The 72089-nt window shown below is 38.4% G+C and overlaps 3 protein-coding genes and 1 pseudogene across 7 annotated transcripts; all 4 read left to right on the forward strand.

Moving 5' to 3' along the window:
• Window positions 1-18397: 18397 nt before the first annotated feature.
• LOC137817906 (uncharacterized) lies at window positions 18398-18748 on the forward strand. Its single transcript, XM_068621130.1, has one exon. It carries the CDS (start codon window positions 18398-18400, stop codon window positions 18746-18748), a length of 351 nt encoding a protein of 116 aa, XP_068477231.1.
• A 21684-nt stretch (window positions 18749-40432) lies between these two features.
• On the forward strand, window positions 40433-45439 carry LOC137818543 (transcription factor UNE10-like). Of its 4 annotated transcripts, none has more exons than XM_068622033.1 (6): window positions 40433-40714; window positions 40812-41268; window positions 41890-41991; window positions 42084-42149; window positions 43111-43410; window positions 45110-45439. In XM_068622033.1, the coding sequence occupies exons 1-6, from the start codon at window positions 40608-40610 to the stop codon at window positions 45191-45193; spliced, it is 1116 nt and encodes a 371-aa protein (XP_068478134.1). In that variant the 5' UTR covers window positions 40433-40607; the 3' UTR covers window positions 45194-45439. The 4 variants fall into 4 exon arrangements, with proteins under 4 accessions (XP_068478134.1, XP_068478133.1, XP_068478135.1 ...); XM_068622032.1 differs by having other exon boundaries at window positions 40439-40714; window positions 43108-43410; XM_068622034.1 differs by having other exon boundaries at window positions 40439-40714; window positions 43108-43410; window positions 45114-45439.
• A 3201-nt stretch (window positions 45440-48640) lies between these two features.
• On the forward strand, window positions 48641-58423 carry LOC137819356 (uncharacterized). Of its 2 annotated transcripts, none has more exons than XR_011082277.1 (3): window positions 48641-49191; window positions 49293-49416; window positions 52040-52384. XR_011082277.1 is itself a non-coding variant. In XM_068623170.1 (3 exons), the coding sequence occupies exons 2-3, from the start codon at window positions 49358-49360 to the stop codon at window positions 58057-58059; spliced, it is 897 nt and encodes a 298-aa protein (XP_068479271.1). In that variant the 5' UTR covers window positions 48648-49191; window positions 49293-49357; the 3' UTR covers window positions 58060-58423. The 2 variants fall into 2 exon arrangements, 1 of the variants encoding a protein (XP_068479271.1); XM_068623170.1 differs by lacking the exon at window positions 52040-52384 and adding an exon at window positions 57222-58423 and having other exon boundaries at window positions 48648-49191.
• A 5679-nt stretch (window positions 58424-64102) lies between these two features.
• On the forward strand, window positions 64103-64208 carry LOC137819900 (small nucleolar RNA R71; annotated as a pseudogene).
• Window positions 64209-72089: the final 7881 nt, after the last annotated feature.

Genomic DNA, 72089 nt, shown 5'->3' on the forward strand with positions numbered 1-72089 from the left:
TCTGATAAGTCAATCTGAATAAAATATGGGCAACTTATTTGAATTCAATTGAAGCACACTATTTTGCAAAAACCCAGTATATCAATTAGCACAAATTAATCTTGTTTGACTTTCATAAATTGTTTCTGGATTCATTCAACAATCTGGTTTTTCTCATATGTACTTATCAAGGTGTTTTTGTGCCCTTTGTTAAAATCAATTAAAACCTTAAAATCAGATATCTGAATTACTGTCTTGATAAAGCAAGTAGGAAAAATAAATCTGTTCATTGCAAAATAAATCGATTATTTTCCTCTGTTTTGTAAAAAGACCGAATGTGTGTGAAAATTTTAAAAGCTCAATTCACCCCCCCCCCCCCCCCCCTCTTGAACTTTGACACTATTGAACCCAACAAAAGGTTCATTCTTAGTCAAGTTTTGCGAAAATCTTTGACAAACAATTCACCCCCCTCTTGTTTAAGCCATCTATTCTAACATATATCACTAGCAGGAGTAAAGGGAAGGGGGATAGCAATGTATGCCTTAAGTCCCGTAGGGCAATACTCATGTTTTATCAAGGTGGCAGTGTCAAACACCACCTTGAGGTTGGAGAGGAAGGCACACCTCTTGTTCTCGCTGGGGCAGGTTTTCAAGGCGTCTCAGTTTTTGGAATTCGGGTTAATTAGTCCTATATAGAGGGAACTCGTCCAGGAGGGTTGGTTCGTTGTCGTTGCAACGGATTTTGAAGAGCTTTCCCTTGAAGCCTTTGTAAGATTGCTGGAAGAGGGTCAACAAAACTCTCCCAGCAACCCCTTTGAAGCTCACCCACAGCTGGCGACCTAGGCATTTGGCTTCGAAAAAATATAAGAACACTTCCATTGATGGCAGATGGCCAAAGTGGTGGCATAGAATGGAAAATCCCCGAACAAGCGCCGAACTATTTGGGTCTAGCTGGGCAGGGGCGATATTGATTTCGGTAAGTAGGGCTCTCTCGAAATTGTATAGGGGTAGGCGAAGAAGAAGCTTTTTGAATACAATGGAGTAGAAGAAGCAGAATGGACCATCTGGGTCCGATGCCTCATCACAACAGATTGGCCCATCTACCCTACATGGCACAACCCTAACGAACCTATCGTCCTCTCTACCAAAAAGACATTTCTTCTTAGGGTGTTCACTCTTCCTATACAAAACTATTTTCTCCTGAGTAGTAAACTCAGAGGTTTCTTCTAAAAGCGGACTAGAAGCCCAGGGATACAGGTTTTTGTAATCCATGATACAAAGAATCTAAACAAAGAAAACAAACAAACGTATGCAATGCTCAGAAAAAGAAGCGCATGTGTTCGAAGAGAAGAAGGAACGACGAAGCGAAAAAAAGAGACATTTACAATCATAATTGCAAGAAATGTAAATAGTCCCAATGCAGTTGATATGAGTAGATTAAAAATATTCACAATTTAAAAAATGCACCTTGATGCAATTGATGAAATGAGGCAAGGAGGTTTGCTTAAAGAAGAGGGAGCAGGGTGTTCGGAAGAGAAGCGCGAAGAGGAATGAAACAGTGAAGAAGGCGTCAATTTTCGAAGGGTTAACGTATAAGTGAAGCGCAAGCGACAATGTTTTCCCACCGTTGATAATGGCCACGTGTGCGCTTGTGATGGAGTACGGTGAGACGTCATCTCAGAACATTGTGTGCGTCACATCGCTCAGAAGACACGTAGGTCTTCGTGGACGAGCAGTTAGCCTCTTCACTAAAACAAGTTCCAGTTCGAGCCTGGGGGCTTATGTACTGGACCAGAGAACTGGGCTCAGCGCTCAGTGATCGGACATCGACTCCTATGTCAAGCAGGTCAGCTCGGTAGTCTAGTCGAGTTGATGGGCCACGTGAGTGGGCTCCAAGTATGTGTGCGTTGAGGTTCATCCATATACTTAAAGCGTATAAGGCCCTGGTCAGCGAAAGAGTGTGAATAGTCCTAATGGTGTGTTTAGTACATTCGGGTCTAGCACAAGTAAACCATTCTTTATAACGCCTAAGCCCAAGAGTGCTAGGGTTTTGGGCAATAAGTTGCATGCATGATACGTAAAGGCTTGTATGCCTACAGTGGAATATTAGACCCCTAATGCTGGGATATGAGTTGGTACCCTGACAGCCATTCTGTTAAGCTTTATGCACTCCAAGGAGAGAAAATTATGTGAGTTTCCGTACTAAGATTGTATACATTGTAACAGACTCCTCCCATCCAACATGCTTTCACTTGAGATAAGGTTCTCGTGAGAGAATGTTGTTACAAGAGGTAACCTAAAAGTAGTCTATAAAAGGGACTTGAGATCCCTGGTAAAGGTACACTCTGAAACTACTTACTTACTTCTTATTGTTTCTATAAGCCTTGTGCTAACTTGATCGTCAGAGTGCAATCAATAGGTAGGGCCCCCTCTGTTTCAAATGGAGTCACGTTCCAACATCTGAATGAAAGAACAAATTCCAGCAGAGGTAGACAGACCCACAGCTTATTCCTAGAGTCAACCGGCGACCAGGTCAACCGACAATAACAGTTATAGTTGTTCATGTTATACATATTGGGTTTTTTTCTAGGGGAAACGCTAGAAATATTGAAACAATGAGTCATGAACATTTCAGGTAAAAAATTAAGATATTACTTCTAAATTAAATCATTAAAGCAATGTGTTTTTTACTCTTATTTTTTATATATTGTTTTTTTTCTTAAATTCACACTTTTTAATAATCTCTCCTTCAAGTGTGAGTTCCTTCCACATTTGTGCATTTTCTCTCAAGAAGTAATAGTAACCCACTTGGTAAGAAGACTTTTGATACAAGGAACCTTTAAATCTAAAACTTTTCACTCACTCATGTGTTCATTCCAAGTTCACCGCACCATTTGTTGGGTTATTGAGAGGAGAAATACTAGGGAGTTTTGACACTAATGAGTCATGAACATTGCATATAAGAAAGAATATCCAAACTCATAAAGTCAATGTTGGGATGACTTTTAATACAAGAAATCCCCAAATTTAAGTGTGTTTGTTCCATGCTCACTGCAAAAGTTTGTTATAGAAATAGCTCAAACAAATTCACTTATACCATCTACTACTCAAATATAGGAAAACAATAAGAGTGACACCCTACAAAAACAATTAAGGGAGAATCAAGGAAGAACCACACAAAAGATTAACATGATTCAATTGAAGTGTTAACGAACTTCAATCTATTTCCATAGTAAGAAATTCCTTATTAAATAAAGATTACAACTTGAAGTTCTTCTCATAGTAGACTGATCCTGCCTGTTGACCAGAACGCTGGAAACTGCCTCGTCAAAGGATCGACGTGCGCACCGCTTCACACCTCCGTTCCTCTTCGAGATCCACCTCAAGAACCTGCAAAGAAACAGAGCGGCGCCGCTGCGGCCGATCGCACTCCAACGCCCAAGTCAGTGACCGAATCACCAAATACTAAGAGAACAAGAACCGTGCAAATCCTCTCTCACAGTAAGCTCTATAACTCGCAAGCGTAAAGAATGTATTCTGACGTGCGTACCCCAGAAAGTTCGTTAAGAACTCTTATATACCTGGTTGCTTTCTCTCTCCTGGCAGTTACAGACTTGGACACGCGGCTCGCATCCAACTGTACACGTGCCATCATCTGGAGCCTCCTTGACTTGGGCGCTGCTTCTGACTCTCTTTTTGGCTAAGTTATGTATGCATGGTGCTGACCAGTACATAGCTAACTTGGGAGTGCGATCTCTACTGGAACTGGCGAGTTAGGGTGCCTTCATACACCTTCCCTGTGGTCTCGCCGGCCGCCTTCATAATCTGCACCACCTTCATCTCTGGCGATGTGCTTGCTCTAGCGATCTCCAATCACTAGGTCGCCTGAGTCTACACCTGGCGACTTCATCTTTAACCTGGTGATCGCCGATTCTAGTATGCTGGAGATCGGAACACGCCAACTTAATAACTGGGGACTTCACGAACCCCCCGACTTCCTTCCCTTCTGCCAACCTGGCGCCTTGTCAACACGCCTATACTGTAACTGGATGCCACGTCATCACTTCCGACTACCAGGGCGGTACATAGACTATTGCGTAGCTAATAGTTTGTTATTATACAATTAAACCCAATTCTTAATTAATCAAACTATTAACCTACACTAAAAAAATCAGATTTATCCACAAATTATTATTATCCATTTGTAGGTAAATTCAACATTATATATGAATTATTATCCTCGGATTTGTATCCATAAGTAAATTCAAAATTACATATGGAATATTACCCACAAATTTGTATTTGTCGGTAAATTCAACATGACATAAGATTATTACCTACTCATTAATATTATTATTATTAACAACAATAACAATAATAATATAATATAATTAATATTAATATTAATAATTATAATTATAATAATATTAATAATATTATTAATATTATTTTTAATGTTATTAATATTATTAGTAGTATTATTAATATTATTTCTAATATTATTAATATTATTATTAGTATTATTCATATTATTTTTAATGTTAGTAATACTTTTATTAGTATTATTATTAATATTATTAATTTTATTTTTAATATTATTATTATTATTATTAATAATATTATTATAAACATTATTTTTAATGTTATGAATATTACACTACACCATTTTTCACACCACACTAACATGACAATAGGTAAAAAAAGTGTTGCCTAAAGGAAGTATAAACAACCATTTTTTTATTGTTGCCTGTGTAGTAAGATTTATTTGTCTTTGACTTAAAATATTTTAAAAAAAATGTTGTATGTTTATTTTAAGAAACATTCGATAAAATTTTGATAGAAAAATTAAAATGTGAGTACTTTAGACAATGTTTTTAAAATCGTGAATTTTTTAAATAAAATTTTAGGTAACGTTTTTAAAATTCAGGTGTTTTAACTAACATTTTTGACAACATTTTAAAAAATGTAGGGTTTTTAAAGTGTGGGTGTTAAATATCATTTTTGGCCACTGTTGTTTATGTTAGAATTGTAGGTCTTAAACAAGAAGGGATGAATTGTTTATGAAAGATTTTCAAAAGTTTTGAAGGTAGATTGAAAGCCAATGAGAAATCAATGAAGGAGAAATCAATGAAGGAGAAATCAGTTCACCAAAAACCAAATATGTTTTAATATGATTTCAGAAAAGTTATTTTGCGAAACAATCGATTGTTTTTATAGACAATTATTAAAATTAAAGCAGAACATATTTAAATGAGATAAGGGATAAACAGATCAACATAAAAGGTTTTATATTGGTTCCTCTTTACCAATAGCTACGTCCAGTCCTCAGAAACCTCTGAGAATTTCACTAAGCAATCAAACACCTTGATTACACAACACACACAAAAGTGGTGATCTTGAACCCTTCAAGAACACACACCACCTTTGGCAAACAACACCACAGATCACAAAATAACCTATGGATATGCACAACAACAGTTCTTACATAAATACAGTAGTCAAGAGAGAAAAGGAATGATAACACCTCGTTCAATTACAGATTGAAAATGAAAAGTACAAAGAAATCCTATTCCACTCTTAAAAAGAATCTAAAGCTTAAAGCAATCTTGGAAAACTGATTTGAAAGAGATAATCTAAATCACTTACAACCAGAAGCGTAAAACTGATTATTTAAACTCCAATTAGTTGTTAAAAACATTTAATGCAAGAGCCAAATCAGTTTTAAAACAATTAAAACATATTAAACCACTTTAACAAAATTCTGGTAAGGGTTTTAAAAAATCAATCGATTGAAAACACGAAACAATCAGTTGAATTGGCTTGACAACAAGGTCAACCAATTTCAAACTTTTCAAATTCTTTTAAAAAAACTAAGTGTAAAACAACTGGTTGAAACGACAATTCACCAAGTTGATTTTCCACTTTCTTTACAAAACATATCTTTTTCAAAAGAACTTGAATCAAGCAACCTTGGATTATAACTATGAGTGGATTAAAAAATTCAAACTACACAAGCTTCATCAGAGTCTTCAAGCAATCCACCTGGATTTGGAGACATCAAAGGCTATGTTCAACAGTTTATAATATATCATATACATTTGTCAGTGAATTCACTAAGTTTCGAAGACTCCATTGAACTTATTCATTCAAAAACCTAAGTACTGAATTCGCGTCCTAATTTTGAAACCAAAATTCCTAAGCATCATCTTCGAAGTCGAATTGCTTACGAACCATAGTGTCAATGTGTGTGAGCAAGCTAAGCAGTTCGTACGCGACTTGTAAGTAGTGTGTTCTTCGAATCCATGCTGGAAGCAAAATGATGTGAAAAGACAACTTTTTCATTTTTAAAAATTATTAATACTTTTAATATTATTTTTAATGTTATTGATATTGTTTTTAGTTTTATTATTATTATTCATATTATTAATAATATTATAATAATTTTAATATAGATTTATATTCGTGAAAATATTAAAAATATGAATAATATTATTATTTTATTAATAATATTTGTATTAATCTAATAATAATAATATTAATACATGTTAATATTATTACTTGTAGCCATTACTTTCTAATTGTGGATAACTTGGAGCATGAGAAATCACCTTAGGTTTTAGTAAGAAATCAATATTCATATGGCTATTGAGACTATAAAGAACTATGTCATACATTATAGAAATTCCTCTAAGAAATCCATGAATAATGGCATTTTTTTATTTTATTGGTTTAAAATATTTTGCATTAAATATGACGTCAACAAAATTTTTGCAGCCTATACAAGTTGTATGGAATTTCTTGCGGGTTGGCTGGATTAAAGTTAATACAAATGGTCCTATCAAGGGTTCTTAAGTCTTACTGCATGTGTCGAGAATTTTAAAGGTAGTATATATGGGAGAGTTTGTTGGTAGGTTTTAGCAAGAAATCAATACTCATATATGGCTATTGAGACTATAAAGAACTATGTCATACATTCTAGAAATTCCTATAAGAAATCTATGAATAATGGCACTTTTTACTTTTCTGGTTTGAAAGCTTTTGTAATAAATATGAGGTCAACAAAATTTTTGCAACCTATTCAAGTTCTTTGGAGTTTCTTGTGAGTTGGATGGATTAAATTTAATACAAATGATGCTATCAAGGGTTCTTCGGGTTTTGCTGCATGTGTCGAGAATTTTATAGGCAGTATATATGGGAGAGTTTTTTGGTGGGGTTTCTTCTTTCTTCGATGTTCAGTCGTGTATTTTTGCTAATTTCATGGGAGATATCATAGATATTGAACAAACTTAACATGGGTATTGTCGATTATGGTTGGAGAGTGATCTATCCTGATATGCTTTGCTTTCTCTTCTATGCACTTACATCTTATTCCTTGGACTATACATAGTAGACAGAATACATGTCTGTCTTTTTGTAAAATGATTGAGTTTAAAGTCTCACATATTTTTAGGGAGGGTAACATTGTGTTGATAAGCTTCATCCATAGGTGATGTGAGTTTATTTTAGATTGATTCATTAGGTGACACTTTAGAATTAGGATCGAAATTCTTAAGCAATTAAGGTGAGAAATCTAAGGAAAATCCTCACTGGACATTAACTTAACAAGTGTTAAGTAGATGTGAAAGTTCATTTCCAAAGATCAAAGGAAAAAAAACAAGTATATGTGATTATGGATGACAATTAATGGTGCAGAATCAAGAACAAAATGCTATTAACATGAACCGAATAGAAATACAAATTAAAGACAATGAACCGAATAGAATCATCTAAGAAAACATTTGAACCGATTGGAATCAAGAAACAAATTTATTCTACCGATTGAAAAGAAGAACAAATGAACAATTCATATTTAGAGATTGACATGGATTGGAAATGGAATTAAAAGATGAAGGAAAGGAATAACTTATGTGATTGATGTTAGGGAAATGATTCATGCCACTTGGAAGGTGAATAGACTCCAAGATGAGTGAGGTTGCCGCCACTTGAGAGCTCTCAAAGACTCACAAGATAGGACTAGGAAAGGAGAAACAAATCTCACAAATTCTCATTCAATTTGAGTATAGTAACTTTACTTCAATTTCAATGTCATTTTACAAGAGCCAAGCACCTCTATTTATAGTGTGAGAGGGCTAAAATTAAAGTGGGAAAATTCAAATGTGTTTCATTTGAATTCGGCGCCTATTCCAAGTCTCAAGGGAAGTGTGACTTGGTTTCTTACTTTGGCACCTCCTAAATCTACACCTACACCTTCTTTTTATGTCACATGGAAGGTGTGACTTATTTTTGTAATTGGCACCCCTTATATCTATATCTACACCTTTCTTTTATGTTCTACTAAAAAACTACTCAAAAGAAATTACAAAAAGAGACATCCTTTGATGCATCTACTAATGCTTGTGCCCTCGCTCTTATTATCTTCTGAGGCATGATGGATGATGAAATCATGTGTTGGCTTGGGCCTCAGTTTGAGCTTGGGCATTTGTTGGGCTTGAGCCTCCATGTTAAGAACATTAATAGGAAGAATTTCAAATGTTTTGGTCCTTGACCTCTCATCCTATTGAGGGCATCTTTATTTGTTTGTTGAGATGACCCTTCAAGTTTAGCATCCTTGGTCATCTTCATGTGTTTTTGGGTCACATCAATAGGTTTACTTAATCAGCTTGAGTTTTTTTGGTATCCTAGTTTGTCCTCTAGACTTTACTTAGACTTTTTCCATAATAGGTATAAAATCCCTATGTATCATTTTGTTTAAGTTCTAGGGAGTTATTTTGTATTTCTTTGCATGGGTTTGGTCTAGTTTCCCATGTTTGCTTGTTTACTTTTTCCATAATAGTTTGCTTCATGTGATGGAAAAATGATGGTTGAGGTCTGGGATGTCACCTTAGCTAAGATGTTAGATTTCACAATGATGTCTAACAAGAGTTTCTAAAAAACATGTTAATATTAAGATTTTTATTCATGTTACTAATAACTTAATTAATATTAACAATATTCTTAATATTTTTATTAGTGTTATTTATATTATTATTATTATTAGTATTATTAATATTATTATTTGTATTATTAATATTTTTTTATTATTAATTTTAATATTATTCATGGATATACATAAGTAGATAAATTTTTATACCCACATATGATAAATTCATCCATGGATCTGTATCCGTGAATAATATTATTAGTATTATTTTTCTAAATAATATTTTTATTAATTTATGAATTATAGTGTTAATAAAAGTTAACATTAATATTTTATTAATATTACTAATATTATAATTAATATTATATTGTGAACCGAACATTGGATCTGCGAAATGTATAAAGTTTTTCAAAATACAAACTATACATATATAATAGATGGAATACATGTCTGTCTTTTTTGTAAAAGGATTGAGTGTAAAGTCTCACATAGTTTTAAGGAGGGTAACCATTGTGTTGATAAGCTTCATCCATAGGTTTTCTTAATCAGCTCGAGTTTCTTTGGTATCGTAGTTTGTCCTCTAGACTTTACTTGGACTTTTTCCATAATAGATAAAATTTCCCTATGTATCATTGAGTTTAAGTTCTAGGGATTTGTTTTGTATTTTGCATGGGTTTGGTCTAGTTCCCCATGTTTGCTTGTTTACTTTTTCCATAATAGATTATTTCATGTGATGGAAAAATGATGGTTGAGGTTTGGGATGTCAGCTTAGTAGAGATGTCAGATTTCATAATGATGTCTAACATTAGTATAAAAAAAATGTTAATATTAATATTTTTACTTATGTTACTAATGATTTAATTAATATTAACAATATTCTTAATATTTTTATTAGTGTTATTAATATTATTATTAGTATTATTAATATTATTATTCTTATTATTAATATTAATATTAAATTTTTATTATTATTAATTTTAATATTATCCATGGATATACATCGGTAGATAAATTTATATAACCACTGATAAAAATTTGTAGGTAATATCATCCATGTATTTGTATCCATGAATAATATTAATAATATTTTTAAAAAAAATATTTTTATTAATTTATTAATTATAGTGTTAATAAATGTTAATATTAATATTATTATTAATATTGTAATCAATATTATATTGTGAACCGAACAGAGCTTCTGCACAATGTAGAAAGTATTTCAAAATACAAATTATACATAGCAGATATAATACATGTTCGTCTTTTTGTGAAAAGATTGAGTTTAAAGTCTCAGATATTTTTAGGGAGGGTAACCATTCTGTTGATACCCTTCTTCCATAGGTTTGCTTAATTGGCCTGAGTTTGTTTGGTATCCTAGTTTTCCCTCTAGACTTTACTTAGACTTTTTCCATAATAGGTATAAACTCTTTATGTATCATTTTTGTTTAAGTTCTAGGGAGTTGTTTTGTATTTCTTTGCATGGATTTGGTCTAGTTCCCCATGTTTGCTTGTTTACTTTTTCCATAATAGATTGTTTCATGTGATGAAAAAATGATAGTTATGGTATGGGATGTCCAGAGATGTGTGTGTTAAAACCCATGTATGAGAAAGGCCTAGTCAACAAGTAAGTTCATGCATGTGGTGTGTATAGTACATTTGGATCTAGCACAAGTAAATATTCCCTGAAAGCGCCAAGGCCTAAGAGCTCTAGGGTTTTCAGGGAAAGCTGCATGCATGACATGTGAAGGATTAGGGCACCTACATAACAGATGGATCCCGCAGCGTGGGTACATGAGTTGGTACCCTGACAGCTATACTGTTAGATTCGACACTCTAAAGAGGAAGATTCTGTGCAATTATTGGGCTATGAGCGCAACAACTTACGAGAATTTCCTCCTAGTAAACCTAATTTGACTAGAGGTAAGGCTCTTGTGAAAGAGAGGTGGAGACAGTGAGTTAACCTAAAAACAGTCTATAAAAGGGAGTTGAGATCCCTGGTAAAGGTACACCGTTTCTGAGCTTGAAACTATGTTACTTACTCATTGTTTCTTAGCCCAATACTGACTTGATCGTCGGAGTGCAATCAACAGGTAGGGTCCCCTCTGTTTCAACAAAGCCGCTCTCCAACACCCAAGAGGGAGCACAGAAACCGTCAGAAATAGGAGGAGTCACCGCCTGCCTTTGAAATCAACGACGGCTAGACCGACAAGAATATTTGGCGCCCACTGTTGGGCCCGATAAAACTAGGTCCCCTCCATAGTCGTATTCAGAGCCATTCAGTAACATGAGAAATATAAGACAAGGCGCATTTGCGTTAGAGGGAGGAGACAACGTCACCATGCAACAACTCAGGGAGACCATTCGCGCCCTTCAGCAAACAGTGGCGGCGTCCAAGGCTGATCAGAACAGGATTCTGGCTAAAGTTCAAGTTGCGCTGACAGCCATCCAAATCCGATTATAGATCGATTTGGCTGCGTCACAGGCCAACAATGAAGAACTGTGCAGGGCCAATGAGGAACTACGAAGAGATTTGCAACACATGGGGAAGCGCACGACCGACGAGCAAAGTGCGCCTATTCCCGTTAGGGCTCGCCCCATGCCTTTTTCCCAGGCGATCATGAACACGGTGATACCCACCAATTTCATGACCCCAAAAATCACCTTCACGGGTACCGAAGACCTAGATGCCCACATCACGGCCTTCCACACCCAGATGATGATCTCGGGAGAAACTGACGCTATACACTACAAGCTATTTATGGGAACGTTCTCGGGCACAACATTGGACTGGTTCATCAGCCTCCCTGATGGACTGGTTCATCAGCCTCCCCGATGGACTGGTTCATCACTTCGTTGGACCAGTTCTCAACCTTGTTCAGAGAGCATTTCATTGTCAACCAGGCTCCCTCTCCCTACTCTTTCAATCTCTTCGACGTGAAACAATACCAGGGAGAGCCCTTGAAAAATTTCTTGAACCGGTTCGGGGCACTGGTGGTAAAGTTGCACACCAAAGACGAAGCCATGATGGTCACGCCTTCAAGCGAGGAATACTATCGGGGCCTTTCAGTGACTCTTTGAGATAGGATGTCGTTCAAAGACGTTTAGCGAGATCTGTCGCCGAGTCGTGGCCTACATCAGCACAGAAGAGGAGGTGACAGAAAAAGGTGGAAGCGTTGGTCTGGAAAGACCTCGGGGAACTTGTCGTTCTCAACCCATGAGGGTGCATAAGGCCACGACAGAGAAGAAATCCTCGGCTAATCCTACGCCATATGAACTGAGAAAGCCTTAGACTAGGGCACGAACAAGAGAAGGCGCGCCCACTAGGCACAACTTCAGAATAGACCTTAAGGAGCTTATTGTCATCCCCAACGTGGCGGACAGGCTGAAGTCACCTCCAAAGACCGACAGAAGATTGGGGCCCAACAAGGACACTTGGTGCGAATTCCACCAAGCCTTTGGCCACAACTTGCGCAACTGCTTAGCGCTAGGACACCAGTTTGATGAATTGATGAGGAATGGTTTTCAGAAGGAGTACCTACAAGAAAAACAAGGGGCCCCGACGTCAGTAGCCCCAGTGGGAGATTAGGGGCATGAGATACTAGTCCATGGAGAGGTCAATATAATCTCTAGGGGTTTTTCGGGAGGATGATGCACCGCCTTCCAACGAAAGAAGTATGCTAGAGATGTAATGGCAGTAGAAGTAAGGGAGCTTGACCAGTCCCCTGAGCCCAACCTCTTCTTCACGAAGGCCGATCTATGAGACATGATCCCACATGACAACGACCCAGTGGTGATCTCAGTGGTAACGGTAGGGAGAAGAGTGCATTGAGTCCTTGTTGACCATGGGAGCTCGGCAGATGTGATGTTCTGGTCAACTTTCAATAAGCTGCAAACTGTCGCCTGACCAGGTGAGACCTTACGACGGCTGCCTATACAGTTTCGCTGGGGATTAGGTGGAGGTGAGAGGGCATGTGGAGCTGAGGACGACTTTCACAGACGGCGCCGCATCCCGCACCGTTAATATAAGGTACCTTGTAGTCAACGCTCCTTCAGCTTACAACATCCTTTTAGGCAGACCTCCCCTAAATAGGATAGGAGCAGTGGCCTCGACGAGGCATATGAAGATGAAGTTGCCCTCCCTTTAGGGAAGACTAATTACCATCAAGTCCGACCAGAAGGCGATGAAGAAGTGCTATGAGAATAGCCTAAAAACAAAGAGAGGGGTGTGCACTATCACCAGCCAGCCTCAAAGAGGAGAAGGGGACGCCCGAGCCGAGATGGCCCACGAAAGGCGACCTGAGCCCGCAGGGAAAGTACTGGAGAGGGAGATCGGGGGGAAGAAGTTCAAACTCGGCAGGTCCCTAAGTCAGGAAGCATAGGACCAGATCGCCGAGGTGTTAGCATGACATTTGGATGCCTTCGCGTGGTCTGCCTCAGACATGCCTAACATCGGCCCCGATTTCTTGTGCCATCATCTCATCATGGACCTGCAGGTCCAACCTGTCTGCCAGAGACGAAGAAAGTTTAACGAGGAGAGGTGACTGGTCATCGAGCAGGAGACCTGAAAGCTGTTGGATGCTAGTTATATAAGGGAGATCCAATATCCTGAGTGGTTAGCCAACGTAGTGTTGGTCAAGAAGGCCAATGGGAAGTGGAAGATGTGCGTCAACTTCACATACCTAAACAAAGCCTGCCCAAAGGACTCATATCCACTACCTAGCATCGACGCCCTAGTGGACAACGCGTCGGGTTGCAGGCTTCTTAATTTTCTGGATGCCTTCTCCGGGTACAACCAGATCCATATGCATCCCAAAGATGAGTGCAATACGACATTCATGACAAAACTCTCCTGTTATTTCTATAAGGTGATGCCCTTTGGGCTCAAGAACGTTGGCGCGACCTATTAGAGGTTGATGGATAGGGTACTTGCCCATATGATAGGGCGAAACGTTCAGGCATATGTGGACAACATGGTCGTCACCTCCCAAGTGAAGGACCAACATGTTGCCGACTTAGAGGAGCTATTCACCATGATAGCCAAGTATAGATTGAAGCTGAACCCTGAAAAATGTGTATTTGGGGTAGCGGTAGGGAAGTTTTAGGGTTCTTGCTCACCGAGCGGGGAATAGAGGCGAACCCCGAGAAGTGTGCAGGGATCGTAGCTATGAGGAGCCCGATATCGGTGAAAGAGGTGCAACAATTGACAGGGCGAATGGCCGCCTTGTCCCGATTTGTATCGGCAGGAGGGGATAGGGGGCATCCCTATATCCAGTGCTTGAAGAGGAACAACAGGTTCGTGTGGACAAGCGAGTGCGAAGAATCGTTCCTCAAGCTGAAAGAATATTTATCCAATTCCGCAGTGTTGTGCAAGCCGCTGCCAGGTACTCCGTTCCGCCTATACTTCGCCATCACGGAGCGGGCGATTAGCTTGGTCCTCGTCCAGGAGCAAGACCGCGTGCAGAAACCCATATACTTTGTCAGCAAAGTCTTGCAAGGGCCCGAGGTAAGCTATTAGGCCATCGAAAAGGCAGCTCTAGCTGTAGTATTTTTGGCGCGAAGGCTCTACCACTACTTCCAGAGTTTCATTGTTATTGTAATGACGGGTCTTCCCATTCGCAAGGTCTTACAGAAGCCTGATGTAGCAGAGTGGATGGTGCACTAGGCGATTGACTTGTCCGGGTTCGATGTACAGTATGAACCAAAAAGATCTATTAAGAGTCAGGTTTATGCTGACTTCGTGGTAGAACTCTCCTCGGCTGCCGCACATCAAGAAGAATCAGATTTCCGGTGGGTCCTCTCCGTGGACAGGTCCTCCAACCAAAAGGGTAGTGGGGTTGCCGTCATTTTGGAGGGACCAAATGGGTTACTGATCGAGCAGGCCCTGCGGTTCGCCTTCAAGGCTAGTAACAACCAAGCATAATATGAGGCCTTGGTCGCAGGGATGTTGCTAGCCAAGAAAATGGGTGCTAGAAGTCTGTTAGTGAAGAGTGATTCACTATTGGTAACGGGGCAGGTTACGGGTGAATACCATGTTGAAGAGGGATGAAGATTTTTCTCTGCCAAGTCTTAGTGTGTGTTTGATGAAGAAAATAACTAGTTTGCTTTGAAGGTTGTAATGTGTTTTAGATGTTCTTGTGTATAGGTTAGAGTGAGTTTATGGTTACCTTTTGCTTCATGACCTATCCTAGATGGTAAGATCAAGCAAAAGAAGTGATTCAATGTTTTTCAAAAAGCTCTTTAATGTTTTTTCAAAAATTAGGTTACTGCACAAAAATAAATCTGTTTATTTGGAAAACAATAGGTTTATTTTTGTTCTGTCGAAACGGTTTTCAAAATTCTGTTAAGACACCAAAAGTTCAATTCAGGTAGTTATTCAATTAAGATGAGCTGGCAGTCCTTCCAAAAAAATAATTTGTTTGTTTTGAAATTAACCTGTTCTTTTTATAACAACTTTCTAACTGTTTTTTGAAAAGTTGTTAGAAACTGATTTCTATATAAAGAAAGGTTTTTCTCACGTGAAAGGGTGTTGAGCAATCATGGTTTAAAACAGAGATTAAACGTTTCATGTGTGAGAAGAAGGATTGGAATGAGTTTTTGAAAGGTTTTCAAAAAGATCTTCAAGTGTGCTTGTTCTAAGAGAGCCTTGATCTTGGTGAAGATGCTGGTGCAGTTCTGCTGCAATTGAGCTACATGTTTTGAGTTCTAGCATCTTCTTTCAGGTGTTATCCTTCCTTTATTCATTCTTGTAAAAGGTGTTAGTGTAAGTCACTCTTTGGTAGGGTTTCTTGGAGTGCAAGTTGCGCTGAAGTAGGGTTTTTCAGCTTTGGTTGTATTGTTCTTGTAGGGTTCAAGAACTATTGTGTGTTCTAATTGATTGAAACTAGTTTTTAGTGAATTTCACCTTGGAATGAGGTAAAACTGGATGTAGATCATTATGAGTGAACTAGTATAAAGTGTGCTTGCATTATTCCTCTCATCCCTGCACTCGTTTATGATAATTTGGATAATCTGTCAAGAAATAAATCTGTTCATTTAAAATTGAACCTGTTATTTCGGGGCTTACTCAAACTGTTCTTTTGGATCTGAAAATTTCTTTTAATCATAAACATAGCTTTTTGAATCTGTGAATTGACTGGTTTAAGGACAAATAGTTTCTTCATAAAATCTTTGTTAAAGATTCACGTTCTTTAAGGAATTGTATTAAAAGAATTTGGTTGATCTTTTGGTATAAATGTTGTTCTTAGAGCTGCTGAAAAATTAACTCATCTGGTTCTGTAAAATTCCTTTGTTTGATCTCAATCCTAATTTGAATAAGTTCTGGTTTTGTTAAAGTGTATTGAAAATTAAATCTGTTCTTTTCAAAATCAATATTTTTTTTTTTTCCGGAAATACTGTAAACCAGTTTGTGTTTGCGAAAATTTTATAACTTCAATTCACCCCTCCCCTCTTGAACTTGGACACTAATAGACCCAACAATTGGTATCAAGAGCTAGGACTTGTATTTTACTCAAGTTTGTGAATTATGTCTGAGTTTAAAATGCCTTTTGCTGAAGGTGCGTCTATTAATAGACCTTCCATGTTTGGTGGAGTGAATTATGCATTCTGGAAAATTAGAATGAAAATCTTCATGGAATCTATTGACATGGGTATTTGGGATGCAGTGGTCAATGGACCTTTTCTACCTATGTAGGTTGTCAAAGAAGAAACAATGAAGAAGCCTTGGTCAGATTGGACTGGAAGTGAAAGGAAGAAGGCTCAGTATGACTCTCTTGCCAAGAACATTATCACTTCTGCATTGAATACGGATGAATTCTTTAGAGTGTCTCAATGCAACTCGACCAAGGAGATGATGTGGGAAGTGCTAGAAGTAACTCAAGAGGGCACGGATGATGTGAAACGAGCAAGGAAGCACTCACTCATCCAAGAATATGAACTTTTCAGGATGCAATCAGAAGAAAGTATTGCAGATGTACAGAAACGGTTTACACATATTGTAATTCATCTCACTGGACTCGGCAAGGTCTTTGACAAGGAAGAGCTCAACATAAAGGTGTTGAAATGCCTTGACAGGAGCTAGAAGCCTAAGGTAACAAAAATCTTTTAATCCAGAGATTTATTCAAGATGTCCACTGCTGCATTGTTTGGAAAATTGATGGAGCATGAGCTAGAACTCAAAAGATTGAAAGAACAAAAAATAATGGAGAAAAGAGCTAAAGGAATTGCTTTGAAGACTACCATAGAACATGATACAAGTGAGGAAGAGGAGAATTTTGAACATGATGAGACCTCCAGTTTGCTCACCAGAAAATTCAACAGATTTCTTAAAAGGAAGAACCGAGACAGAACCCAACTAAGAAAAAGGTACTCAAAATCCAATGACTCAAATTCTTCTACTTGCTTTGGTTGTGGTAAACCAGGTCACATAAAGATTGATTGTCCAAACAATCAAAACAAAGAAAAACCAGCAAGCAAGAAGAGTGAAAGAGGCAAAGGAAAAAGAGCATACATTTCTTGGGAAGAAAATGAAGTTTCCTCAACAAGTGACTCCTCAACTGGAAGTGAAGAAGGAAATTTGTGCTTCATGGTGAATGATGAAGGATCAATCTCTGATTCGGTGAGTGATTTTTCCACTGATTATGAAAGTTATGATCAATTGTTAATTGCCTTTAAGGAAACACATGATGAAGCAAACAAATTGGTTGTCATATGTAACAAATTGAACAAAGTTAGCAAAGTACTTGAACCTAAGGTTAAGTCACTTGAGAAAGAATTACACAAAGCTAAAACTGATCTTGTTAGCCTTGAATTGACATGTTTGCATGCATATCATAGCGGAGCTCCACGAAGGTATACGTGGGAATCACATCGGAGATCGAGCTCTCTCGTCGAAAGCCATTCGGGCGGGGTACTACTGGCCGACCATGAAAGAGGACTGCATGAAGTACGCGCAACGATGCAAGCAATGCCAACGGCACACCGACTGGAATCATGCACCCCAGAAGAATTACGATCGATCCATAGCCCATGTCCTTTTCACACCTGGGGGATTGATATCCTGGGACCATTTCTCCTAGCAGTTCGCCAGATGAAATACCTCGTGGTCGCCATCGAGTACTTTACCAAGTGGATAGAGGCTTAGCCCGTCACACAAATCACAGCTCACAAGGTTCAACACTTTGTGTGGAAGAACATAGTTTTCCGTTTTGGAATCCCAAAATGCTTGGTGTCTAACAATGGAACCTAGTTCACAAGTCAACAGCTAGGCAAACTATGCACGAAGCTCGGTATCAAGCAGGTATTTGTATCAGTCGAGCACCCTCAGACGAATGGGCAGGTCGAATCCGCCAACCGAGTCTTGCTTGGGGGCCTAAAGAGGAGGCTAGAAAAAGCCAAAGGAACTTTGGCAGACGAGGTCCCGAGAATTGTGTGGGACTACCACACCACTCCCCAGTCCACCACTAGGGAGACGCCTTTTAGCCTGGTGTATGGTTCGAACACCATGATTCCTGTTGAGATCCAGGAAAGCTCACATCGTTCCGAGAACTTCGTGGCCAAGGAGTCTAACGAGGAAAGAAGGTTGAACCTAGACCTGCTGGACGAAGCCAGGGAGGAAGCACGCATCAAGGCTGAAGCCTTGAAGAGAAGGGTCGAGTATAAGCACAAGTCCAAGTTGAAACCTCAACAGTTCCTGGTCGCCGACTTGGTGATGCCAAAAGCTCACACCTACCAGCTAGAGAACAAGTTGTCTCCCAAGTGGACTGGAACATTCCGTGTGATAGAGACACTTGGGAACGGAGCGTACAAACTCGAGACCTTGGAAGGTGGGACAATTCCTCGAACATGGAATTGAGCCAACCTTAAATTTTATTTCAGTTAGTTATATCATTGTACGCAGTTAAGGGACACTCTTTTTCCCTTATAAGGATTTTTTAATGAGGTCAGTCAATAAAAAGTTAGTTGAAAAATATATTTGCAATGTATTGCACAGTAAAGTAAGTCAACCTCTCCCTTGCCTTTATACGCCAAGGTCAAGAACAGTAAAGTGAACCTCTCCCTTGCCTTTATACGCTAAGGTCGAGAACAGTAAAGTGGGCGTCTCCCTTGCCTTTATACGCCAAGGTCGAGAACAGTAAAGAGAACCTTTCCCTTTCCTTTATACGCCAAAATCGAGAATAGTAAGGTTCCAAGTAAGACATCTCCCTTGCCTTTATATGCCAAGGTCGAGAATAGTGAGTGAACCTCTCCCTTGCCTTTATACACCAAGGTCGAGAATAGTATGGTTCCAAAGTAAGACATCTCCCTTTCCTTTATACGCCAAGGTCGAGAACAGTAAGTGAACCTCTCCCTTGCCTTTATACGCGAAGGTCGAGAATAGTATGGTTCCAAAGTAAGACATCTCCCTTGCCTTTATACGCCAAGGTCGAGAACAATGAGTGAACCTCTCCCTTTCCTTTATACGCCAAGGTCGAAAATAGTATGGTTCTAAAGTAAGACATCTCCCTTGCCTTTATACGCCAAGGTCGAGACCAGTAAAAGTTCGAGCAAACATCTCCTCTGCCTTTATGTGCTAAGGTCAAGAAAGGTAAAGTTCCTAGCAAAACTCCCCCTTTGAGTGAGAATGCCACGATCGAGAAGGGCAAGGGACACCAAAGGCAGAAGCAAGTTAGTAAAGGACCGTGCTACTTAGGAAGGGACGACCATTGACGCATTGTTAGTTGGCATAATCGTTTCAAAATGTATGAGTTAGTTGAGGACAAGCATAAGGTTAAGTTTGAAAAAAGAAGAAGGTGTTCATACATAGAAGGGTCAGATTGAAAAGAAAGGACTGTCATACATAAAAATATATATAGGAATGTTCATGAAGTTACAAAATAAAAACAATGGCAGGAGAATTCACCACCGCTACTCAGCATCCACCAATTGCCCATCGGCAATGGTCTTGTTCAAGCTTGTCTGAGAAAGGTCCACCCCTGGATGAGCGCAGGAAACCTGGGCCATGGCATCCCAAAACCCACTGCGTAAGAGTCGGCGACATCACTGGTGAGCTCATCTTTAGTTTGCTGGAAGAGTTCATCCTTGCAGACCATATCCTCCTTCAACTGGGCCATCTCTCCATCTCTGCTGGTTAACTCCTTCTTTAGCCCGTCCACCTCGGTGCGGAGATCATCATTTCTGGAATACAATCTCAAGGTCTCTTGAGATTTCTCAAACAAAATGGCCTTGGTCTCACAGTCAATCTTGCGAAGCTCCTCCACCTCCAGGGTAAGCCCTGTCACTCGGCGTTTTAGCTCGGTGGTTTGAAGAGTTTCTTGGCTGGCCATTTCCTTTGCCCTCTGCATCATGGAAAGGAGAAGGTTGATCCCAACTAGGGTTTCCCCTAGTTGCCTTGACACGTGCTCCAGCAGAGGGTCCTCCTCCAGGTTCTCCAGCCTCTCTTTAGTTTGGGTAGAATGCAGCACTTTTTGGAGGAAGGAGGACAAGTCGGCAGAAGAGTCCCACTGATCTCTTTCCGAAGAACTCTCTCCTCTGCCTTCATGCACCGCGACATCTCGAGAGAATGAGGAACTGGGAAGGCATTCCCTATAGGAGGGGGCGTGACCATAAGTCTGATGGCACAGGAATAGCGGCGTGAGATTTGTGCTTCCTCTTAAAGACAAGACCTGAGCAGGTTTCATCGTCCTCAGAGGGAGCAACTTCAACAACTTCAGCTACCCCTTTGAGCCTCTTATCCTTAACAGAAGAGCCTAGAGCAGAAGGGCTTGAAGCAAAGAGGCCTAGACTAGTTTTCTTTTGCATGGCCACAACGGTCAGATGTCTCCTCTTCTAAGCGTCTAGCACCATACTTGCATAAGAAGGGAAAGTACATAAGAATTTAAGCAAGCAACACACACAGGAAAAGCAACGCCAACAAATATGAGGGGAATGGGGAACCAATGTAAGCCTTAAGGGTTGTAGGGCACTACTCGTGTTTAATCAGCTCGGCAAAGCTAAACACTACTTGGAGACTGGAAAGGAAGTCGCGCACCTTTCGTTCCCGTGGAGGTAAGTCTTCAAGGCATCTGGGCTTCTTGAGCCCAGGTTTCTTCGTCCAGTATAGGGGAAACCCATCCAAGAGGGTTGGATCATTTTTTGCTGCAGCAGATCTTGAAGAACTTACCCTTAAAGCCCTTGTAGAGGGTCAACAATACTCTCCCAGCAACCCCATTAAAACTTACCCACAGTTTTTTACCTAGGCTTTTGGCTTCAAAGAAGTAAAGGAGCACGTCCACTGACGGCAGATGGTCGAAATGGTGGCATAGGATGGAAAATGCCCTAACGAATGCCCAACAGTTGGGGTGTAGTTGGGCAGGGGCAACGTTGATCTCGGTAAGGAGGGCTCGTTCGAAGTTGGCGAAGGGTAAACGAAGGGAGAATTTTTTGAAGATGGTGGAGTAGATAAAGCAAAATTGTCCCTCTGAGTCCGATGACTCATCATAGTAGACGGGTTCGTCTACCCTACAAGGCACAATCCTCACAAATTTTCCGTGCTCTCTTCCAAAGATACGAGATTTGTGGCAACTCTCACTCTTCCTATATAACACTATGCTCTCGTGGGTGGTGAACTCAGAGGTTTCCTCTAAGAGGTTAGTGGGAGCCCAGGGGTATAGGGTTTTGTAGTCAGGGGTGGGATGGTTTGGGGTTGGTTGATCCATCTTATGGAGGGAAGCTAAAACAGAGAAGAAAAACAAATGCAAAACTCAGGAAAATAAATGCACGTGTTTTGGAAAAATGAAGCAAACAAGCAGAAAAATGAAGAGCAACAATCATAGATGCGAAAAACATAAACAGTCCCAGCGCAGTTATAAGCAGATTAAGAGCATCGAAATGAAAAGGCGAAGGCAGTTACAGGATAAAAAACGTACCTTGAAGTGATTATGCTTCAAGGGGACGAGGTATTTGGGGGAAGAAAACAGAGCGTTCGAAAGAAGAGGTGTTCGAAGAAATATGCGAAGAGGGAATGAAACAGTGAAGGGAGCGTAAAACTGAAAGGTTAACATATAAGGGGAAGCGCAAGCGGCAACGCTTCCCAACCGTTGATCTGGCCACGTGTACGCTGGTGAAGGAGTGTGGTGAAACTTCACTTCGATGTAATGTGCACGTCTCATCACCCACTAGACACGTAGGTCACCACGGGCGAGCAGTTAGCCACTTCACTGGAACAAGTTCCAGCTCGAGCCTAGGGGGCTTGTGTATTGGACCAGACCTCAAACATCGGCACCGAACATCGGCATCGGACATCGGCACCTATGAGGTAGGTACGCTCGGTGGTCTGGTCGCAAGAATGGGCCACGTAAGTGGAGCCCAGAGATGCGTGTGTTAAAACCCATATATGAGAAAAGCCTAGTCAGCAAGTAAGTTCATGCATGTGGTGTGTATAGTGCATTTGGGTCTAGCACAAGTAAATATTCCCTGAAGGCGACAAGGCCTAAGAGCGCTAAGGTTTTCAGTGAAGGATTAGGGCACCTACAGAACAGATGGATCCCGCAGCGTTGGTACATGAGTTGGTACCCTGACGGCCATACTGTTAGATTCAACACTCCAAAGAGGAAGATTTTGTGCGATTATTGGGAAATGATTGCGCAACAACGTACGAGATTGTCCTCCTAGTAAACCTAATTTCACTAGAGGTAAGACTCTGGTGAAAGAGAGGTGGAGAAAGTGAGTTAACCTAAAAATAGTCTATAAAAGGGACTTGAGATCCTTGGTAAAGGTATACTGTTTCTAAGCTTGAAACTATTTTACTTACTCATTGTTTCTTAGCCCAGTACTGACTTGATCATCGAAGTGCAATCAAAAGGTAGGGCCCCCTCTGTTTCAACGGAGCCGCTTTGCAACACCCAAGAGGGAGCACAGAAACCGCCAAAAATAGGAGGACTCACCGCCTGCCTTTGAAGTTAACGACGACTAGGTCAACCAGCAAGAACAGGTAACCATTGCGTTGATAAGCTTCTTCCGTAGGTTTGTTTAATCAACTTGAGTTTGTTTGGTGATCCTGCCTGTTGACCGGAACGCTGGAGAATGCCTCGTCAAAGGATCGACGTGCGCACCGCTTCTCACCTCCGTTCCTTTCCGAGATCTACTTCCAGAACCTGCAAAGAAACGATACGGCGCCGCTGCGGCCGATCGCACTCCGACGCTCAAGTCAGTGACGGTATCACCAAATACTAAGAACAAGAACCGTGCAAATCCTCTCTCACAGTCAGCTCTATCACTCGCAAGCGTAAAGTGTATGAACTGAACGTGCGTACCTCAGAAAGTTTGTTAAGAGCTCTTATATACCTGGTGGCTTCCTCTCTCCTGGCAGTTACAGACTTGGACACGTGGCTCGCATCCAACTGTACACGTGCCATCATCTGGAGGCTCCCTGACTTGGCGCTGCTTCTACTCTTATTTTGGCTAAGTTACTTATGCATGGTACTGCCCAGTGCATAGCTAACTTAGGAGTGCGATCTCTACTGGAACTGGCGAGTTAGGGGTTTTCATACACCTTCCCTGTGGTCTCGTCGGCCGCCTTCATAATCTGCTTCCCCTTCATCTTCGGCGATGTGCTTGTTCTGGCGATCTCCGACTGCTTGGTCGCCTGGGTCTACATCTGGCGACTTTATCTTCAACCTGGCGATCGCCTGTTCTGGTAAGCTGGAAGTCGGAACACGCCAACTTAACAACTGGCGACCACACGTGTCCCCCGACTTCCTTCCCTTCTGCCAACCCGGCGCCTTGTCAACACGCCTACACTGTAGCAGGATGCCACGTCATCATACCCGACCACCAGGGCGGTACACAAGCCCCCCAGTCTTAAGCGAAGACTTGTCTAGCGAAAAGACTGAAAGAGCCTTCGTTAACAGCGATCTACGTGGCACTGACGCAAAATTCCAAGCGATCGTACTTTCTGCTGCTCTGACGCTCCACCAACCCCTTCACTCATCGTTCAACAAGTGGCTTCATCAACGGCTCTCTTCATCTGCCGTTAGCGCTTCCTAAAATCATTTCGAAAACCCTTAAACCCATTACGCTCCACTGTTCCATCACTTTCTTCGTGCTTGCAAACGCTCTCACTTCCTTCTGCGAAAGCTCTCGACGTTCTTCAACGCTCTAGATCACCATCTCCCTTCACCGTCTTCCTGATCATCGAAAGGTAACTACTTTCCTTCATCTGCTGGGTTTCCTTGCATTTTCACCGATTTGCATCATCCTGTAACTGCCTGGTGCATACGCTGTGGGTTGTTTTTCCATTTCTCCTTCTGCGTAACTTAGGGCTTTGTCGATCGTCGCAACGAACATACATTCGTTCGTTTTTTCACCTTCCTTCTATGATCGAGTCAGCCTCTGTAATCCCCTGATCGTTTTTCTTTCTTCTTCCTTTGCAGTTGCTATCATGACTCGCACAAAGATTACCCCGAACCCCCCTCCTTCAGCACGAAACCTTCCTTCACAAGCACACGACCCAACACAAGTTCGTGGCGCTTCGTCTTCGCAGGCTGTGAGGCCTGCGTCTTCCCAATCTGCCCTGGCCCAGGCGACTCCATCTAACGCTGGAGGAGCCCCCGTCCCTCTGCCAGACTTCAAAACTCTATACCCCTGGGCTAACTCAACCCTTCTGAAGGAGACCTCATCGGTGAACACTGCGGGAGCAGTTTTGCGGTTGACTAAGGGGGACGAGGCCTATCAATCGTTTCACAAGGAGCACGACGAGAAGATGATGGTGCTGCCTTGCCCCGCCGCTCTGCCAGTGTGCGCTGATGACAGAGTAAGCGCCGACGGGCCCTTCTGCTTTGTCTATACAACTTTCTTCAAGAAGGTCAAGCTCAGGTTCCCTCTCACCCGATTCGAGAGGGAACTCTTGACCGAGCTCAACATTGCTGCCGCCCAGCTTCACCCCAACAGCTGGGCGTTTGTTCGAGCCTTTCAAATAACATGCGACCACCTGGGGTTGCCCGCGTCGGTGGACGTGTTTTTGTTCCTTTTTGAGGCCAAGCACCCAGAAGATCGCCTGTGGGTCAGCTTGAATGCGATTGCTGGGAGATCCATTTTTACCATCTTCCAGCAATCGTACAAAGACCGGAAGGGAAAATTCATCCAAGTACGTGCAAACGACAAGGATACCTCCCTTCTTGATGGCTTCCCCTTGTACTGGGTGGACAAGGGCAAAAAGGAGTCCAAGAGCTGCTTCAGGAGGCCCAGAAGTCCTGATAGCATGGGAGCTTTGGACAGAGACCTCTGTCTTTTCTGGAAGAGGGTGGCGGACGCCAATATAACATTCCTGACCACCACCTTGATCTCCTTCGAATTCTTTGAGGATCAGCTAGAATTCCAAATAGGTTAGGACATCCAAACTGTTGCTTTGATACTGCTTCTGGGCGTCTTGTGCGATACGCACAAGACTTTGGTTTTACCTTTCCTGCATATAACTGCTCTGCTGCTTATTACCTTATACACTTATCTTTTTCTTCTTTGAGCTAACCCATGCATTTTCGTTTCATGCAGACAACATGAAGGCGCTCGCCAGAAACCACGGGTTGGCGACCGGTTCCCAAACGGTGCCCAACTCGGCGGTCGAGAAGGCCATCGTTCATGGGCGATCATCGCCCAAGGAACCCACCCAGCGCAAGAAACTGGTCCTTAAGAGACCTAAGCGAAAAGCCCCTCAAGTCGTCCGTGAGGAGGAAGAAGAGGATGACGAGGTCACAGAGGATGGCCTCGTTACGAAAAGGAAGAGGGTGGCACCATCTTCTCCACCTGCTCCACCCCCTCTTCCAACCTCAACACCACCATCAACGCCTGCTCCTCCTCCCTCATCGCCAACACCACAAGCTCCTTCATCACCAGTCCAAGCGGTTCCGCTGGCCACTGCGCCACCTGCAGCTGAGGCCCAAGAGCCAAATTTCCTGGAGGACCCCCCAAGTGCCTCTACGCCACACATCTCAGCTGGAGGGGGCCCCCCTTCAAACACTTCAGCTGCAGGAGATGTTCCAATCGGGGATGAGGTTGCTCATACCTCTCCGATCCTAATCACCGAATCCCCGATCCCGTCGCCACGCCAGGAAGCAAACACTGAAGATCCTGCTAAGGAAGGTGGCGGCGAGAACCCTCAACAAGCCCCCCTGGCGCCTCTCCAAGCAGCAAACCTTTCCCTTGAAGTCACAAGGATGTGGGAACCTCTGACTGCCAAACTGAAGACCATAGCAGAGGATATCCCAGCGATCATAACGAGGGCTGTGGAGAGCTCCACCAGGAGGCTTCAAGACGATCTCTTCAACCTCAAGACTGAAAATAGCACTATGAAGGTCGAGGTGGAGAAAATGTCATTCAGCCTGACGCTCGCAGAAATCGAACACTCCCGAGTGGAGGATGCCCTGAATACCGAGCTCAGGCTGGCGCGCAAGGAAGCTGCTGACCTTCCCGCAAAGTTCACGATCTTGCCCAAGAGAAGGTCGAGTTGGAAAGCAAAATCGTGCATCTTCGCACCAAGGCGAGCGACCTGGAGGCTCACATTCAAGCTGACGCCGCCAAGTTGCAAAAACTGGAGCAGAGGTCGATCGACCGCGAGAAGCTACTTGGGCAAGTAGAAAAAGCGAGGGACGACGCCATGGCTGATCTCGCCGAGGCAAACAAGGAGAAAGGAAAAATGGCTGCCGAGTTGGCCCAAGCTCAAACGGAATCCAAGAAGGTTACTGACGACCTTCTCCATGCTCAAGAGACCAACGAACAACTCCGAAAACAGGTTGAAGAGCTGGAGCAGCAGAACAAAGAGCTCAAGAAACAGGTTGAAGAACTTCAAGGGCAAATTGAAGAACTTAAGCTAAATTCTGCTCAGATTCTGGCTGCTGGATTCAAAGCCGCTCGGGAACAATTCGCATGCCTATTCCCCGATCTCGACCTCAGCATGGTGTCGTTGAACAACGAAGTAGTAGATGGAAAGGTCGTTCCTGTTGAAGACTAATCAACTCCACCTCATCTGCTACTTTATAATTTCCCTTGTATATACCTTGTAATAAAAACTCGTGCATATGTGTTTTGAACAGATACTCATTTCAATCACAAAACTTGGATATTCTCTCCCCTGGCTCCTTTTAAGCGCTTTAACCTTCTTTGCATGTTTAACTTTGTCGAATTTAACTTAGTGATTTTGCAAACGCGACTTTTGACGTAACTGCCTCGAGCCAATTCAAACTTAAGCAATAATCACTTTAAACAACTTGTACTCTTAAGGCAACTAACCTTATTGCAAGAATACCTTTCAAACAACGAACTGTAACTCAATTGTTGGCTCAAACAACGTCCCGCTCGACCTGCTTTATCAAACAAGTCTTTTAACCTACTCGCCGTCGTTTAAACTCTTCCCGATCGCCAAGACCTCTTGGTAACATCAGCTTTTCCTAGCCTCATGCTTTGGCAATCGTTTCCTTATCTGGGGTAGAAGCGCCCTTTGGGATCTTCCTTTGCCCCCCTGAACTTCAGAGCAACAGACCGGCTGACTAGGCGTTCTCTTCGAACCTACCTTAGCCACCTTTCAAGCTTCTTCCACCCTCTGCGCCATACCTGAACTCGTTCGAGACGAGAAGGATTTTATCTTGCCTATGCTCGCACGTAAGCGAGAAGGTCTTTTAACTCGCCTGAACTCGCTCAACGGCGAGAAGGACTTTATCTGGTGCCTCAACTTGCCCAGGGTGTACATCTCCTCCCCCCTGGATGCACTGAGGACCTTTTCTTTCTCTCGCCTGCACTCGCTCGACGGCGAGGAGGTCTTTAACTGGCCTTAGCTCGCACAACAGCGAGAAGGACTTTATCTGGTGCCTCAACTTGCCCAGGGTGTACATCTCCTCCCCCCTGGATGCACTGAGGACCTTTTCTTTCTCTCGCCTGCACTCGCTTGACGGCGAGGAGGTCTTTAACTGGCCTTAGCTCGCACAACGGCGAGAAGGACTTTATCTGGTGCCTCAACTTGCCCAGGGTGTACATCTCCTCCCCCCTGGATGCACTGAGGACCTTTTCTTTCTCTCGCCTGCACTCGCTCGACGGCGAGGAGGTCTTTGACTTGCCTCTACATTGCCCCAGGAGTTACATCTTCTCGCTCCCAGAAACACGGAGGACTTTTTCTCTTTCTCGCCTGCACTCGCTCGACGGCGAGGAGGTCTTTTACTTGCCTCAGGACGCGCGAGGGCGTTGAGGTCTTTCATCTGGTGCCTCCGATCGCCGAAAGACGATGAGGACTTTAAAACTTAACTGGTGCCTCCAATCGCCGAAAAACGATGAGGACTTAAAACTTAACTGGTGCCTCCAATCGCCGAAAAACGATGAGGACTTAAAACTTAACTGGTGCCTCCGATCGCCGAAAAACGATGAGGACTTAAAACTTTTTAGAAAGCACGCGATATATCTTTTCTTGCCTTAAATCATGTACAAATGACAAGGTCTTTCTTCAAAACTTTTGAAAATAGCACACATGCAATCTGAAAACACCTTATACATCGAAAACTCTTCTTTTATTGGGTGGCCTCATTAAAAACCCTCCTTAGGGAAAAAAGAGTGCCCCCTTCAAACTGTTTTAACAGAGACATTGTAATATAACATTGTGTTTGTCTTCACTTACAAAGCTCTTAACTATAGTACAACTTCAGGTGTGTGGCGTTCCAGGTGCGAGGGATCGCCCCTCCTTCCAGCGTCTCTAAGCGGTAGGCCCCGTTCCCGAGCGCCTCGGTTATTCTGAACGGTCCAGTCCACTTGGGTGACAATTTATTCTCCATCTCGTACTGGTGGGCCTTCCTCATCACCAAGTCGCCCTCTCTAAACTGCCTTGGCATCACCTTTGAGTTGTATCTTCGCTCGATCCTCCTCTTCACCGCCTCAGCCTTCAGCCTCGCCTCTTCCCTGACCTCATCCAGTAGATCCAGGTTCAGCCTTCTCTCTTCATTCGAGTCTTCCTCTACAAAGTTCTGGAATCTCGGCGAGCTCTCCTGGATCTCCACCGGAATCATGGCGTCACACCCATAGACCAAGCTAAACGGGGTCTCATGGGTTCCTGACTGCTCGGTGGTGTGGTACGCCCAGACTATACGGGGCACCTCCTCAGCCCAACTTCCCTTGGCTTTCTCAAGCCTTCTCTTCAAACCCCTCAACAACACCCGATTAGCTGATTCCACCTGGCCATTTGTTTGAGGGTGCTCGACGGATGCAAACACTTGTTGAATTCCCACCCCTTCGCAAAGCTTCTTCAACAGGTGGCTTGCAAACTGCGTCCCATTATCTGACACCAGGCGCTTAGGCACTCCAAACCGGCACACGATGTTCTTCCATACAAAACCTTCGATCTTGTGTGCGGTGATCTGGTCCACAGGTTCTGCTTCAATCCACTTGGTGAAATACTCAATCGCCACCACCAAGTACTTCATTTGCCTGATCGCCAGCGGGAAAGGTCCCAGGATGTCGATTCCCCAAGTGTGAAACGGCCAAGGGCTATAGATCGACTTCAACTCCTCGGGAGGTGCCTTATGCCAATCGGCGTGCTGCTGGCATTGTTTACAGCATTGGGCATATTTCTTGCAATCTTCTCTCATGGATGGCTAGTAGTAGCCTGCACGGAGGGTCCTCGCGGCCAGAGCTCGACCCCCGACGTGGCTTCCACATATACCTTCGTGGAGCTCTGCCATAATTCTCGTGCACTTCTCGCCGTGTATGCATTCTAGGAGCGGGTGAGTGAACCCAAACCTATACAGATAGCCATCAATCAATGTGTACTTGCTGGAATTTTTCTTTACCTTCCTAGCTTCTGTTGGATACAGCGGGAGGAGGCCATCTGCCAGGCACCGCTTGTACTGTGTTATCCAAGTGTCTGGCTCACGGTCGGCGCAGACCTGCATCACGTCCACCTTCTCTCCTCGACATGCTCTAATTCTCGGCGATCTCAGAGTTTCTTGCGTCAAAGACTTATGGCTTCTCGCTGCTCTCTCCGTCGACTTGCTTATCTGAAGGACCAGGTGATCTGCTACAAATGCCCTCGGCGTCTTCAGAGTTTCTTGAATCACCGTCCTCTGCCTACCCCCCTTACCTGAGCTGGCGAGCTTAGCAAGCAAGTCAGCTCGGGCATTCTGCTCTCGGGGCACATGTACTACTTCAAAAGAGGCAAAGGAACTCTTCAATTCCTGCACATACGCCAAGTAAGCCGCCATTTGTGGATCTTTAGCCTGGAACTCGCCTGTTACCTGCCCTGTGACTAGCAGCGAGTCACTCTTAGCCATCAGCACCCTCACTCCCATCTCCTTGGCCAGCAGAATCCCGGCGATCAGCGCCTCATACTCTGCTTGATTGTTGCTGGCTTTAAAGGCAAACCTCAAAGATTGTTCAATCAGCACGCCGTTGGGTCCTTCCAATATGACTCCAGCACCGCTGCCTTGCTGGTTCGACGACCCATCCACCGAAAGTACCCAACGGAAATCGTCTCCTTCAACCCGCGCCGCCTCTGATGAGAGCTCGACCACGAAATCTGCAAAGATTTGCCCCTTGATCGGGCCTCGGGGCTCATATTTAATGTCAAACTCTGACAACTCCACTGCCCACTTCACCATTCTTCCCACAACGTCAGGTTTCTTCAAGACCTTCTGGATGGGCAGGTCAGTCATCACCAGTATTGTGAAACTGTGGAAGTAGTGGCGCAACCTCCTCGCCGAAAACACCACAGCCAGCGCAGCCTTCTCCAGGGCCTGATATCTCGTTTCTGGGCCCTGCAACACCTTGCTCACAAAATAAATAGGCTTCTGAGCCTGATCTTGATCCTGGGCGAGCACCGCACTCACCGCCCTCTCAGTCACAGCGAAATACAGCCTGAGAAGGGTTCCCGCCAGCGGTTTGCACAGAACCGGCGGGCTCGCCAGATATTCTTTTAGTTTGACGAAAGCCTCCTCGCACTCTTTCGTCCAAACGAACTTGTTATTGCGCCGCAGACACTGAAAATAGGGATGCCCCTTTTCTCCGCTAGCTGACACGAAGCGAGATAGGGCTGCCATCCGACCTGTTAGCTGCTGGACCTCTTTCACTGTAGCCGGGCTTCTCATCGCCAAGATGGTGGCGCACTTGTCTGGGTTGGCTTCTATTCCTCTTTCAGTCAAGAGAAAACCCAAAAACTTTCCCGCCTCCACGCCGAAAATGCATTTCTCCGGGTTGAGCTTTAACTTGAACTTGGCGATCGTCGTGAACAATTCTTCCAAGTCCGCAACGTGCTTTCTTTTCTCCTGTGAGGTCACGACCATGTCATCGACGTAGGCTTGCACGTTCCTTCCCAGCATTGGTGCAAGTACCCGATCCATCAACCTCTGGTACGTGGCCCCCGCGTTCTTCAGCCCAAACGGCATCACCTTATAGCAGTAGCACGACCTCTCCGTCATGAAGGCTGTTTTTTCTTCATCCATGGGATGCATCTTGATCTGATTATAGCCCGAGAAGGCATCCAGGAAACTCAGCAGCTTGCACCCTGCAGCACTATCAACCAGGGCATCAATGCTTGGTAAAGGATACGAATCCTTTGGGCAAGCTTTGTTCAGATCGGTGAAATCGACGCACATGCGCCATTTCCCGTTACTCTTCTTCACCAGTACGACATTTGCCAACCATTCAGGGTACTGGACTTCCCTGATGTGGCCTGCAGCGAGGAGTTTATGTGTTTCGTCCCTGATCGCCTGCCTCCTCTCCTCATTGAATTTTCTTCTCCTTTGTCGCACCGGTCTCACCATGTTGTCCATCGCCAGATGATGGCACAAGAAGTCGGGATCGATCCCGGGCATGTCCGAAGCGGACCAAGCAAACGCGTCCAGATGCCGCTCAATCACCTTGGCGATCTGGTCCTGGAGATCGACCTCCAGAGATCTTCCGAGCTTGAAGATTTTCCCTCCGATCTCCTTCTCGAGCCACTGCTCAACAGGTTTGGGCCTGGATTCTCTGGCGATCACCGCCCTGGCGATTCCCTGTTCCCTTGCTTCCTCGGGGCGATTCCGCGCCTCTTCCTCTTCCAGGCCAGCATTCCTCTCCCCTAGCTCAGCGTCTATCATCTCTACATCCCTTCCGGCGGCCTCCTCTGTTACCGGCGGTCTGGGCTTCACACCGGGAGGTGGGGTGGTTGTTACATAACTCACTGATCTTTTGTTTTTCAGGCTATTCTCATAGCACCTTTTCGCTTCTTTCTGATCAGACTTGATAGTGATCACCACCCCTTCCATGGACAGCAACTTCACCTTCATGTGCCGTGTCGACGGAATGGCGCCTATCCTGTTAAGAGTGGGCCTTCCCAACAGGATGTTATATGCTGAAGGGGCGTTTACGATGAGGTACTTGATTTTCTCCGTCCTCGACCCAGCCTCATCTGTAAACGTGGTTCTCAGCTCAATGTACCCCCTGACCTCCACCTGGTCGCCAGCGAACCCATATAAGCACCCTCCATAGGGCCTTAGCTGGTCAAGGGGCAACTCCAGCTGCGTGAAAGTCGGCCAGAACATCACGTCTGCCGAGCTTCCTTGGTCCACCAGGACTCTGTGGACCTTCCTCTCTGCTGTTACCAACGAAATAACTATGGGATCGTTGTCATGAGGCACAACGTCCCGAAGATCCTGCTTTGTGAACGTAATGTCCACTTCCGGCGAGTGATCTTCAAACATGTCCACTGTCATCACCGATCGCGCATACTTTTTCCTCTGCGATGCGGTGCATCCACCACCTGAGAACCCCCCTGCAATGGTGTGGATCTCCCCGTGGATAGGCATCTCGTGTTGTTGGGCTTCTCCACCTGCTGGCTGGGAACTCGACACTCCCCCCGTCCTTCTATCCAGTAGATAGTCATTTAGGAACCCGCTCTTAACCAGATCGTCGAGCTGATACCCCAAAGACAAACACGAGTCCAAGGTGTGGCCAAAACATTGGTGGAACTCGCACCAGGCGTCCGGCTTTGACCCCAGCACCTTGTCGCCCACCTTCTCGGGCGCCTTCAACCTAGCAGATATGTTAGGGATAGCGATCAGGTCCGCTAGTCCCATGACAAATTTGTGTTTAGGCGGGCGATTGTACTCCCGGCGTACTGGTTGCTGGCGTGCTGGTTGTTGGCGCGCTTGGCTTCTTCCCTTGTTTCTCCTGTCGTAAGGATGGCGAGTCCTCTGGTCTTTTCTGGCCGCCGCCGCCGTTTCCAGCACCCTCTGCGGCTGGATCCTGGTCTGGGCGCGTGGCCTGGCGGGAGCCACGCTGCCTCTCTTCTCGGCGACTTCACTCTCGTCGGCGATGTGGGCCACCGCAAGTCGCCTGACTTCAGCAAACGTCGCTGGATGAGCCCTGATCAAGGCCTCGCAGAATGGCCCTGGCTGCACGCCCTTCTTGAAGGCATAGACCAGCATTTCTTCATCCTTGGCCGGCGATCTGACCATCTGCGCTCCGAAGCGATTGAGGTAGTCTCTGAGGGACTCCCCATGGTACTGCCTTATATCAAACAGATCATAGGACACCCTGGGCGGTGCCTTATTCACAATGTACTGCTCGACAAAGATTTTCGAGAACTGTTGAAAATTGGTTATGTGGCCGTTAGGCAGGTTCACAAACCACTCCATCGCCGTTCCCTGGAGCGTACTCACGAACATCTTGCAGTAGACGGCGTCTGACCCTCCCGACAGCATCATCTGCGTGTGGAACGTGGTCAGATGAGCCTCTGGATCCTCCACGCCGGTAAAGACAGCCTTAACCGGAACCACGCTCGTGGGAATAGGCGTGTCGGTAATCGCCTGAACGAAAGGCATTGGGAAAACACGAGGTGGCGTAGACGGCGCCGCCTCTTCAACAGAAGAACGTCCTTGTTGCTCCTGAAGAGCTCGACGCAGCTCCTCAGTCACCTTGCTGAGCTCCTCGTTTCTGGCGCGAGAGGCGACCAGGTCCTCATGTATCCTTGCCTGCTCTACGCGCGAGGCTTCCACAGTTGCCTGCAACGAGCGCATCATCTCTGCCATCTGCGCCATGGTCATGGCGGCGTCGCCTTCAGCAGCGACAGGCGCCACGGGACTGGAACGATTGCTTCTCATTTTTCCCATTAACTTCAGCGAATCACAGGAATGCAGCAAACAACACCTCAGCCTCGATCGAATCAGCGATCAATCGGAGAAACAGTGTGAAACAGTGCAAGAAAAACTCAAGAACACCGTAAGCCTTCAAAGAAAACCACGACTTCGCCAGAAACTACCGCTTCCCCGCGAACAACCAAACAAACGAAAGAACTCGAATCCACCGAACAGATTGCGCGCAAGCAACAAAAGACCTCACTCCACCGATCGAAAACCAAACAAACGGTACAAAAAGCAAACTCACCGAACGAAATTCAAAGAAACTGCGAACGACGGTTGCACCAGAACACAACCACGCGGAAAACCTCGTAAACCTCCAAGAACCCACGCTGTGGATGGGAGCAAGTTTTACACGGCCCCACGGTGGGCGCCTGATGATCCTGCCTGTTGACCGGAACGCTGGAGAATGCCTCGTCAAAGGATCGACGTGCGCACCGCTTCTCACCTTCGTTCCTTTCCGAGATCTACTTCAAGAACCTGCAAAGAAACGATACGGCGCCGCTGCGGCCGATCGCACTCCGACGCTCAAGTCAGTGACGGTATCACCAAATACTAAGAACAAGAACCGTGCAAATCCTCTCTCACAGTCAGCTCTATCACTCGCAAGCGTAAAGTGTATGAACTGAACGTGCGTACCTCAGAAAGTTTGTTAAGAGCTCTTATATACCTGGTGGCTTCCTCTCTCCTGGCAGTTACAGACTTGGACACGTGGCTCGCATCCAACTGTACACGTGCCATCATCTGGAGGCTCCCTGACTTGGCGCTACTTCTACTCTTATTTTGGCTAAGTTACTTATGCATGGTACTGCCCAGTGCATAGCTAACTTAGGAGTGCGATCTCTACTGGAACTGGCGAGTTAGGGGTTTTCATACACCTTCCCTGTGGTCTCGTCGGCCGCCTTCATAATCTGCTTCCCCTTCATCTTCGGCGATGTGCTTGTTCTGGCGATCTCCGACTGCTTGGTCGCCTGGGTCTACATCTGGCGACTTTATCTTCAACCTGGCGATCGCCTGTTCTGGTAAGCTGGAAGTCGGAAACGCCAACTTAACAACTGGCGACCACACGTGTCCCCCGACTTCCTTCCCTTCTGCCAACCCGGCGCCTTGTCAACACGCCTACACTGTAGCAGGATGCCACGTCATCATACCCGACCACCAGGGCGATACATTTGGTATCCTAGTTTACCCTCTAGAGTTTACTTAGACTATTTCCATAATAGGTATAAACTCCCTATGTATCATTTTGTTTAAGTTCTAGGGAGTTGTTTTGTATTTCTTTGCATGGATTTTGTCTAGTTCCTTATGTTTGCTTATTTCTTTTTCCATAATAGATTGTTTCATGTGATGGAAAAATGATGGTTGAGGTCCGTGATGTCAGCTTAGCTAAGATATCATATTTGATAATGATGTCTAATATGAGTTTCTAAAAAAAATGATAATATTAATATTTTTATTCATGTTACTAATAATTTAATTAATATTAACAATTTTCTTAATATTAATAAAAATATTATTTTTATCATTATTAATATTATTATTCCTATTATTAATATTATTTTATTATTATTATCAATTTTAATATTATCCATTGATTTACATTGGTAGATAAATTTATATACCTACATAAACAAAAAAATTGTATGTAGATTCATCCAAGATCTGTATCCATGAATAATATTTTTCTAAATAATATTTTATTAATTTTTTAATTATAGTGTATCTACTGATGTACGTAGTACAACTGTTTACAAAAGAAACGAAACATGCAAGATAAGCTTATGGAAATAAATTTTCACCATGGAAGAGTATATTTACATATAAAAAACATTTAATAAGCAAATATCAATTATTCAATCTTCTTCAAATAACAGCACAAAACAACATATAAATCACACATGGATGTACACATCCAGAATATTCAACAAACAAAATATCAACTAATGGCTTCCAGAAGACCCATATTATGTAACTCCTACCAGAGACTAACATATGATCCAATTCAGTACTTAAATTTACAAAAGAATCTATCATGGCATTAGGGTAAGTTCAATACAACCTAAGTCGTGCATCTACATATGTCACGGTATGCAGAAACACCCTCGTCGACTTCTCACTACCTAATATCTTAGTTTATGTAACTTAAACCATTAGTGAAGCTAGGGGAGGGGATCTCTGTTACAGCATAGGCATCAATACTTAATACACAAACAAATAATAGTCCATACATTATCCCAAATGTATGACTTTAATTCCATATAATGTCTATCATTTTCATAGAACACATATCATTTGAAAATTTTGCAAATTAATTAAACATATAAATTAATATTCATTTTACGTTTATATGTAATACATTCATACATAATCCAAATCAAGAAATCAAGAAGAAAGGGAAAGAAAATAGAAGACAAAAAAAGGAAAGAGAAAGAACTTTATTAGCTTTAGCGAAAATGCTCTCGCTTGAGCAAAAAAAATTTCTCTTCAGCAAAAATGAGGTCGAGATGAGGTCCAATTCCAGTACTACTTTCGCTTGAGCAAAAATTTCCTCACTTGAGCGCAAAGCCAAATTTTTACTCCATTTTCGTTAAAGCGAAAAAGTGAAAATGGACCCGAGAACAAGGTCATTTTCATGTCAACTTAACTGAATTTCAAGTTTTTATCCAAACTCAATACTCAAATTTATATTTTATAAAACATATAAGATCAATATGATATTACCCTGCTCAGAATTTGACTTACACTCTCATTGAACTCAAATTTAGTATATCTATCTATATAGTCAAGAATTTTTAAACAAGATTCAATTCAAATTCAACTCAAACATCCAACTTTCATTATTATTTACACTTCAAACAATTCATAAAACAAAAACATTCCAACATTATTTCAACATCATAATTAACATTTAAATTACCAAACTATTAAAATATGCTATGTTTATACTTTCAAAGTCAACCATCACAATCAATCAACATTTATTTTACTCAACAACAAACCCTGCAAGAGAAATTGAGACTTGAGACCACGTTCCCTCCATATCCAGATCTTCTAACCTAGGGTACTATTGAAAGTTAAAGTTAATTTCCCTTACCTAAAAAATTTATCTTCAAGAAAGTTTCCAAAATCAAAATATAATGTTATTCCAAGATCTATGGACTTAGAGCAAATTAGCCAAACATAACCAAATTTCAGTATATGGTAAAACAAGTTGAGAGACTCACTTTTCTCAACTAACCCCGAAAAACCAGAGAACCAGAGATCTTTAGAATAAATAGAAACTTACTTTGTCTGGAAATATGATCGAACATGATTGATCATTGACTCCTCAACTACTTAGGTATAATCAAATTCTAAAATAAATGATAATTAGGAAGATAAAATGAAAAGAGAAAGGGTTGATATGTTTATGTTTTGGTTAGGGGGTGTTTGTTACATATAAGATCATATTTATACATAAATAACTCTTGTACTGACCAGTCCTTGGACTCGGGCGTAGACCAAAGTTATGGTGGGGCCCAGAAGACTGGGTCCACTGAGAGGCTAGCAGGACGGGCCAAAGTCTCAGTAAGCTCGCGAGTAAGGGCAACCGAAGAGGGGGCGACATCGAGGTGCGGGGCGTGGAGGCCTCGGACCTCGACGATCCAAACAGTAAAGCTTAGCTGGAAAAAAAAAGGGTAGTTTCCAAGCCACATTCCAGCACTCAGTAAGGGAGAAGTCAAGGTCACAGAAGGTCCATGCATGGGGCGTGGACGAGGCGGTAGGGCACGTCACAATCAAAGAACCCCTGGGAAAGAGAAGACTGGTAAGGGTCACATCCCAGGGGTGATTTGCATGCATGGCACATGAATAAGATAGGGCACTCCCAGGGCAGATGACCCAGAGATTGGATGCATGAGTTGGCACCCAAGTGGTCATCCCGCGGAGGTTGCACTCCAGTAAAGGGGGTCTTGCACGCTAAGTGGCCCTAAGAGTGGGTGAGAGTGATGCTAAGACGCACCTACAGTAAGCCTAAGTCACAGTTCGCAAAGGAGGCAGAAACACTAAAAAAGTATATAAAGGGTAACAACCAACAAAATAAGGTACGTATTTCTAATGCAAATAACACACAAAGAGAATACACACATAGAGCTATCAGAGTTTAGAGTTTTTGGTGTTTCTTTGCCCGGTGTTTGACTTGAGCGTCAGAGTGCAAACGGTCGCGAGGGCACCCTTTGTCTCTTGTGTTTTCAGGTGTTTCCGTCAGGAAAAAGCATGTAAGAAGGAGGGATTCTTGGACGCACAACTGTCGTAGATGCACGAAGACGCCTTAGGTCAACCGGCGGGAACAACTCTTATAACTAACTTTTGTAAATTAGTAAAGAAGTCACATGATTAATACTTCCACTAATAAGCTTGAAACATCATATAGACTAACTCCCTGATGAAAAATGAAGAAAGGTATAATGCAAGACAAATGATTTGATACCATCATATATTGTAAGGATAGACACACCAATGAAGATAAACAAACATGTCAAAACAGACTATCTTGTTTCATCAGACGATCTTCAACTATCAAATGATATTGAACTATCAAACAATATTAAACTCTCAAACAATTTATAATATTCGATGATCAAGGGACCTTATCAAGATTTTACTAAGTAAATCTTCATACCACAATAATCAATACATATAAAAAAAAACATTAATACAAAACTATAAATAAATGGATCAAAAATATATAAGAGTACAATTTATCCTAATAAATAAGGATTTAACTACTCATGATATAAAATAGCATGAAATATAGATAAAAAGATGAATAAGAATTTATATACAGAAGATAAATTATTAATTATTTAGTTATTTATTTATAAAAAATTATGGACCTATTAGTCTTTATCCTCCATCATCTTTATAGGACAAATTTAGTACTTATGCTTATTTTCTATTTTATGCAAATAAAAATAATCATATTAGTTATTTTACATTCTACATATGATATATAAACATATTAAACTTAAATAATTTGGACGGTCCTTTTTGGAAAACATTTAAATAAGGGTAGATTTAAAAAAATAAAAATAAAATGTAATAACGTTGTTTCTTTTATCAACAAGTAAAAAATAATGAATATGAACTATTTCAGGGTGGTCGAACCCTTATACAAGACATAACACAACAAGACCCACCGAACTCCTTCTAGTTTACCAAAATCCTACTATACTACGAAAAAACAAACAACCCAACCATAAGAAGAAACCTTACAAAAATAATCAAACACCTCAAACCTTTCCTACAAGAACGAGAGGTCAAGAGAATCTAAGTCACTTAATCGAAAACATACAGGTTAGAGGATCAATGTACCACTCAGATTAAGAAAAGCAAGTAGGAGTAGATTTAGATGTTACCCAAGACCAAACCTTTAGTTGAGCCAAGGTGAACATTTCTGAATGATCAATCACTCCACCTTTGAAAATATGCTTATTACTATGCTTCAAGATAACAACTACAATCCAAACACTTCCCCAAACTACATACCTAAACAAGAACATTTAACAAATTAAAACGCAAAAAGTGTAAAACAGGATCATGATGATCTACCGACGTTAACCCCAATCAAACATAACACTGATTTCAAGCTAGTCAAACAATCTTGCATTAAAAAACAGATGTCTTATTCACTCCACTTCCACATGTAATAACATTGTTAAAGTATACAAAATCTTACCAATTGCTTTTAGTTGTTTCATTATATAATTTTTCTTATTTTTTATTTACCAATCCAAACACAACCTTATGCACATATATACAAACCAAACTATCCATTTAACTTTAATGTATAGAGTTTTTTTTTATAATATTAATACCACGTATTGTTATATTTTTTAAAATAAATAAATATATATATATATATATATATATATATATATATTTACCCTTGGAGGATATGTGGTTCAACCACATAGTAAAAGGTGTTTGAACTCTAGTCCATTCACTGTTCTAATTATATTAAAAAACATATCCAAATTCACTCCCAAACACCTCCAATAATTGTATCCAAAATAAAACAAATGGCTCTTGAAAATCCATCTTCCAATCATTTTGTTTGTTTAGATATGTATTGATTAGTGAAGATAATCTTATGTCACTACAGGAGAACCACTATTAATGAACGGATAATATTATTTTTTCTAATAGAAACACAAACATTTTTTAATAGAGACAATTTTATTTAAACAAAAAGAATTATTACTGCTTTTACTGATTAAACTCAAATTCATACTTGTGGAATGATTAAGCAAAATTGTAAATAACAATTTTTATAAAATTTATCAATATTTTTTTGTCTTACCATGATTTCAATGAAACTCATATTTTTGTCTATTCACTAAATACTTAATATATAAATAAATGTAGATGTTAAAGTTGAAAGCAATAATGAAATAGATGAAAAACCTCAACCAATGGTAGGTCTTATATTGGAAGCCAATCTTGCAATCATTCAAACACATCTAACATTTCTATGCCCTTCTTCTTCCACACACTCACAAGTCAGAAAGCATAACACCTGGTTTTCCTCCCACACCACAATCAAACTCTGAGATGAGCCAACGTGTCCCTAGCTGTGATGTGGACGACAACACCATTCCCACACCCACAAAGTTCTCTCTTCTTTCCACCTCCAATTTCACAGCCCATGAAGTCCCAAAGTAAATTTCTGCTCAAATTTCATTCCTTTTACAGCTCAAAACTATGCCATCTATTACTCTTAATTGTGGAAGATGAATTCTTTGAATTGTATTATAGGTTGGTCTACAAAGGGGCATGCAAGAAGGGACAACCTTTGACCCCTGAAGACAGCCCTGGGAGGAACCAAACAACATGGGACATACCTCGTACAAGTGGAACCTTGGAGTCCATTGTGAACCATCGTATCGGCAAAAACTGCCACAAGTCAGTTACTAAGGACGCCTTAGTGCCCTGTTTTCCCAAACAGAGCACAATGTTTGGCGCGTGCAAGAAGGGTTACTCTATGCGCGTGGAGTCTGGAGCTGGGGTGGTGGCGCGTGGTCCCACAACGCATGAGTTGAGTGGCGGCAAGGACTCGAATGTGAGTGGTAGTGACACTTATCCAAGGGAGTTGAGCGTGACTTTCAATTCAGACACCATGGGTTGCCCGGAAAACACCTGTAGTTCTGGTAAGCAGTGTACGGACACCACTGCCATCGACGACCGTGATTCCGTAAGCCACCGTAGGTCGCAGGTATGCCTCGTATTTATTTGAAACAAAAATACTTATAGTTTGAGTATTAACTTATTAAGCCATTTATTCTTTTGTAAATATAAAAAATATTTTAATGTTTGTTTACATGATTTAAAGGAGTGATTACTTTCATTTGAATAATTTCTCATCTACAATTAATCAATTAAATATTTTTTGTTCGGATAAATATACCATCTGCGTGCTTCTAGTTTCTGTATTTTTTGTTGTTAACTTCAAACTTCCTTGTTCTTAGCTGACACTGGAAGAATGATTAAATGATAGGTATTATATTAATGTGATGTCATTTTCTCAATAATTGATACAGTCTCGTGTTTTTTTAAAAAAAAAAGAATGAAAAGGTTTGAATACTATAAGGATAAGTAAATAACTTTTTCTATTATATAGAAACAATTTTTTATTTCAAAAAGGGTATTTAAATCCTTATAAATTAGTGTGTTTAGATGTACTCTTTTAAATATTTTGAGAAAAACAATGATGTGTTTTATTCAGAGTTAATCCAAAAGAAGTAGACATCCAACAGATTTCAAATGGGTTTTATTTTTATTGACTTTTTTATTGTAATCATTTGGTGATATTTTGTTATTTGATGGAAAATCTTAGAGTGAGGCAGGAGAAGAGGATTGCAAGAGAAGTGGAGTTGATAGATATTGTGAATCCAACAAAAGAATAAAAGCTTCAGCTGTACACAACCAATCTGAAAGGGTTACGTGACTCCTCTTCTGTGCAACAAGTATCATTTGTGTGCATTTATCAGGAATTTCTTGATCATTGATTCCTTTGTCTTTGCTTTTCAGAGAAGGAGAGATAAGATCAACCAAAGAATGAAGGAATTGCAAAAACTGGTCCCGAATTCCAGCAAGGTAAACAAGAATACTTCTGACTGAGCCAGGTTTTTCGCATTAAAAAATGTTCCCACTCTTTTTTCAAATTCTACTCACTCAGAAACAGTGACCATACATGATTCAGCTCCAACATCCTCCTTAATTTCTTCACCTAGTCACCACTCACTGTTCATGCCACCAACCCCGGATCACACCCTATCTTCTTATATACTGTTTCCTTTACTGTTTACATACTGCTTTGGTTACAAATCCCATTAAAAGAAAATGAAAATCTGCACTCAAATCTCTTGCAGATCCTACATTAATTAATTAATTAATTAAAGAGAAAATCAATAGTATAGATGAGAGCATTGATCAAAAGTTGGAATGAGAGCAATCTTCATAACTTAGTTTTACAACCATCAGTTAAACTTCAATTTATTTCTTAATGTGATATCATACTATTCACTGTATTAGAGATTTTACATTGTCCAAATAAATAAAATGAATTTAAACTATAAAATGAGACCAGTCTTGAATCAAATCTAAATTAGTTATGATTTATCTTTTCATAAAGCAAAAATGCTCTTTCAAGTACTTCTTAAAGGAATATGTGGCCAAGGAATAATCCATATATATACATATATGGGTGAGAATACTCCATAGATATGAAAATGACTTCAGTACAGTAGTACACTATAAGGAAATAGTAAGCTTTAACTAATGTATTATAGTATGCTTTAATTTATCACTTTTTTTTTTCTACAGGTACTCAACAACTTTTAATACTACTACTTTAATACATTTTTACATTAATTATAAATTTATTTGTATACAACTCCCTGAATTATTAAAGTATAATTTTTCTTAAGTAAAATTGGTTATTCTGGTTCTGGAGTTTCAATTATAGACACTTAATTGTGTTAAAAGTTGTAGAGAGAATTTTGTTGATATTTGAGCAATTAAGAAGGAGAGTTCCTTGGTGTGGTTTATTTAGCAGACGGATAAAGCTTCGATGTTGGATGAGGTTATCCAATATATGAAGCAACTGCAAGCACATTTGCAAATGATGAATTGGATGAAAATGTACTCGTCGATTATGCTGCCAATTGCCATGCAACAACAACAGCTTAAAATGTCGATGATTATGACTCAAATGGGCATTGGAATGAGAATGAGTAAGGAAATGACTATGAATATGAACAACATTAACATTCCCTCCATTCCTCCCATGCTCCACCTTCCTCCTTTCATGCCTGTGGCTTCATGTGCTGATCAATTACTAGGAGAACCACCGAAGGTATTATTGACCCTTTTACACACTTTCAACAAACTATTTCATGCTCATAAATTAATCATAGGATTTACTTAATATTATACTCTAATCACTATTAAAAAAAATCAACAAATTATTATATTAATTAAATTAAATTTAAAGTATTAAAAAAATTACTTACATGAATTAGTTTCTATTAATATAAATAATTTTTAAATTGATATCTAATTAGATATTAAAATTTTAGTTATCAACTAATTAAATTTTAAGATTAGTAATTAAAATTTTAATAGTTAATTAAATATTAATTTAAAAAATTTATTAATAATAAAGATTATCTTAAATATTAATAATTTTGTTAATTTTTAAAATAATATCTAATTTAGTTAATATAGTGATTAATTTTTTTTTATAAAATTAATTTTTATTATAAGTGTATTATTAATTCTTTTATGGTTAGGAATAGACATTGGCTAGGATCATATATAGTAACTTCTCCACCACTAATTATTGTTTAATTTTCCTTGAAATTTTAAACACCATTATAAACAACACAACATGTGTCATCTTTTTCAAATCATACAAGCATAGTACACAGAAAATATATTAATATTAATTAGAACAGTCAACTTTGACTAAGGTATATTTGTAATAAATTATATCATAGGTATTTTTCCTTGTTTAGAGCAAGTTTCTGACTTAGGGCCTTGCCCCTATATTTTTCCAATTTAAATTTTTATATATATATGTATAATAATATATAATAAATTGATATTAAAATTAAATAATAATACTTTTGGTAAAATATTTGACTTTATTATTATTATTAGTTTTCATGTAGAGATAATCATCACTTTCCATTTTGAAACGAAATATTTCAATATGATTTATTTTTAAGGATTTTTTAGTCTTTCCCTTTTATTGTTTAAAATTTTATATAAAGATTATTTTTAAGGCTTTATTTGAGAGTTAAAGAATATTTATTAACCTTTTCAATGTTTTTTTTTATCAGCATTAACCTTTTTAATGTAGTAAGTTAAACTTAACCTTTTCAATAGTAAGTTTAACTTAAAACATTATATATAAGATTGATAGTCTGGGGTGAAACTCATTAACAGATATTCTCTTTTCTAACACTCCTTGGTTTATTCTTTGTTTTTGTTGTTGTTAAGTTTTAGAACATTCATTATGATATTCTAAAGTATTTTTTATTTAAATATATAAGCCTTAAAAAAGAAAACAATTATCTTTTTCAATTATATATCTTCTAAAATTTGCTTTTAATGCATAACAATCAATTTGAAATTTATTAGATGGTTATTGACTATGATTTAAAGATTATCACGTGTCATTCTAATATAATAAATTTTAAAAATGTAATTAATCACATTTTCTTAAAATTTTAGGATTGTGAAACTAATAATTAATATTCATAATATTACATTTTATTTAAAAAAACCTTAATTTATCTTAAAATTAATATCGAAACACTACTTTGATGATTGTGATAATTTTAAATATTTTATTAAAATAAATATTTTTATAAAATTGGATAGATATATATTTGTTAAAACATCCCCTACATTTGTTTCTGATTCCTTCCCCTACATATATAATGCAATCATTGAGTTACTTTTTAAACATAAATAGCATCTATGAAGTATAATATATATATATATATATTTATAACAAGTGATTGCTAATGAGAATAAACTTCATGCAGTCAGTGACAGTGGATGCATACAGTAAGATGGCTGCTCTGTATAATCAGATGTATCATTCTCCATATTCTACCTCCAAGAAATGAGTTCTACTGTTCTACCTTCTCAAGAGGGTGTGATAAGCTTGTGTGTGTATATCTATGGTTAGAAAGATTTGAGTGAAGAAGCAAAAGTTTTCATTTTACAAGCAAAATAAAATGTAATTTATTTGTACTCCAATAGTACAAAGATGATGTACATTTTCAGACGTGGTTCCTTCTGTTCATTGTTAGTATTTTTTTTTTCTATGACCTAATAAAGTTTGAATATAGGATGTTAAGTATTTGTTGAAATTTGTTCTCTACTAGATGAATCTATTTTATTTTTACTTTGTTATTGTAATATGTATGATTATCAAATTCACGACTTAACTGTTAACTTTTTCAAGTTTATATTTTCACTCACTTTATATGAGTTACTCATAAATAAATTTATTTTTGAAATAAACTTAATAAATTTTGTAAACTTGGTTGTAATGCTTCATTCATAACGTTGATTTTTAAAAATCAGAGAACCTTCAATCTTTAGAAGAGTATGGAATCTAAAGGTAATGCCCTCAACCCAGTTTTATGTGTGGAGGGCCTTGTTGGACAAGATAGCAACTAAGCTGAACCTTCACAAAAAGGGAATTATTTTGGGAAATACATTATGCCCTCTATGTGGGAGGGAGGAAAAATCAACTTCACACATCCTCATTATGTGTGCCGTTTCAAGTTTTGTATGAAATATGTGCAATAGTTGGCTTGAGATTAGTACAGTGAACCACAATGTCTTGGTTAATCATTTTGATCAGTTTTTATGCTTGTGCTTTAATAAAGAGGGCAACAAGTTGTGGACAAGTTTGTGGGTTCGGTGATTTGGTGTATCTAGAAGCATAAAAACAGGGTTATTTTTAATCAAGCAAAGATTGATGCTGAGGAAATCTTTACCCTAACACGAGTACAATCTTGGGCATGGATGAAACGTAAAGTAAGGAACGTCAACTTCCCTTTCTTTGATTGGATTCTATCACCATTAATTTGCATTAACATGGTAACTAAATAACATGTTTGGTTTAATATATGAGAATAAAAGTATTAAATTATTATCCCTTATTAACTGGCAATGTATCTATATTAATTTTGAATCAAGTTTGAATTTTTATTTTTCTTAATCAATTCATTTGTTTAAAAAAAAATTCTAATTAAATTATTTTAAATTTATAGAAAACTCTATTTAGCTCAAACTAAACTTATCCGAATTTGATTAGTGGTGCAGTACTAATCTAGCTCAGGCTAGAATTGCTAGCTTAAGCTAAATAAAGCACCGAAAGATATAGCTTAAGCTAAATTGGCTCGCTTGAGCTAAAGTTCATTATATAAATTTTGAAACACCAGCTAAAACAGGAGCGAGGTGGGGAAAAAGAAGTGATTTTTAGAGAGAAGTTAGTGAGAGAAAGAGAAGAAAACCTCTATTCTTAGGAGAAGAATCTACTCAGATCAGCCCTTCTTATGCAAATCAGATCAAGAATGAAGATTGGAGGAGCTATCATGAGTGGCTAAGTGTTTTCTAACTTGGGATTGAATGTAATCTACTTTGATCTAATGTATTCTTGGTGTGATATATATATATATATATATATAATATTCTTTTTTCTACTTGTTCTTGGTATTTTCGTTTCATGCTTATTACTTGATTCTATCTGATCAATGAAATCTTGATTTTGATCCTTAAATTTAACTGGAAAGTACTTTTAAGGATATGAAATAGACGAAAATACTTGATAACTTGTAATACTTGGAATAGATTTCAGGTTATTAATTGCATCATAATTCTATTCATAAAGCTGAATGATTTGTTAGATATCTGAGGAATCAGTATTTGAGAAATTATCTTATGAATTTCATCTTCGAGGAATCAAGGTGAATGACTTTAAATTAAACATCAAGAATAAGTAGTTTTGAGTATTATATATTGTATTATTCCAAAATACAGATGATTGATATAGACACAATTCAATCCCAAGTATCTTTATTTATATTTGATAAGTTAGTTTTGTTACATCTTGAATCAAATCTTAAACCTTTGAGTTACTTCTTGTTCTGGCCGGTTGACCTGGGTCGTCTTTATGCGTGGCTTGTTCTAACGAGCTAGGGTACCTTCGTTCTGCCTCGTCTGTGTGTACCTGAAAAAGAAGAACAAAGGGGCGCCCTCGCGGCCGTTTGCACTCCGACGATCAAGTCAGCTAGCAAGAAACACCAAAATAACTAGAAACTGTATAACACTCTCAATGACTGAAACTGTATGGCTAAAACTGTGTTGCCCTAATTGTCCTGTGCTCTCAGCGGATGCGCCGTCAAGAACAATTAGGGTTTTCCCTCTGTATGTCTATCTGAGAACTAGGTTAAAACTCATGCAACTGCGAAAAGCGTACCTCTCTAGGGCATACTCGTGCCCTATATATAGGTGAAAAACTAGGGTTTACCTCTGCGTTGCTTGCTATTATCTAGGGTTCCTTGGAGAAGGTCCTTGCGCCGCTATCTTTAGGATCTTAGCGTATCTGGCCCATGGACTTCCCTTATCTGGAGTGCAATGTATAACCTTTTGGCCACTTGGGCTCTAACTTGAGCGATGTATTCATCGCGCTATCATACTGTTCGAGGGCCCTAATTAAACACGTATCATGCATGCAGCTTTCCCTGGATACCTTTAGAGAGCACGTGGGCATTGCCACGTGCCCCTTTGACTTGACCATTTATTCTGTGCATAGGGACCCACAGTGCTGCCACCCAACTTAGGGTTATCCCATCGTGTGGGCCCCCTCTCTGTGAAATGCTTACGTCATGCGGGTTGACTCTTCGGGCGATGTCTTACTCAGGCGACGTCTCTTCTCGGCGACGTCTTACTTCTGGGCGATGGGCGATGATCCGTCTTGGTGGTGACACATCTCGGCGATAACCGATTATTTATACTGCAGACCGCCGCTTTTATATACGGCGACTACGTTGACTTCTTGACTACCTACCTTTCTTTTGTCCACGTCATCACACCCGATGACCCGGTCGGTACACTTCTTGTATAATCTTTAATTTGGTTATGAAAAAGTTCTCAAAGTTATTTTCTATACTTTATGAGTTTTATAACAAAACATCTTAATTAGAATTGTTCCGTGTGAATTCGACATTCGTACTTTAAATAGTACTATATTACATTTGATTCGGTACATTTGTCGAAAAAAATCAACACATATCGATTATTACATACAAATCTTGATCCATATGTAACGTAAGCATTACATACAGATATTTACATACAAATTTAATTATGTAAATAGACATTACATATGAATTTTTGCGTTTGTAAATGATTAAATACAAATTATATTTGGGTATAAAGTATTACATACAAAATTAAAAAAAAGCTGAAATAATTACATATAAATTATATGCGTATATAAAGTATTACCTTAAAAAATAAAAAAAATAAGTGTTTTCAAATACGTGAAACAAGTTCCTATGTTTCAAAACACAAAACCATCTGACATGAACCCTAGTCTGTGAAGTGCATTGTGAAATTAAAACCCATCCTGAAATTGAAATCGAAACTGAGAGTTCTGAAAGCCAATCGAAACCCATTTTCCAAATTTCCCCTATCTTTCCGAAATCGAAGGCTCTAGAGAGAAAATCGACGTTGGGGAGGAGGATGACGAGGTTGGAGCAGAGAGTTTCGAGGAGGCTGAGTTTGGAGGAATGGGAGAGGATGGGAAGGCGCGAACCAAGGAGTAGACGCAGTCGTCCACGTCCTACTCCTTAATGCACAGAATATCCCTGTCAGAGAGATAAAACGACACACCTGAAAGAAAACGAAGGAAGCGACATCGACAAAGTTTTGAATGCAGAGCCTGTTATTGTCTTCCTGCCCTTCGTGTTCTAGCTTTTCCAGCGTGCGAGGGAAGACGAAGTGAGGTACCAATCCCCAATCCCTAAACACTATCGTGTGCCAAATGCTCCAATCCTTGAGATTGTAGCATTTCCGACGTCGCTGGTGTGCTTGGAAACCCTACTTGGTAAGTAAATTTATAATTTCTCCATGTTTCAATTGGTAAAGTGTTCACAAACTCTAATATAAAGGTAAGGCATTTGTGACTTGGAATCCAAAATTTTAAAGGTGGAAGTTGCAATCGGGTATGAAGTTTGTCAGGAAGCAGAGGCTTCGTCGTGAACTCAGATGGTATGGTGCTTGAGGAAAAGCTTGTAGCGTGGATCTCAGAGTTGTGTTCATTTCACTCTAGGTGATTTTTTGTTGTGATAAATTTTAATGTGATTGTGATGGTTTATTATTTGCTTTGAGTGTGTTGATTTTGATTGAGGCTTCATTGTTCACCTTTCTCTATATTTATTTTCTGGTTGGAGTTATGATTACTAGTTTGTATCTAAGTATACTAATTAGTCCCTCGATAGGTTGCCCTTTTATCCCATAAAGGGTTAATGTGATATCATGAACATCTCGGATTTTCATGTGAATCTTTAACGAATAGTCATCATGTAGGCTTTGTGCCTGATTAAGTCAACTGCATGAAAAAAATGTTAACTACAAAGAGATTGAAGGGGATTTTATGACACTAAGTATTGGTTGGAACAAGGAATATATTTGGGAAGTTTTTGATCCATCTACTGTTATCACAATATGGGTTTATGGTCATTAACATGGGGAAGAGAAATGAGGTGGATCAAAGGATTTAAGAATAAGAAAGGTGAAAATTAGGTTGTCCACCCTTGAACCCGATAGGGTGTACTCACGTTGTTATCATGTTTTAGTACTACAAGTTCAGATGTGAAGAAAATAGGAGAGGTCTAATTGGCTGTAAGGTTTAAAGAGAAAATGCAACATTTAATAAATGGTAAAATCAAAATACTTGAATGGAAACACAAGAAGCAAGCCTATTGATAAATGGACTAACTATGATTTCTTCTATTTGTAGCTACTAATGCATGTAAAGTTCATGCCCTGAGACAAATTTTGAGCTATACTAGAATTATATTTAACGGACCAAACTTTTTACCCAAATGATTGCTTGTCTGCATAAGAACAAGTTACCTAGGTTAAATAATCATAAATTGTTGTTAAATTTTGATTATTATATGAAAAATTAATACTAAAGCTCTTCCAAATCCAAATGCAAACACAAGTTAGTTACTTTTTGATGGCAGTGATGCTTATCTAAGCTGCCCACTACTCAAGTAATGGCAATGAGAATTTTACCCTTAAAGAACTTATTCTCCATTAGGCTATTTAGATCAAACTTATTGATCATCTGCTTTGTCTTATACTATTTTTTAAGGTATGGTCTTAGTCCAACTAGAAGGGTTGTTCATTTTTGTGCGGTTTTGTACAAGAGTTGGATCACTCTTTAAGTGATTTTTATTTATTTATTTTATGTTGTTGATAAAAAAAATACTATTTTTTAAGGATTATAATTTAAAAACTTTAAAAAAAATATTTTCTTTTTTAAACAAGATTAATATATCATGTAAATAGGTTTAGTAAACATATTTTTTATGTTCATCTCGTATCATTATAGCTCATTAGATTTCAATTTAATACATGATTTGTAAAAGATTGTGGCACACTCTCAATGTATTTCTTTGCCTTTAGATAGCAACGTAACATGGCAATCAATAAATTCAACAAAAATTAAATAATTTCCTTACTCCCCAATCCTAATCAAATAAATCAAAATGTGGAAAGATGTGTGGAGCAGCAAACTACAAAATTTCTGTTAGAAATGGTTTGTGAGATTATTTTAAATTCTGATTCTTCCATTTAGGTTATTTTGTCTACAACTTTTGATTAACTATATTATGATTTTGGATCACTTGGTGCAATCTTTGGGTTTTTTTATATGAGGACTATTGTTATTTGTTGCAAATTTGGTTACTATATATACGAGATTTGTTTTAATATAAATGGAGACTTGAGTGCTTTAGTCTTTGTCTGGTATTTTTCTAGATTTTTTGATATTTATATGATAGAAATATTTGTGATGTCTTATATAATGTTATAGATTATTTTATAAGTTAAGAAATCTTATAATAAAACTGGTCAATCTTTAAGTATTGTTTCATGTTTAAGGATACTGATTACTTCTTCAAAGACTAAGATGGTTTCATTGAATGTGGATACCAATTTAGTCAAATATAGTGCTTTTGAGTATAATTCTTAAATATTGGATTAGCTTTGAGAGTTTAATAATAATAATAATTGAGTTTTAAATTCATACACAACAAGTCTTGTCTTTAATTTTCTCATTCTATTACGTTTTTGTATGCTATTTTGCTTCCTCTTTTCCTTCTCTTTTTATGCCTTCATATTTCTACCTTGCCAGAACAATTATGCTGTTGAAGGACACACCTAATGCTTCTTAGGATCCTTACAATTTGACACCTACGACTCTTCACCTTGTGTTATTCATGCATTAAATTGAAATTGGCCTTAAAATTTATTAGTAAATCTTACAATATCATGTTCATCTCAAATTGAAATACTAAAAAAAAATACAGTTACATACGGATTTATCCGTCTATAATTCTACCACAAAGTTACATACAAAAATTACATACCGATTTATCCATATGTAATTACATATGAATTTTGAATTTGTATGTAATAATTACATATGACAGTTTTACATACGATTTTTTTTTCATATGTAACTTTGTTTTACATACGGATTTGGTCTCTTACATGTGGTGATGTATGTAATACCAAATTTTCTTGTAGTGTAAATGTTTCTTCATGTGAATCCCAAACACGGTCCTTGGACGATCTGCCCTTAGACGCTTAGTTTGGGTCCATGGTATATTCTTGCTTTCTGGCTCTAATGTCAACTGAAAGATGAAATTCTTTTTTTGCAGAGGCATCTTTGGGACCTCAGAGTTTTCCATCTTTGTGTAAAGCCCTGTGCCCAGTATACCATGTCTCTAATCGCTCTTCAACGACTCAAAAGAAGGTTGACCTTGCCATATTTGGTCGTCGACAAGGGCTTCTGCTGCAGTGGCCTATAAATCACCTTTGTACCTATAAGATTATTATCCAAGGATTTCATTTGCTGAGATCCTACTTATAATGCTTAATCGTTTGAGTTCTTGATCGCATTTATGCACTTGCATGTCCCCCTGCATTGCTTTTCTTATGTATTAACAATGTTGCAAATGTCCCTATTGATTTTAATCGGTTGATTGATTTTGCTTCCCATCCAATTAGTACTCTTATGCACATTCTAGCAAACTCCAGTAATTTATTGTCTATTATTGCTTTATAAACTTTTTATACGAGTTTTGATTGTAGAAATTACCATTATAAAGTAGTGTATATTCCACGTATGTAAAAGAACCCTTATGCAGTTCACCCAAGTTAGTATACTTCCCATCCTCTCCCATTTGGACCATTGTAGAATCGATTTCCAATAGTGTGGAGAAGCATTGTTCATTATCTTGAATCTCTGCTTGGATGCTTGCACCTTCATTTTCTGTCATGAATACCGTATCCTCCCTCAGGTAATGAAGTCTAATATAGCCTTTCTTACATATAATTGTATTGTCCTTTAACTATTCAAAGCCCTCCTTGTACCTTAGTTGTCCAATGTAGCTCTTGGATAATTAGTCCAGAGTATCTTCCTTAGTGTGAATCTCCATTAGATTTAATGATAGGTGCATGCTTTCATCCGATTGATTAACTTTGGTGGAGTTGCGGAAGCTTTCATGGATTGCTCACGGACAAGGCTCTCACATGGAGATCACGGTTGCCTTGGAGGTGCAGGTCAAGTATGAAGGTGAGTGGTTTGGCCAACTCACTTGTAAGATGTAGGTTGAAAACTAACCTTGCCTATCCTAGAGAGGAAGTAGACAAGAGTGAAGAATTGACACAAAAATTTGGCAGCAATTTCACTCCATGATTAATCAACCTTTTACATGAGGTAGGCTCCTCCTTTTATAGCAATGGAGGACTGGTTAAATGAAATTCAAATGCAAGTGAAATAGCTTTGGAATGTCCACCTAATGCATCTTGGCACATAGAGGACATGAAGCACATGAAACATATTTAACATATGTTGAAAAGCTTTTTAGCACATGTTTCATATGGATCATGTGGAGGTAGCCGTGCAACACATTTAACACATGGAGCGTGTGTTAATTGTGTACTCTTTTACCTTGCCTAAACCGGCATAGGTGAATTTAGAGGTTTTAGAAACTCTAAATTAACCTAGGTTGATTTTATGTGCCAAAATTAAATTCGAAGAAAATTTACAGCAATTTCCTATTCTAATTTTGACAGAAAATAAATTCTACTCTACACTAAGCTTATGGCATTTTGAACATATAGAGGAACGTTTCTCTGCCATCAGTAACAGTGTTCCAATCCTCTTGAATTCTTCTAGCCATAACTCTTGTAGTTGGCCCAAATTACTTTCAGTGAATTGTTTGACAATTTTTTTTTTCCGCAAAGATTGGATAAGAATGAAGTTTTAACAACAATCACAGAAAGAGTAATCAAGGAAGCCAATCAAACAAAGTAATTGAATCTGTTTGCAGAAAATCAATCGGTTGAAACTTCGTTTAAACTAGTTGTTTATGGCAACATAAATAACAAAATGAAATCAAATAGTTTATAAGAAATGAGAGAAAGAGAGAGAGATTACACCATTAATTTTTACTAGTTCACTCAACCACTAGCAATCAATCACAAATTAGACACACTCAAAGTCACAAAGAGGTGATCTTGATAACCCAAGAACACTCACCCTCTTTGCCTTTCACACAACCACAATCAGAACACCCTCTGACCTTATAGGCTTACAAACTTTACATGTATAGAAAAGTAACAATTACAAAAATAAAAAAGGTACAAATTACACTTGGTATTTCAGGAATCATATAGCTCCTAAGATCAGTTCTTGAACCAATGCACAACCTTTAGGCAATCTTGCAAAACTTTGAATCAAATTTCTTCTAAAAAACGTTTTCAATCTCACTTTCTGTGTGTTTTTGAATATAAAGAGAAACCATATTTATAACTCTTAAATCTAGTCGTTTTAAGCAGTCAATCATGAGACAAATCGGTTTTAATTCATCTGAAAACAGATTTAATAGGTTTTTGAAAAGCTATTAAGAAATGTGACAATCAACCGGTTGAAATGTCGTTTGAACCGGTTGATTTGGTTTTGATAGTTAGTCAACCAAGTCAAAAATAGTTTTGAAAACCTTCAAATAAGCTAAGTGTAAAACAATCGATTATATCATGAATTCAACCGGTTGTTTTTCTCTTTGTTTTGAAAAACATTTTTCTCTTTTAAAACATATTGATTCAGCTTGTGCACAACATTAAGAATGATCTTTACAAGAATACTAAACACCCTAGAACTAAGCTTTAACCAAAGCAACAAAGCATCAAGCCTTCATCACATATTTGGTTCATCAAAGCTTCCATGTTCTACAATCTCCCCCAATTTGATGAAGACAAATCCCTGGGATGCTTTTTGGAATGTTCTGTTTATAATCTTGCTTAACCTGCATTCACAAGCAAAAATAGAAATACAGGATAAGCTATTCCAGATTAATCAAGCACCACAAACTAGTTTCCACTAGGTGATTTCCATAAGGAATATAAGCCAAATCAATGTGAGAAACCAGTCAAACATGCATAGATGCAACATCATAAAAACAATCGGTTATTTCACAGGAATAACTGGTTAAAATATGTATCAGAGTTTATAACAAGTTAAAAACCAGTTAAAGAAATGTTCAAACAAATGTTCAAAGCAAAAACAGATGCAAATATAGGAACATTACAACCCAAAACTCACTTCTCCCCCTATTTGTCTTCACAAATAGAAAGATAGAAGGATTAAAAACAACATAAAAGAAAAGAAATTGTTCAGAAAAGTAAACTAGAAATTAAAGTGAAAGCCTCAAACTTGCTTTAGTCATTCCTTCCATATTGCAGATCAAGCATTTGGTTTTGAACCTCCTCAATTTGTTCATCCAAGGTCTGGAACCTTGAATCCATATGCTGAAACCTTAATTCACACAACTCATGAAGATTTCTTTGATTCTCCGCAAAGTTATCCATCCTACTTACCATGAGCCTTTCAAAAGAAGACATTGAAGTTATCCTATCACCCATGTGGTCAGTACTTGGATCAACTTCATGAGTTCCCGTAGCAGGGTCTACTGTGTTTGTTGCAGCTCCAGTCTCTTATTCAACATGAGTTCCACTTGGGCCAACTTATATCCATCCTTGCTTACCCACCTTCCACCAATCTTGGTGAACTCCATTTTGCTTAGGGAACCACTATTGATTTCACTTGAAGGCTTTATAATCTCATCCAGTCCTTCTTCTATATCTACTTCAAAATAATGTAGAATTTTAGAAATCAAAATGGCATATGAATAGTGGAAATCACTTAACCTTATAGCCTTTTGCATATGATCTTTGAAGATGTGGATTCAGTTGAGCTTGACCTTGTTCATGATGCAATAGATTAAAAGCAAATCTTCTTCAGAGAGAGTAGAATTATTTCTCCCCCTTGGTGTGACAATCCAGGAAAGTATGAAGGCAATGAGCCTTTCATCAAGCTTCAACCATCCAATTGAAAAGTTTCTCACCTCTGAGAGGGGATTCTTGAGACAATTGCATTTTGTTGAACTCTTCTATCACTCCAAGATTGCCTTGTTGATTTTTAATCCAGAGAATTTCAGCTCAATTATAGCAGTCCAAACTTCATTGGTGATTTCAATGTCCACCCCCTTCACATGAGAAATTAAAATGTCACTATTGAATTGATGGTTTGTGTAAAATACCTTCACCAAATTTGTATAGATGTTCCCAAACATCTCAAGGAATCTCTTCAGCCTTTGTTCCTTTAAAAGACTCCTCATCACAGTAAGGTTCTGCTGTTTCATCCAGCTGAAGGAAACAAGCTTTGGAGTGTTGACAATTTTCCTACTTGTTTCATGTAGGAACTTGTCAATAAGTTTAGATTCTCCTGAAAACCAGCTTTCCGCCACTCCTTACTTCCTTTGTCTTCATCCTCTTAAATGAGGGAGGTGTTGATGCCATGGTTTAGTTAAAGAGAATGAGGGCAAACTGCAGAACAGATTTTGTGTAGAGAGAAGGAAAACAAACAGGTTGTTTCTTGTGAACAATTGCAACAAATAACCTCACATTTATAATCAGAATAGCCAGTCAAAGTTTTGGCTTTTAGTGGGTTAAATTCAAAATTGAAAAGGAATCAAATCAGAACAATAAAGTAGTTTGTCAGTCTTAACAGAAAGCACATAAAACACATGCTGATTTGACCAAACTTAAGAGCAACTTTAATTTTCAATGTTTAGAAGAATATATTCCATGAAGAGCAGTTATTGTAGAGAGAATTTGTATTCAAAGCAGTAATTAATGCGTTTTTTTTTATCACAAACGTCATTGCATTTGAACAGATAAGCAAATCAAAGCACAAAGAATTAAAACAGATTTAACCAATGTTGACAGGGCTGAAACAATCGGTTGAATTTATGCAACAGCTGAATAAAGTTTGAAAAATCAAATTCTAGTGAACATCAAGCACAGTTTGCATAAAAAATATTTTCCAGTAGCTAATTTTTGTTTTCTTCATCTACTCTAGTTCTTTTCTTTAAGTATTGTTTTGTGTGCCTATTTTCTCATTGAGTTCTTTAATTTTCTTGCTTGTCTTTTGTTCATTAATCTTTGAGTTTGTCAAACATCTAGTATTCCTTTTGTTGTAGCCTTTCTTTGCTTATACTTTTTCTTGTTTTCTTTATTGCTTCATTGGTTTTGTTTTGGTTGGCTTTGAGATTGGTGTGCCTTGCTTTGACATATTTCATTTGAGGATTCGAAGACCTCAAGATCAGATTGGTGCAAGGACATTATTTCTTTGAGAGTGACCTATTTTTCTTACCAAATTCATTTCGGCAATTTCATTGCCAAACTCACTGTTTTTGCTAATTTTGTTTCTTGACTTGTTTGTTGTTTTTGTGTGTTTGCTGTTTCTTTTTATTTGCAAATGGCTGGATTTTCAAGTGATGCATCTTACAAGCAACATTCTCCTTCCAAAGCTTCGGTCCTTGGTGAATTACATGAAGCACAACGTACAATTAGGCGTTTGGAAGAGAAATTGCAAAAGATGGAGGTGCAACAAGCTAGACCATCTCCTTCTATCCATGATGGGCATCATTCACATAGACCTTCAACAAGAGCTTCTTCAAATGATTTTGGCCGTGAAGAAGACCATAGGAGAAGGAGAACTCCACCCCAATTTCATGGACATAGACATCACAACCAAGGGGAGAGACATCACTATGGAAATGGCTTCTACCAAGATGCAAAGTCTAGGCTACCTTCGGTCAAGCTTCCTTGTTTTAATGGCTCTAGTGATCCTAATGTATATTTAGATTGGGAGGCTAAGTGTGAACAAATATTTGAGATCCATGAGATCCAAGATGAGCATAAGCTTAAGCTAGCCACCTTAGAGTTTAGTGATTATGCCATGAAATGGTGGCATGGTATTGTAAAGGACATTATCTATCACAAGGGTCCTCCCGTGGACTCTTGGAACTCTTTAAAGGATCACATGCGCGCTAGATTTGTGCCCCCACATTTTAGGAAAGACCTCATGTTGAGACTCCAACGGTTTCAACAAGGCACGGTAAATGTGGATGAATATTATAAGGAGCTGGAGATGCTTGTGCTTAAAATTGAATTAGAAGAAAGTGAGGAAGCTATGATTGCTAGGTTTGTGAGTGGTCTTAGGAAGGATATTCAAGACATTGTTGAGTTACAAGAGTATTCATCATTGGGTTCCTTAGTTCATCTTGCAATGAAGGTGCAAGCCGCTATGAGTGTGCAAGCCGCCACTTGAGGTAACCATGGAAACTCTCAAGATAAGACTAGTGAGGAAGGCACAAAGCTCTCCAATGCTCTCTCAAAAATTGAGTATAGTTTCTCTAATCAAATTTCAAATCTGAAAAATACAAAGGCAGCACCTTAATTTATAGCCTAGAGGTGCTGAAATGCAAAGCTAAATGAATTCAAAATTCCCCCCAAAAACAAATGAAAGTGGCGCCAACTATAGTCATGAAGAAGGTGTGACCTTCTCTCTCACTTTGGCACCTCCCTATTTACTCATACACCTATCTACTAACACCCCCCCTAAGACTCCTATTCTAAAGACCTAAAGATGCTTTAACAAAAGAGGTTTCTAATGTTTCTCTCTAAGCACCTTCAAACAAAGAAATTACAAAAAGAGAAAATAAACGTCCATTAGCTCCTAAAGCTTTGAACATGCTCCTAGTAAGCCTTTGAGGTGGGCTTTGACCTCCATGGGCGTCTTCTATTTGAGCCTCATCCTCTTCTTGCTCTTGATGATTGGCCACTATGTCCACTTGAGCTTGATCTCCATCACTAGAAACCTGCAATTAACACCAAATTTGGGAATAAAATGCTTTTATTAATAAAGATCATAAACTATTTAAAAAGGTATAAATTCATAAATTAGGAATTATTTTATATGTAAATTAGTAATAAATCTTCATAAGTGACTATTTTCAACCTTTTGAGCTTTCACAACCAAAACCAACCATTCCCTTTTATATATGTATTGCATCTATGTTCTCCTTTCTTAAACATGCGAAAGGGTAGGAAAATATACCATTAAAGGTTAAGGTGCAATATTAACAAAAAATTTCTTGACCCAAAGGGGATATAAAAAAAATGGAATTCTAATAAGATAAAGGTGGCCTTTTTGGCTTTAGGTTCCTAATTAACACAAACAAATGCCTCAATCATCTTCATGCTCTTTTATGATGCAACAAAAATAAAAATAAAGCAACCACAACTGTCAATTCATCAGCAAAACTCTCAAAACTGTTCACTACAAGAAATTGTTCATTTACATACCAATTATTACATATAGATCAAAATCCGTATGTAAAGTGAGAATTACATACAAATTTAATTCAGTATGTAAATAGACATTATATACGGATTTTTTTCATATATAAGAATAAAAGTGATTACATAGGATTCTTTTCCGTATGTAAGCTAAAAGTGACATTAAGGATATTTATATTATAAATAATATTAATAATATAAATGATATTAATAATATTATATTATTAATAATATTAATATTAAAATTAATAATTGTGTTGGTCATAACTCGGTTTTTGGTAGCAATTTCGAGACAACTCGGTTCTTGGGTAGAGTAAGGAGACAACTCGGTTATTTGGCTTGGGTGAAACTTGCGTTAATGGCCTTTTTCAAGGATGGGTCCAAGGCGCACGAGAGGGTCATTACGTGAATAAATCGATATACCCGTGTTTATAGATATATTTGGAGTGGTGAATATAATATTTGTTATTATTGTGTATAATTGTTATTATTGCGCATATTATTATTACTGTATATTTGATATTATTATGTATACTTGTTATTATTACGTGACAATATTTTTTCTGTTGCATTTTGTTGCACGTGGCTAATTGCCAGTAACCCTAAGTAGATGGGGTGATGCATTGATAACAGAAGGTGGGCTTGCAGATAGCACTGGAAGAGTGTTAGAGCCCATGGCATGCGGTTTTCTGTTAGAAATAAAAGCTAATATGATTATTTTCAGTTAAGATTTGCTTATCTCCATGGAAAATGGTTGCACGTTGCGTTTGCGGTGATAAAAGGGGATGAAGTCTCCTTGTGAAGGTACGCTGTTTTTGCACACTAGACTGAAAACTGTTTACTTTTGGTGAACCCTAGCTGACTTGATCGTTAGAGTGTAATCAATAGGTAGGGCGCCCTCTGTCCCAACGAAGCCTTATTCTAACGCCAAGAAGGAAACGTATGTCTGATTCCAGAAGAGGCACCAGGAGGAGGCGTTCAACCTAGTCAACTGGCAGGAGACAATCGGCGAGAACAATAACAATATTAATATTAATATTAATATTAATATTAAAAATAATAAGAAATATAATAAAAATTATAATATGACGAAAGAATTTGTCTTTTTTGGTCACTCAAAAGACTTGGATTCGAGTCTCACCCACTGCATTTTGTTTCTAACATTAATAATAATTGCAATTAATAATAATAAATATAGGCATAAAAATTCATATGTAACTCTCTTGTGCTGCATTACAAATTCATCTCACTATTTAACATTTAAATACAAATTCCTTTTTTTCACAAGTCAAAATTAATATTCTAGTTTCTTTTATTTGTGAAAAAAAGGGTAGAAAACAAACAAATTAAAATAGAAATTTATTCAAGACATAAAACTAACAAAACAACAAATTTATTCAAACTATAAAATAAGAAAATAAATGAAATAACCAAAAAATAAAAGTGAAAATATAAACAGAAAAGTAAAAAAAAATCCAAATAAATATAAAGAAAAGAGAATTAGAAAGATAAAACCATATTTTTGCTCAATCCTCTCTTCCTAAGAAGTCATTCAACTCTTTGTTAAAATCTTCCTCTATAGTCTTTCTTTATTTGCTGGATCTGCCCCCTTAATAATAAAACTTGTCCCCAGGCCAAATTATATAACTTGCAATTGGGTTTTCATTCAGAGATTTTTTGCAAAAATTTCTTGCTTGAGCAAGATTCTCTGTAGGAAATTCAATTTTTTCGACGTTTTTCTCGCATAAGAGAGAATCATCTCGCTTAAGAGAGAATCATCTCCCTTAAGAGAGAATCATCTCGCTTGAGCGAGAATTTTCGACGTTTTACTCGCTTGAGTGAGAATTAGCTCGCTTGAGCGAGATAACTCCCAAGAGCACCCCTCTTTTCATAATTTTCTCGCTTGTGCAAGACTTCCTGCCAGAAAACATTATTTTGAAAATAAAATGAACAAAAGTAACAAGACAATAAAAAAATTGGACTGGGTTGCCTCCCAGTAAGCGTTCGTTTAACGTCATATAGCTTGATGAAAGTTTGTTACCAAGGCTGATAATTATCTTGTTCAATCCGTGCTTTTGTTATCACTTTGGTCCGCCTTTAATATGGCTGTTCAACTTCAATTTTTCTGTCCATCTTTAATTCCATGATGACCCATAATTTTTTTGTTTTCTTCCTTCCTCTACCCCTACATGCGTTGAGCAAGATAGGTTGTCCTGGGTACTCATATCCTTCCACTAGTTTTCCTTGATTGTTTCAGTCTCCTTTGTTGGGTCTATTAGTGTTTAACTTCAAGAGGGGGGGAGGGGGGGCAGTATGAACAAGCCTAGAAAAAACAAATTTAATTTTGATTCAATAGATTTATTTTTTGACAGATTATCAAATTATGCATAAAACGAGTGCAGGGGATTGAGAAGAAAGATGGACTCATAGTTTATACTGGTTCACTCATCAAGAGTTACATTCAATCTCACCTCACACCAAGGTCAAATCCACTAAACAATTCAAAACAAATTACAAAACCTTGTGGTTCTTGAACCCTTCAAGAACAAGGCACACACAATGCCGAAAAACTCTATTTCAGCAGCAAGAACACTTCAAGAAACCATATGAAGAAGTGTCTATACAACCACCTTTACATAAGAATGAATAAGGAAAGAAAACACCTAAAAAGAAGATGCAAGAAACCTAAAACAACAACACTTTTTGACATTTAAGCAATGACAAAACCTCAACCCTTGACCAAGGCACACAATGAACAAGCACACTTGAATTTCTTTAAGAGAACCTTTCAAGAAAACATTCAAAACTTTTGTCTCTCAATGAAAACTCTTTGATCTGTGTTAAAAAACGTGATCACTAAGTTATTATTCATCTGAGATGTGCCTCTCTTTATATAGAAAACAGTTTATAACAATTTTTCAAAAAGCAGTTGAAAGCTGTTATAAAGAGAACATGTTGAGGTTAAAATAAACGAATTGTTTTAATGAAAAACAAAAGATGACTTTAAAACCATTTCTAGCTCATCTTAACTGTAATAAAGGATTGCAACAAACTGTTTAGTGCCCTAATAGAATTTTGAAAAACATTAACCAGTTCAGAAATAAATCTATTGTTTTACAAATCAACAAATTCATTTTTGTGCAGTAACCTGATTTTGAGAAAACTTAAGGTAGTTGATAAAAGAGTTTTGAAAAACTTTTTGTGCTTAATCTTATCACCTTGGTTAGGGATATGAAGTAGGTCACTAAGCAAAAGGCCACCTTAAACTCCCTCTAACCTATTATGACTACTAATAACATCCTCACTTACTTCAAAGCAAACAATACATTTTTCTACATCAAACACACACACTAAGACTTGCTGAGAAGAAGCTTTATTCATCTTCAACATCCTTTTGCCTCTAACTTTTCATGACATGTAACTTTCTCCTTTGGCTTTGAGTTCACCATCTGCTCATCATCTTTTGAAATTTCCTCTTGTCTCCCATTCTTATCTACAATACAATTAGTTACATTATCAAAAAGATTAAATCTGACCTCTTCATCATGAGACCTAACTCTAAGTTCTCATTTTTCTACATCCACTATAACATTAACAGTTTCCATGAAAGGTCTTCCAAGATTTAAAGGAACCTCCTTATCTTCTTTCATGTCCAAGATAACAAAATCTACTGGGAACATGAATTTGTCTACTTTTATAAGGACATATTCCGCCACATCATAAGGATGTTTCACCCTTTTATCCGCCAATTGTAACTGTATCTTGGTGGCTTTAACTTCCAAATCACCTATCTGTCTTAACATGGTTAGTTGCATCAAATTTACACTTGACCCCAAATCCAATAAGGCATTATTCACAAATAAATCACCAATTGACACAAAAATAGTAAAACTCCCTGGATCCCTGAATTTCTTTGACAAGTCCTTTGGTTTTAAAAAATTGCTTTCAGCTTCCGACTCTATATCTTTGTCTTGAAAACAACATATCTTGCTTTTATTTCCTTCAAAAAATGCCTTTTTTTCCCAGCCATGGTGCAAAATATTTTTTTTGGAAGTAATTTATCATAAAATAATCCTTTCTTTTATTTTCTTACATGCATAGGAGAATGAGATAATTCTTTTGAAACTCTACTCTTTACAACTTCACATTTTTGTCCCTAATTTCTCTTTTCTCCCTTTTCTTTTTCAACTTCCACCATCTCACCATCTCACCATCTCCCTATCTTGTTCTTTTATCACCCTTAGTAGTGATGTTATTACAATGCTATTTTGGATTGGTTGTAGTGTTAGTTGAGAATTGACCAATTTTTTCGTCTATAATTTGTGCAAGTTGTGACATTTATTTGTCTATCTGTCCTATCTGAGTCTCCATGCTCCTAATCGTGGTCATACTGCGAACTCACAATCTTTGACATAGCATCTTCAGATTTACTCATCCTGTTAGGGATAAATGGATAATTAAATTGATGCTACTATTGGAAAGACCCTTGCTTGTTGGATGTACTATAGTCTTGTTTCCACCCAAAATTCTGATTTTGATTATTTTTCCAACCTTGAGAATAATTGTTGGAAAAATCGCCTTGCCTTCCTTGATTGCTCAAATAATTCACCTCCGCTTCAGGCGATTTGATTTGATAAGAATAGTGACCATTAGCATGGTCACCTCCACAAAAATCACACCTGATAGGTATGTTCTGACCTTGGGATGATTGGACAACATGCAACTTTTGGGGTAGTTTGGCCATCTGTGCGGTTAGTTGCTAAAGCTATTGTGTCATAATTTTATTTTGAGCTAGCAATGAATCTGCAGTATTCAACTCCAATAGTCCTCTCTTTTGATGACCTTGTCTATCATGTTGAGCTTGATAATAAGTTGTGGCCAAAGCTTCAATAATCCTCGTTGCTTGATCTGCATTAACAACCATCATTGTGCCATCAGCCGCGACATCTAGAAGCATATTTGTATCAGATCTGAGACCATTAATAAATATGCCCAGTTGAGCAATATCTTCAAACCCATGATTTGGGCATTTTCTCAGCATCCTCTTGAATCTCTCTCATGTCTCACAGAAAGACTCCTCTGATCTTTGTCTGAACATAGATATTTCAGACTTAGCTTTAATGTAACGAGAGATTGGGTCTTTGCAAAAAAAAAAAAATTCCTCCACGTCCTTCTATCTAGTTAAACTCTAATTAGGATGAGATATAAGCCACTCTTTTGCTTTCCCTGCCAAAGAAAAAGAAAACAGACGTATATATATACTTTCCAAATAACCTGATGGAAAACCCATAGTTCCCACCAATTCATAAAAATTAGCCTAGTGTGTATGGGGGTCCTCATGGTCTGTCGCTGTCAATTGATTTGTACTATTTGTTAGAATTGTAGGCCTAAAACAAGAGGGGGTGAATTTTTTGTAGACATTTTTCGCAAACTTTGAAGGTTTGGAGAAAGCCAATGAAGAATCAAAGCCAAAGGAATGAAAATGCTCAAATTACAAAACTTTTTTTGCGATTTAACCGGTTGTTTTTGTCAGTAGTTTATAAAAACAACTAAAAACATATAAAATTGAGATTATGGAAAGAGAGAATCACACAAATAAATTTATACTAGTTCACTCTTACACCAAGAGATTCATCCATTCCTCAGAAACCACTGGATATTCCACTATGCAATCAATCACATATTACAACCACACACACACACTAAAGAAATGATCTTGAACCCCTCAAGAACACACACTTCTTTTGGCAAAACAACACACCACATATCAGAACACCCTCTGACCTTGTGAAACACTGTTGTTTACAGATCAAGAGAGAATAAGGAAAGAACACACCTAATAATGATTGAATCACAAAAGATTACACACAGTCCTATTACACTCTTAGCAAGTTCAACCAAAGCTTGATGTAAATCTTGGAGAAAACTGTTTTTCAAAAGATTAATCTCTAATTTCTCTTTTTAGGAGCGTTAAAAACACTATATTTAAACTCCAAAAGGCAGGTAAAAACATTTAATGAAGGAGCCAAAACAATTTTGGATAAGCTAAAACAGATTTACCAAACTTAACAGATTTTGTTAAGAAATTTCAAAAAACAATCGGTTGAATTGTCGAAACAACCGATTGAATTGGTTTGACAGCAAAGTCTACAAATTTAAGCTTTGGCAAATCTGTTTCAAAAACACTAAGTGTCGAACAACCAATTGAAACGATAAAATAAATGGTTGTTTTTCCACTTCTTTGTAAAACACTATTTTTCAAAAGGATTTGATTTAAACCAACGTTGAATCCTAACTAAGAGTGGATTTACAATTCAAACTAATCAGAACACACACACACAAGCTACATCCATCCTTCAAGCAATCAATAGGGATTTGGAGGCATCAGAGCCTTGTTCAACACTAATAAGGGTGAGGAATGCATGCTTCATATCCAAGGCCCTGTTAGTTGTTGGTATTGCAATGTTAGAAATTTTTGTGTGTCCTTGATGTATGGCATACTCTCCAAGAGTCCTGATAGGAGGTTGTGCTTCCTTCGCCACCATGTTGCACTATTCCTTAAAAATGTGATTAGAAAAAGAATCTGTCGAAGAGTCTTCTCTAATATTTTCAAAATTTTCGATTGTTTTTAATTTTTTGTTTCTCCTAGCTACCTTCTCAATTTCTGCTTCAAATAGTAATTGGTCTTTTGGAATCTGACCCCTCAGTATCATATAAAAGCAGCTAATGCAAGGGTTAGCAAGAAATTCGTAATTTTTTTTTTCAAAAATAAAAAAATTAATAAAACAAAATAATCTAAATTAAATCAGAAAATAACTAAAACAAATCACAACAAATAAAGCTAATAACAATAAAATAATAAAAAAAGATTATTAAATTTGGAAATAAAAATAAATACAATAAAAACAAATCAAAACAATAAAAATATCCTCAATACTTAGGAAATTATACTCAATAAATCAAACCTATTCTCCGACGTCAAAAACTTGATGACTTTTTACAACAAATGCACCGCGTTGTCAGAAGTATTAATTGTACCCAAGGACGAATATCGATTCCACAAGGAATAATGAATTATCATGTACAAGAATCACTAAATATGAAACAAAACAATTAAAAAGAATGTTGAAGTGATTGTGCTGGCAATGATTAATAAGAAAATAGACAAAGAATTAATTGCTTTAAGTTGGAATAATAGGGATTAGGTTTTATCTCTCTCACTCTCATGTATTTTGATTAGCATGTTAATATTAAGTTCTTTTGATTGAAATTGATGCCCGTATAAAATTCATTTATATCGATTCCTTGCATATAAATCCTTAAAAATGTTCCCTAACTATCGATCCCTCGCATAATTATAAGAACAACTTATAACAAAGCTCAAACGTTAATAGCAATTAACATTACAAGTTTATTCCTAACACTCAAATATGTTAGGTATTGTTGTTTAGGGTTGAATCCTAAAAGTACTTTCCAATTAGATTTAAGATTCTCAATTTGTCATGGAAATTTAGAAGTAAAACAACAATACCAATGATCAATCAAGAACTGAATATTAATATATAAGATATCACCTCAATACATAAGAGTTCGAGAAGATTACTCCCAATCCCAAAGGGTAGATTTAGTCACGCATACTTCTAGCACCTTCCATTCTCCCAATTGGTTACAATTCACTCTATGGTGTTTTCCTCTCAATCTGGTACACCAGGGTTGAGCCTCTAGCCCCCTATTTAACCTAATTTTTTAGGGTTAGGTCGTTTCCTGTGTCGCGCTAATGGGCTAAGTGATAAAACATAAACATGCCCAATTTGTCTAATACATTCTCGCTTGAGCGAGAAAGACGTTGATTTCCGAAAGCTGTCCTGGAGCATTCTCGCTTGAGCGAGAATCTCTTGTTGCAAATTTGGCTTTTTGGGCACTTTTCCCCATTCTGGGACGTTCCAATTTTCTCTTTTTCGCTCAAATCATTTCTCTTTCATCCAAATTTTTAATCTCTCCTAGAAACATACAATTAACACCAAATTTGGAATAAAATGCTCTTGTTCAAATAAAGATCATAAAAAATGTATAAATGTATAAATTCATAAATTAGAAATTATTTTATATGTAAATTAGCAATAAATCCTCATAATTGCCTATATTTTAATATGAAATATTACTGAAATTAGATACTTATTAATGGTCCATGGGTTACCATACCTGGTCTCACTGGTGCAGAAAGGCAAAACAAGTGCGGTTATTTTACATTTATAAGAGTGACTATATAGTTGCACTTGATCAATACGCATTCTTAAATCGAAGATTTACAAGTGCGACATTTAGCTGCATTCGTAAATGCGTCTATGGTAAATAGCCGCATTCCTATTAAATTTATTTAAAAAATAAAAATATAAAACCCTATACCTTAAGGCAACAACGACGGTGACAACAACAACGATGGAGCAAATACGGCATAGCAAAAATCAAAACAACAGGCAATGAAGCAGTGGTGACCTTCGCCAATACAAGAAAACAAATAGATAAGAGAAACGGAAAAAATATATAAACCAATGGTGAAGAAGAAAGAGAACTCGAAACGAATTTACAATGCCGTAAAGAAGAGAATGAAGGCTCACGGAAAACAAGAGGAAGCACGAGAGCAGAAACAAAAGAGAAAATGAAGCGCTAGAGAACCCTTCGCCAATGCAAGAAAACAAACAAATAAGTGAAACGAAAAAAAATTTATAAACCATTGGTGAAGAAGAAAGAGAGAGGATAGAAACGAACTTACAATGGTACGAGAACACAATGAAACTCGCAGAAGAAGAGAAGAACACCAAAGCAGAAACATAGAGAAAACGCGAAGCACCAAGAGGAAAAAATATATGAAAGCGTAAGTGGCGCGTTTCAAAATTAGGGTAAAAAATGATTTAAGTATGCAGCTATTTAAATAGCCGCATTCGTAAATCATGTGCTTTGACTTAAGAATGCGGCTATTACAAATAGTCGTATTCGTAAATGAAGTTAATTTAAAAAATGCCACCGCTTTTTGAATGACAACGGCTAACCTTAGAAGCGCACTAAATAAATAGTCGTTGTTTATACATTTTGTGCTAGTGACTACATCAAGAAATTATGTGAAGATTGTGTATTTGGTAAGCAAGCAAGGACAAATTTTAAAAAAGAAGGCAAAATATTGTGCAAGGAGAGGTCTTGAGTTGGTCTGTACCAACATCTTTATGTCTACCCCTTTCACATAAGAGCAAAGATTATCACCAACAAATTGAAGATTTGTGTAAAAGACTCTTTTCCAAATCTGGATATATGTTTCTAGGCATTTCCATAAATCTTTTTAGCATTTGCTCCTTTAACAAGTTACTTACTTCCATAAGCTTTTGCTGCTTCATCCAGCTGAAGGAAATAAACTTTGGGTTATTGATTACCTTCCGACTTGTCTCATGAAGGTATTTCTCTATTTGCTCTCCTTCTCTAGAGAACCAGTTCTCCAAACGTCCTCCCTTCCTTACAACCCTGGTTTTCATCCTTTTAAAAGAGGGTGGTGTAGAATCCATGGAGAAGAAATTAACTTCCAACAAAAAGTGAAGAAGGATAGTAGTCTTTGACGTGAATGCAGAGAGAAAACAATGGGTTGAATCTGTGAAGAAAAATAGCTGCACAAACCATGATTATATAGGTAATAAAGCAGTTTCACAGTTTTACATTTAGTGGGTTATTTTTCCTTGAGAAAAAGAATTTGTTCAGATGCAATAAAGTAAGTTATCAGTCCCCTAACAGAATGCACATAGAAAGTACCAAGCCTAAAAAGGTTTTAATTTTCAAGATATGAAGGAATATATTCCATAAATGGCAGTAAGTGCACGAAGAGAATATGTTCAAAGCAGTAACAAATGCATCATTGACCACCAATGGCTCTCAGAATGATCAGAGATACGAATCAAGGCACAGAGAAATAAAGCAGAATTAACTACAGTGTTATCAGGGCTGAAACAATCAGTTGTTTCGTGAAAACAATCGATTGATTTCTGTGACAACAATTTGAGATTAATAAAATCAAATATTTCAACAGAAACCGAAATTGAGAGATACAGATCAAAGCACATATTGTTTGTATGAGAATAAAGAAGATACATAACCAGATAAGCTAGAAACTAATTGCAAAACCACTGAATAGGATTTAATACAGTTTGTTCAAGTACAAGAAGAATAAGGAGAAAATGAAAAATTATTCTTCAAGATCATTGTATTAAATTGAAACTGTTCATAACACCAGAAACAATGCTATATATCTTGAGCATATTCATCCATGTAGGGAAGATTATACAGATCCTTCAATATGGAAGAAAAATCCTGCAAAAAGAACATATCAAATAACAAGATTTGATCCTTTAAAGAATTTGAGTCCTTTCATGTTAGATTGATCATAAGAACCATTAAGATTCTTAGGAATCCCTCTCAATATACCTCTGGAAACAAGAATTTTTCTGGCTTTGCAAAATTTTACAAAATGGCCTCTTTTTAAACAATAGAAGCAAGAAACAATCGGTTGTTTCAATTTTTTAACCGATTGTTTTTCTGCAAAGGTTGAAAAAGGTTTTGAAAAACCATTGTTCTTACTCTGTGGATTAAAGCCAAGACCTGGTTTTCCAAATACACAATTTTGAGATGCTGGCACACTCTCAAAGTTTGATTTTCCTTTGGTGAGTTTATCCACAATTTTCACAAGATAAAACAATTTGTTTTCAAGAATTTTCCAATTTTCACAAAAGCTTGAGTTACACTTACAAAAGGAGTTTTTATAAGTGATATCAAGTGTTTCAAAATCACACCTGAAATTATCCAGCTCTTCTTCTAAGTTTTTAACTCTTGTTTCCAACCAATTGTTCAAACCTTTCAATCTATTGTTTAAGAGGGCTAGGTTGTTTGCTTCTTCATGAGTCTCTTTAAAAGCCTTAAGAAGTTGATAATAGATATCACCTTTAGATGAAGAAGTTGAACTTACACTACTTGAGATAGAAGCTTTTAGGCACAGATTAGCCTCTGCATCTTCAAACCTTGCTAAACTTCTTTGACAACAAGCTGAGTGTATCTTCCCTCACTATCACTTGAGTCTTGACACTTTTTATGTCCAGCTATTTTCAGAGCTATGCCTTTGTTGTTCTTGGACAAACAATCAGTTCATTTCTAATTTGTGCTCCCTCAGCTTACCAAACAAAGAGGTTGTTGACATTGAGGTTAGATCTTTTGATTCTAATATGGTAGTGACCTTTGGCTAACATGTTCTGTCTAGATATTTGAGAATATTTATATTTAGTTTTTCTTTCTCAAATGTCTTCCCAAGGCTCATAAGATGATTTACAATGTGAAAGAATCTTTTCTGCACTTCACATATTGATTCTCCCTTCTGCATTCTTAACATTTCATACTCTTGAATGAGAGCATGCATCTTTGCCCTCTTGACATCATTTGTCCCCTCATGTGTGACTTAAAGAATGTCTCACATTTCTTTTGCAGTTGTACACTTGGATATATTGAAAAATTCATCACAACTCAATGCAAAAATTATTATATTCTCTGCTATCCAGTAAAACTTAGCTTTCTTACTATCTGTCTCAGTCCATTCAGACCAAGGCTTATCAACAAACACATCATCTTTTTTACATGTGGAATAAAAGATCCATTCTATATAGCATCCCAAATTCTTTTATCTATAGATTCAATAAAAATCTTCATTCTAACTTTACAGAATTGATAGTTCACATCACATAATAAAGGTAGTCTATTGATAGAAGTTCCCTCCTCAAAAGGTAACTTGTGAGCCATTAAAATAGATTTGACAAACAAAACTTGAGTAAATTTCATGAACCTAGCTCTTGATGCCAATTGTTAGAATTAATGACCTTAACAAGAGGGGAGGTCAATTGTTTAAGGAAGGTTTTTCGCAAATACTGACTAAGAATGAAGATTAATGATTATTTACAGATCAAAGAATTAGATCAGCCAAGAAAACAAATTGATTAAAAACTATTATCAGAAAAACAATCGGTTGAAAATATGATTTAATCGATTTTTTATGGAAGCAAAGATAAAATCACAAGCCAAACAATTTATAGAAGTGATAGAGAGAGAAAAGATCACACAAACAATTATACTGGTTCACTCCTTACCAGAGCTACATCCAGTCCCCAGAAAACCACTAGGTATTCCAGTAGGTAATCAACAACAGATTACAACACACCACAACCTCAAAAAGGTGATCTTTACCACTCAAGAACACACTCCCTCTTTGACTTCTTACACACAGTCAGAACAACCCTCTGACTTTACAGATACAAAATTTACAAGTATTCAAACTGAAAAAACAATTACAAGAGAATATGGAACATATTACACATGATTACAGGAAATCACAGTTGCTCCTAATCCAATTTTAATCAAAGCACAACCCAAGGCAATCTTGCTTTCTTGAATCCAAACTTTCAAAAAATGTATATGAATAAATTTTCTCTACTTTTCAAATAGGGAGGGTAATCTCAGCCTTATAGCTCTTCAAACTAGCCGTTTTAAGCAGTTAAACAGGAGCCAAAATAGTTTGAAAACAACTGAAAATAGATATAACAAATTTATGAAAAGTTGTTAAGAAATTCAAAAATCAACTGGTTGAAATGTTGATTTAACCGGTTGAATTGGTTTGACAGTTAAGTCAACCAAAGTCAAACTAGTTAAAAAAACCCTTCACACGGGATGAGGAAAAACAACTGATTAAAACGAGAAATCAATAGGTTGTTTTTCACTTAGCTTTGAAAAACACCCTTCTTTTTTAAAACCAGATTGATTCAGTTGTGAATTTGATTAAGAGTGGATCTAGCAAATTCTAAACTACCTAGAACTAACCCCTAAACTCAGCAACAAAGTCTTCAAGCTGTCTTCATGGATTTGAAGGCATCAAAACTTCATTTTCAACACAATAACCTCATTATCAATTTGTGGATGATGAAT

The sequence above is a fragment of the Phaseolus vulgaris genome, chromosome 10 (genome assembly GCF_000499845.2).
Source record: "Phaseolus vulgaris cultivar G19833 chromosome 10, P. vulgaris v2.0, whole genome shotgun sequence".
Taxonomy (NCBI): domain Eukaryota; kingdom Viridiplantae; phylum Streptophyta; class Magnoliopsida; order Fabales; family Fabaceae; genus Phaseolus; species Phaseolus vulgaris.

Excerpts from the sequence above, each read along its gene's own strand:
- LOC137817906 (XM_068621130.1), top strand. The coding sequence starts at position 18,398 with ATGATTCCTGTTGAGATCCAGGAAAGCTCACATCGTTCCGAGAACTTC.
- LOC137818543 (XM_068622032.1), top strand. The coding sequence starts at position 40,608 with ATGAGCCAACGTGTCCCTAGCTGTGATGTGGACGACAACACCATTCCC. Across the intron at positions 41,992-42,083 it reads TACACAACCAATCTGAAAGG|AGAAGGAGAGATAAGATCAA; the intron begins GTTACGTGACTC and ends TTTGCTTTTCAG. Across the intron at positions 43,411-45,109 it reads TACTAGGAGAACCACCGAAG|TCAGTGACAGTGGATGCATA; the intron begins GTATTATTGACC and ends AACTTCATGCAG.
- LOC137819356 (XM_068623170.1), top strand. The coding sequence starts at position 49,358 with ATGGTGCTTGAGGAAAAGCTTGTAGCGTGGATCTCAGAGTTGTGTTCA. Across the intron at positions 49,417-57,221 it reads TTGTGTTCATTTCACTCTAG|TGATGCATCTTACAAGCAAC; the intron begins GTGATTTTTTGT and ends TGGATTTTCAAG.